This window comes from Pan paniscus, chromosome 5 (assembly GCF_029289425.2).
Source record: "Pan paniscus chromosome 5, NHGRI_mPanPan1-v2.0_pri, whole genome shotgun sequence".
Classification (NCBI taxonomy): Eukaryota; Metazoa; Chordata; class Mammalia; order Primates; family Hominidae; genus Pan; species Pan paniscus.
The window spans coordinates 30,789,897-30,861,985 of NC_073254.2; the positions used below are offsets into that span (position 1 = coordinate 30,789,897).

General features: G+C 41.8%; 1 protein-coding gene, 1 long non-coding RNA gene and 2 pseudogenes across 3 annotated transcripts; 3 read left to right on the forward strand and 1 right to left on the reverse strand.

Moving 5' to 3' along the window:
- Window positions 1–5,017: 5,017 nt before the first annotated feature.
- Window positions 5,018–26,130, forward strand: MYLIP (myosin regulatory light chain interacting protein). 2 transcript variants are annotated; one of them, XM_003823169.5, is made up of 7 exons: window positions 5,025–7,252; window positions 8,400–8,590; window positions 19,501–19,686; window positions 20,897–21,094; window positions 21,576–21,740; window positions 22,778–23,198; window positions 24,543–26,130. In XM_003823169.5, the coding sequence occupies exons 1-7, from the start codon at window positions 7,166–7,168 to the stop codon at window positions 24,630–24,632; spliced, it is 1,338 nt and encodes a 445-aa protein (XP_003823217.1). In that variant the 5' UTR covers window positions 5,025–7,165; the 3' UTR covers window positions 24,633–26,130. The 2 variants fall into 2 exon arrangements, with proteins under 2 accessions (XP_034817382.1, XP_003823217.1); XM_034961491.3 differs by lacking the exon at window positions 21,576–21,740 and having other exon boundaries at window positions 5,018–7,252.
- Window positions 26,131–26,245: 115 nt separating this feature from the next.
- Window positions 26,246–26,326, reverse strand: LOC112440146 (small nucleolar RNA U3; annotated as a pseudogene).
- A 5,277-nt stretch (window positions 26,327–31,603) lies between these two features.
- Window positions 31,604–41,766, forward strand: LOC134730487 (uncharacterized). The gene is made up of 3 exons (XR_010112257.1): window positions 31,604–32,186; window positions 32,333–39,284; window positions 41,429–41,766. It is a non-coding gene; the product is annotated as an uncharacterized LOC134730487 (long non-coding RNA).
- Window positions 41,767–49,495: 7,729 nt separating this feature from the next.
- On the forward strand, window positions 49,496–49,924 carry LOC100982013 (large ribosomal subunit protein mL42-like; annotated as a pseudogene).
- Window positions 49,925–72,089: the final 22,165 nt, after the last annotated feature.

A 72,089-nucleotide genomic window follows, 5' to 3' on the forward strand; every position in this document is an offset into this window, starting at 1 on the left:
CTTACATCTGCCATTGGTAGCCCCAACTTTCCAGAGAAAAAGCAACAACTGTTAGAAATGTTATAGATATACAAAGGGTATGCTAAATCAACCAGTGATGTATGTTGTGAAAGTGACAAGCTTTTGATCAAGATAGAAAACAAGATAAAAACTATGAGTGTTTTAGGATGAGGCATCTTCTCATTAAAGTTCAGTTACATTGTCTCTGCCCAGCTTTTTTACTGCTACTGACATTGGCATAGTTTATAGCACTTGGTATGCAAACCTTACCCTCCTTCAGTTATTCAATGTTGTGTCCTTGCTGTGTTCTCTGAAATTGTGATTATTTAAAAATGATTTGAAAATGAAGGTCTCCTATCTTCCTGGCAATCTCTCAATGGCTATTCATATCTAGCACCCTCTATCAAATGTTTTCCTCTGTTTCTCCACTCCTCCCCTCTTCTCTCACCTGGTTCAGAATTCATGGACAAGATTGCATGAGAAGCCACAGGCGTTCCAGGGTAAGGAGAAGCAGACTGGTTCCTCCCTACCTACACTGATGTCCGGACCTCAGTACTATGCTTCCCTCTAAAACAGACATTTCTGTTCTCAGAGCTCAGGAACAGAGCAAAGATTAGGTACAGGCTGTGGATATTTCTCAGGTTGCCAAAAGCAAGAGATTCTGCTCTTTCTTGGGTTCAGATTTGCTGGAGAACAGGAGTCCAAGCACGTGCTCCTCAGTGGTTGGTGTAAAGCCGGTGCCCACTAGGAGTTGAGCCAGATAGGTACCTTGAAGCCCAGAGAACAAACCAAATCTCTCATTGACCTACCTAGTTTTTGTGTAGTTGCCCATGGTAATTCCTTAGTCTTAGCTCTTGACAGAGTAAGGTGGAAAAGACCTCAGGTATCTCACTTGGGTCTGAGTTTTAAAGAAAGTAGAAACTACCCTCCCCACCCACCCCACAAGGCCAGTGCAGAGGCAATAGTATTAAATAGTAATTCCAAGAGAGTAATTCTAGAGAAAGGTGAAATGTCCAGCTGCCCAAACTACATGGAATGTTTACCTCTTATCTCCCACCTTGGAAGATCTGGTTTTTAATTTCATTCAGGAAGACAGAAATTTTTGTGTACTCTCACACGTTTCACATCTCGATGCATTTTCTATATCGTGGGCAAGTTCAAATGCATATCTATTAATGTTAACCTTGGAAAAACCTGTTAACTCATCAACTGAGGTTCAGGCTTGAGTTGGAGCCTCAGGCAGGTTGGTTGTCTATTCTCTATTCTGTGGCTTCCAACTGCATCCCTAGCATCAGTGAGTCCCCAACCTCATTCAAAACTAGAATGTTGGTGAACTCTGCTATGCATGGATCAGCACCTATGTATCACTACCCTTGATAAGTAACTTGAAAACACATGCCTAGTGATCATTTCCATAAGTAAAAGATAGGCATCAAAAACATTGTTGTTAAACAAAATGTACCAAGTTGGAAATTTTCTCCCAGCTCTGAGCATCTCTCAATGAAGTGACATATGCTAAACAAGTAAGTATATCACAAAATGTGACCTTTCGGGGCATCTTAGTAGTGAGAAAGAAGACAAACGTAAGAAAGGTTAGTAGTCCAGAGAAGAAAAGAAGAGAACTGAGAAACAGTAACAGTTGGAATTATTTTTGTGTGGTTGTTGTTCTTTCTGGTTATAACTTTCCTAATAGTCATAATACCAGGTGTAGATTTGGAACTCTGCATCTAAGTCTCTCTTGCTCTCTTAATATATTTCTGGAAATTAACATGCAGTATTTGATTATAACATGATCAATATTTAGAGCCCATCATATGCAAAATACAACAGTGAAACATCAATACTAAATAGAAATGTCTGATAAAATTATAGGTACTTCATTTTTTGCCTTATACTTTTCTGTCTTTTCCAAGTATTCTGCAATGAACAGTAACTCTCATAACTAGAATTTTTTTAACTGCCTGCTAATTAAAACAATGCCGTTTCAGATCTCCCAGAGTTTTTAACATGAGTGCTGCCTATTCCTGCTTCATTCCTTCTTTTTCTCTTCAAACAGCCAGTTTCAGAAATGAGATGTTCTGGTTTGATGGTAGGCCAGGATCAAATTAAACTACTCCTGAATTTCACAAGCCTAATATTTCAAATGAGAGATTTCGGCTCATTTGACATATTCTGACATACTTGTGCTTGATGAAGCGTTACTTATGTGAACCATTAGCTTGAATAATGTGTGAAAGCAAAACGACGGTTTTCTTAGGCAGTCACTAATTGTTCTTCCCTCAGTGCTTCTACAAATGAACGTTGAGAGGCAGAGAGAAGGGTGTGGCAGGTGATGAAGGCTGTCCTTCTCTGGAGACCCAGCATAGGGTTTCTGCAGCAGTGCACGCAGTGTTGAGAATGCAATGCACAGAGATAGGTACCCAGCCATCCAGATCAGACCCAGTGCTCAATTAGAAGGAAGATTTTGCAGCCAAATGATCATCACATCCACACAAATACCATCTAGTGCTCAGGCTTGAGCCCTAGTATGTGAGACAGAGAAAATCTGTGGTGCTTGGGTGTGTCTGAACAGCTAGGACTCCACTGGGTTAGCCAACTCTACCGCCTAGTTATGGTTTCTATTTTTAAGTTCTATATTCATACAGCTGACCTTTTTTTTTCCACTATGCTGGTTAATTTTAATGCTGTCTTTAAAAGATGAGAGCTAATTGAGAGAAAAAGAGAGCAGACACAGATAACTTGGGCATCTCTCTGGCTTCAATCACGGCTCAATCCAATATAGTTCCCACCCTGGGTGTTCAGAGTCTCTTATTTGGAGTTAGACCCAGCTGGGGCTTGAAACTGGCTCCAGACATTCAGCAGCATTAGCAGATGGTGGAATCCTCGAGGAAGTAATTCTACTGCGGGTTTTCTATTCCCTAACCAGGTCTTTTGAGCATAATGTGCTTTCTCACCAGCTCACTCAGCCTCCTCATTCTGTAACTAACCAGTCTCTCCTTAGCTCTACTCAAGGAATAAATTACAAAACAGAGATGGAGAGAAAAGACAGAGAGAGAAAGCGAGGAGAGAGAGGGGTCATGGTCCAGTATATTCCATACATGCTAGTGGGAAGCCAGTATTTTTTTTTTTTTTTTTTTTTGCTTCCCAGTCATAAGGATTTCTTACTGCCCGCCCCTCCCACCCCCAAGTGCCATTTTCCTATTTTTAGATTTGTTTTTGTTTTAAGAAATCCTTCTCTTCAGTCTTATCTGGGGATTCTTAATTTCAAAACAATTGAAATCTTCACCAACAATCCTATAGCAGAAGCACTATCTGGGTTTGGATTAGAAATATCCCTGTCACGAGCACAGTGGCTCACACCTGTAATCCCAACTCTTTGGGAGGCAGAGGCAGGAGGGTCGCTTGAGCCTGGGAGTTTGAGACCAACCTGAGCAACATAGCGAGACCCCCATCTCTACAAAAAAATACAAAAATTAACTGGGTGTCGTGGCACCTGCTTGTGGTCCCAGCTACGCTGGAGGCTGATGCGGGAAGACTGCTTGAGCCCAGGAGTTCAAGGCCACAGTGAGCTATTTTCACATCACTGCCTGCCCTCTAGTCTGGCAACAGAGCAAGACTCTGTCTCTGAAAAAAATTTAAAAAAAAAATTCTTGTAAATCTTCTACTTCCAACTATTTTGCAAATGACAATTGTTAAAAATAGGTCGGGGCGGTGGCTCACACTTATAATCCCAGCACTTTGGGAGGCCAAGGCGGGCAGATCACTTGAGGTCAGGAGTTCGAGACCAGCCTGACCAACATGGCAAAACCCTGTCTCTACTAAAAAAGCAAAAAACTAGCCGGGTGTGGAGGCGCGTGCCTATAATCCCAGCTACTCGGGAGGCTAAGGTAGGAGAATTGCTTGAACCAGGGAGTCGGAGGCTACAGTGAGCCAAGATCATGCCATTGCACTCCAGTCTGGGCAACAAGAACACAACTCTGTCTAAACAACAACAACAACAACAACAACAAAACTATGAAAAATGTGGGGTTTTGTTTGTTTTTTGTTTTGTTTGAGAAAGGGTCTCACTCCCTTCGGCCAAGCTGGAGTGCAGTGGTGAGATCATGACTGATTGAAGCCTGGACTTTCCGGGCTCAAGCCATCCTCCCACCTCAGCACCCTGAGTAGCTGGGACTACAGACACATGCCATCATGCCTGGCTAATTTTTTATATTTTTAGTAGAGACGGGGTTTTGCCATTTTGCTCAGGCTGATCTCAAACTCCTGGGCTCAAGGGATCTGCCTGCGTCGGCCTCCCAGGGCTCTGGGATTACAGGCATGAGCCACCACGCCTGGCCAAAAAGTTTTAAATAAAATAAACATGTCAGATTTTACCTATGCTTCTACAAACTATTTTACAAGCTTAGATTTTTTTTAAAAACAATGAAATCATACTTGCAAAAGAAAAATCCCTGCTAAAACCAAAAATATAAGTTATTTTTAAAGTAGTCCACAAAGTGGGTATTTGATTTGGGTGTTTGCTTGTTTTATTTTTGTTTATTTTTTTTTTCTTGGCCAACCAATATTTTCCCATTCTACTCATTTCCACACCTGGTCCCATTGATTCTATGAGTTTCCAGTTAGCCAGCTTTAGTTTCTATTGTTCATAAACAAAAATACTAACCAATATAACTGGTCTCCCTATTGCCCCTCGCCTCTTCTTCCTCTTCTGAAACTTCTAGCAATTAAGCATAAAGTAGACAAGGAATGAACCAAACGCTATCTTCCAGATAAATTCCCCAGATTATTAGTAAACTGGAATTCAGGGAATAGACACTGCAGTTAATACAAGAAGGGACTGTTTCAGCCCACAATAGCATGAGGTGTATTTATAAGACAGAAAGATGTGAGAGTGCACCTGTTCCTCTGCAACAGTGGGGGTTAGGACTTGGACAGTTTACAGTTTTACTCAGTCAGCTTTAGCAAAGAACTGTGTGTGGGAGGATCCCTCCTTTTTTTTAGCCTTGGGCTCTGATATCGTACCTGGTTGTTCAGAAATAAAGGCCACTAACAGATCCTTGGGACTCGTGAAGGGGGGTAGGGACAGGAAAAGTCATCATTAAGCAGTGAAGGCACTGACCTTATAGCTCCCCTTACATACACAGGGACATTCAAATGCTTTTGTGAATATTATTATCTTTGCTGCGCTTCCCAACAATGCTGGGTGGAGACAGAGCAGATATTGCCGTCTCCATTTTACTGTTGACAACACCAAGCTTCAGACAGATGAAGTAAGTTTTCTCTTTTTTTTTCTTTCGTTGTTTTCTTTTTGTTGTTGTTGTTGTTTAGAGACAGGGTCTTTTGCTCTGTCGCCTAGGCTGGAGTGCAGTAGGGGGATCACAGCACACTGCAGCCTCAAACTCCCAGGCTCAAGTGATCCTCCCACCTCAGCCTCCCGTGTAGCTGAGACTACAGGCAGGCGCCACCACGCCTGGCTAATTTTTTGTATTTTGTGTAGAGATGGGGTTTCGCTGTGTTGCGAAACCGGGCTGGTCTCAAACTGCTGGGTTCAGGCGATCCTCCTGCCTTGGCCTCCCAAAGTGCTGGGATTACAGGTGTGAGCCATCGAGCTGGCCTGAAGTAAGCTTGCTAAGTTTCCACGGCTGAAACCCACATCATCTGGCTCCTATAAAGAAATCAAAAAGGTAGGCTATGTAATATATTGGCAAAGAGGAACAAGCGGTAAATGAGTGAAGGGTTGTAGACCTTTAATAGCTAATATTGCAGTAATGCCACCTGTTAGGTCAGGAGATGAGCACCTTACCTTAAGACGAGGACAACATCTGGTTGCCTGTGAGAAAGGACAGGCAGGGTATCAGGTGCTGCATGAATGTTTAATGAATGAGTGAGATAAGACAGGAGGTAGAATGAGCAACCTGAGAGAGGGCCTGGTACCCTGTAAGGCGTTTTGATTCAGCAGAACGAGTAAGGAGAAGCCCTTCCGGAGTGTAACACACCAGCACTAGACCAAGACACCTGGCTCACTGGTCAGCTGCAAAAACTTTCATACTCAGATTTTGTTTTTCTCAATGATGAGGTCTTAATAAGGAACAACAATTCTGCCTCCCAGCAACCCACTGTGGCTAATCCTGGTGGAAAAGAGTTTTCTTTTTCTCTTTTTTTTCTTTTTCTTTTTTTTTTTTTGAGACAGGGTTTTTTGCTCTTCTCGCCCAAGCTACAGTGCAGTGACACAATCTCAGCTCACTGCAACCTCCGCCTCCTGGGTTCAAGCGATTCTGCTGCCTCAGCCTCCCAGGTAGCCGGGATTACAGGTGCCCGCCACCACGCCTGGCTATTTTTTTTTTTTTTTTTTTTTTTTTTTAGTAGAGACGGGGGTTTCACCATGTTTGCCAGGCTGGTCTCGAACTCCTGACCTAGGGTGATCCACCCATCTCGGCCTCCCAAAGTGCTGGGATTACAGGCGTGAGCCACCATGCCCGGACGAGAACAGTTTTCTTTAGGCTTTGGGTTGCTCCTTTTCCTTTTTGCTTTCACAACCGAAATGCGTGCTCAGAGTGATCCAAGATATTTGAAGAACAGTGGCAGCTTGGAGGTGTTTAATCACCGTAAATTCGAGATGGCAGAAAGGCGTCCCCGCCTGGAGCCCCGGGCGATCGCTCACTCTGAGCAGCGTCGCCCAGCGGGCAGAGGCGGCTGGTGTGTTCCGGGGTCTCCCTCCCTTCCCGCAACACTCGGCGCCCGCAAGCTGCCACCTCCCGGGGCGGCCAGGGAAACTCAGCCGGCTCTGGGAGGCGGGGGGCGCGGTCGAGGGGCGCCGCTATTGGCTGATCGGGCGGGGGAGGAGGGGCAGGGAGGCCGTGATTGGCGGGGACCCGAGCTGAAGGGGGCGGGGCCGCTATATCAGCAGAGTCCCTGTCGCGGCGCAGGCAGTTGGGCTGCTGGAGTGCGGCGCCACCGCGGAGGACAGGGGGAGCTGGCGGGCAGCGGGTGAGGGGGTGGCGGGGACGCGAGTGGCGGCCGCGGGGCTCCGGACAAGGGTCCGCAGAGCTGCAGCCTTCTAGGGCCAGCCCTCTCCGAGTCCGGGGCTGGGTCCCAGCAGTGACAAGGCGGCAGCCCCGCGCACACCAAAGAGAAGGCGGCTGTGGCGGCAGCGGCAGCCCCAGCCATGCTGTGTTATGTGACGAGGCCGGACGCGGTGCTGATGGAGGTGGAGGTGGAGGCGAAAGCCAACGGCGAGGACTGCCTCAACCAGGTGAGGGCGATGGGCAAGAAGGGGCCCTGGCGGGTCCGGCGAGGCCGAGGGGCCTCGCAGCGACGCCTGGCACTCTGGCGCGCCGCCTACTAGGGGCCGGGAGGCACTGCGGCGGCAGCCGGGGGGAGCGCGTCCCCTCCTCTCCACGGGCGTGGGGCGCGCGGTCTCCTCCTGGCGCGCGTGGGGTGCGCGGAGAAAGCGTGCAGCGGGGGTCCCCAGCGCTGAGGGCCGGGCGCAGCCCGCAGCCGGGGTCCACCCCCCAGCGCCCCATCATCCCCCCAACCCAGCACTTTCCCGGAAGAAGGCGGCTCCGCACACCTGCCGCAGGTATATGCGTGATGCCGCCTGTCGGGTCCCCGCGGCGCCTGGCAGTGCCACCCGCGTGCCAGGATGGGATGGAGTGGCTCGAAGCAGTCTCAGGCCCCAGGGGTTCTTGGCAGACAAGCCGGGCCCTTGTCTCACGCTGCTTCTCAGGCTGCTGCTCTCAAATGCACCGTTCACCTGCATCTCCGGGTTTGCGGGGGACGGGAGGAATAGGTTTGGGTCATCTACTGCTCGGTTGTTTTTAAGCATGTGTTTCCTTAACAGTGAGGGAGATCGGTGCCAAATAGTGCATAGGTGGTATGGCAGACAGCACATGTGATCCCAGGAAAACGCTGTGCCCTCAACCCCTCTAGCTCTGAGATGTTTGGGAATCCGCTTGTGAAGCTTAGCTGACACTTGTGGCGTGTTCCCTCAATGTGTTTGATTTTTGGAGTCCAAATGGTTAAAATTGCCCAGATAATAGGTCGCCAAAAATCAGCTGTGCAGAGTATGCTGGTGGAGGGAATTCCGGTGATTGGAATACGAAGGAAAATACCCTGTAGTTTCCCCTCCTCATCTTTTGGAAGGCTACTTTTGAGGACTCCTTTTTTCTCTATTGCAATTGGTCATGCCCTAGACGTTAAAAGGAATTATGAGCCTCCATACTAGAGCTCGTGGTTTGGTATCATTGGAGCCGTGGAACTTTGTTTTTCCAGTTTAGATCAGGAATTGTAACACCATTGAACTTTGTAAAAAGTACCAGCAATCTTAGCCTCAGGGAGCCGTTGGGTTTGCTTTGATACGTACCATTTGCTCATCCAGGCTGCATTCCTTTTTGTTTTAGGTGTGCAGGCGACTGGGAATCATAGAAGTTGACTATTTTGGACTGCAGTTTACGGGTAGCAAAGGTGAAAGTTTATGGCTAAACCTGAGAAACCGGATCTCCCAGCAGATGGATGGGCTAGCCCCTTACAGGCTTAAACTGAGAGTCAAGTTCTTCGTGGAGCCTCATCTCATCTTACAGGAGCAGACTAGGTAACGTGAGCTAAAATAAACCAATGTCAAATAGACCTTTGGTTCCCTTTAGAAGGGCCGCTGCACCTTCCCAGAGATACTCACAGGCAAGTTTGTTTTGATGCGGAGTTCCATCTTAACTTAGGTTTTCCATGCAGGTCCTTTTGTTGAGGTGAAGGGGGAGCTACCTACTTGGTCCGAGTGCATTTTCCAGTTCTTCTTTTAGTTTTTCTTGTCTTTATAAACTTGATGGGTGAGCAGGGTTGAATTCTTACAAACACTTGAGATAAGTGCTACCCCAGGAAAAAAAAAAAAAAAAAAAAAAAGAAACCACCCTACCCGACTGACTGACTTCCTGATAGCAGCATCTAATGCCCGATAGTAACCTCTGCCTCAGCAGTGTTACTATAGGTCATTGCAGACTGTTCTAACAGAAAGCAGGAAACAGTTCCTCTTGGGTTACTTAAACTTGGTCAGTTTCTTCAGCCTAGTGTCAGATTACAGTGTGCAGCCAAGAGCTCTGTTTGACTTCATGCAGAATTTTTAAAGTTTTTAAGTTTCTTGAAAATGTAATTTCATGAACTCTTCTAAGGCTACTGTAACTGAATTCCAACCCACAGATATGTTACACACGATTGGTGAGTTTAGATTGAATTTATCTCTCTACGTTGTAAAACACCACCAGCAGTGGTAGACAACTGAAGCATGTGGTCTCATTTTTCAAACAAAATATGTTCTCCCCTGGACTGACTCTAATACTTGATTCTCAAGAATGAGCCAAACTAGGAAATTGATATTTAATATTTATTGAAAGGCAGGAGACTTCAATCTTACAGTGGTATATCAAAAAATTAAAAAGGAAAACAGCTACTTTGAAGACATAGCAAGCTTTGGATCTAAGTTCTAATGTTTTTCATAATTCTTTGGCTGAGAAATTTGCCATGCATATGAAAAATGTGATTCTAAAATTTTTAAGTAATGATGAATGAGCATTATCCTTTAAGAGTTTTTTACATGACATTTGCTTGTTTGTTTTACCAAAGGACTGATAAAAACTCATTTTGAAATACTTATCATTTGAATTTGAAATTTCCACTTTGCCTTGTAATCGAGCTTTAAAGGTTGAGGCAGATATTTAATTTTGTTTCTGAATGAAGATGGTATATTGAGTTCTTGGTACTCCTGAAAATATCTTGCAAAATATTCAAGTGATTGCATGCTTAAGGATGTTTTAGCTGTCTGTATTAATCAGAATAGACTTTTTTAAAATTATTATTTAAAGCCGATTTGTGAAAGCTTTGCGCTTCACTGTCATAACTTGCAGTCGAATACAAGATATAACACAACATATTGGAATTTTCATTGTGTAGTCCTATTATGATTTTGTAATTATTTCAAGATCTCTAGATGCAACCCAGTTTTGATGGCACAAAATTATTTTTTAAATCTTCAGAAGCTTGGAGTACCAAATAACTGCATTTAAACAATGGCTGCAGTGATAATAGCATAATACATTTGTTTTATGAATGTATTCAGACTTTATAATTGACTAGTAGATGGTCTCTACCTGTGCTTTCCTGTAATTGGGTTAGTAACTATTATCAAATCAATTTTATTCATGTAAGAAATAGAGACATTTTATGAATTAGAACTTGAATCAAATTTCCTGTCTTGGTCTCTCCTTTATTGATTCAATTGACTTGGACTCTTGAGATTCATAATAGTACTCAAAGAATGTACATACCTAGTTCAACTAGGTAATTTTAATTGATTTTAATTCTTTTTGAAATTGTATGGAAAAGTTAAGTGTGACCTTAACTTTTAACTTGCTTTTAATATGTTGGTGAATTTTACTTGGTTTCGTGGGGTTGGCTGAAATACATAACTGACACTTAAGTTTTAATAACTAGATAAAGTGATTTGTAATTAGCATTTGTACCTCTTATTTAGGACATCAGAAGCTGTACTGGGTCCAGTTTACAATTAGCATTGTTTTTACATGCATGAAACTATAGAACAAAAATATGTATGTTTACAAATGCTAGCAAATGAAGCTGGTTCGTAAACTTCTTTGATGTTTAATTATTTGTTGTAAAATACTTATATAAAATGCCATGAATATAAAATAGGTCTGTTTATGTAGTGAGTAAATTTAGCTTTGACAATCCAGTTATGAAAGGTGATTTTTTTATTCTTTTCTAAATCATGAGGGTGCATGTAGTGTAGTATACTGAAAGTATCTAGACAGTTTATTAAATGGTGCTGAAATATCCTGGCAGAGTTGTCCTCTGGGGACAATTAAGGTAGCCAAGTTGGGAAGGGCAGTTAACATATTAGTTCATATCAGATTAGGGAGGCCCTTGTGAGAATGATGGGCAGGAAGGCCTGTTTGTCATAGGACAGCACCAGGGAACCAGGCAGAAGCCCTGTATTGTAGTTTCAGCTCTGCCACCAACTACCAGCCATCCAGACTGCTATGGGCCCAGCTCTACATCCTACTTGAAAGCCTCTGAAGAGATGGTTTCTAAATTTCTCTTAGCAATAACTTTTTTCATTGCTTTTGTGTCCTCTTTATATTATTTTCCTTAATGTTTTCCTAAATATGTGTCTCTGAATACAGAAAAAGCACATCAAGTGTTTGCTTAGATTGGTAGGTAGAGTTCTGATTTGGCCTAATTTTAGATTTGATTCTTCTATCTAGATTATGCTTTGCTCTTGAATATAAGCCTCAAATGTAAAAGGAGAGTCTTTTACTTTTCAGCTGGCATATTTCAGAGATGGAGACAGCAGGTTATTTTCAGCAGATGTTTGTGATGCCATGGAATAAAATGAATAGTGAAACAAATTAATGTATTCTGGAAGTAGATCTGAAATAATAATCATCTTGGAAATTCTTGCCTTTCAAAGGCTTTGAGTTTACTGCAATTCTGACTGGATTTTGTCAACATTTCCAAAACCAGAGATTAGAGAAGTATATGCTTCATCTTCACAATGGTAATTATACCATCCACTGCCAATAAAATCTATATTTTGTTCCCGACTTAGCCACGTTTTAGCAGAGCTCTGAAGTCTTTGCTAGGAGACGTTTTGCTTAGGTAAGGCTCACCAACACATGGATTCTCTTTTCCAGAAAACAACCCCGTTCCAAGAGCTCCGTGAGTCCCAGACTAAATGTTCACAGAAATGCTATAATCCTGGATGTTAAATTTCATCCAGATTTCAGTGATGCTGGCAGTGATGAGTTTGACTCTGACTCGTCCCTTGTTAAATATGTCCTACCTTTCTGACCTCAGCTCCATCCTCAGCCCTCAGAAAAGTTTCCCTAACCTTGCTTGGGAGACTAAACTCCCCGAAGACATCATGTATCTTTCCTTTATAGCATTTAATGAGCTTATAATACTACATATACTTACGTGGTAATTTGTTTATTATCAGTCACTCTAATAACCTAAACTCCATTAAACAGGGAGCTTATCGACATTGTATCCCCAGAGTCTAATAAGTGTCTGTTGCATATTTGTTGAATCATAGAATTAAGAACTTGGAAGTAAACAAAAATGGGGTTAACTGATAACTACTAATATAAGCTTTCCTAATAGATTTTGAGATGTTTTTCACTTTGCTTTTATAAACTGAAAAGTTGAGAGTATGTAAAAGAAATCTCACCATTTCAAAAATGTTTTGTAGTGATTATTTTTTGTTTGAACTTAACTTAGAGCTTCCTCACGTTCTTTTGCTTCCTTTCTTTCACCCCCTCTACACCATCCTAGACCATGTGTTTATTGTGGCTATTAGTTCTTTCCTAAAAGAAACTACCACTTATCTGGGCCGTCTATGAAAGTCAGATAGTTTTCAAGTTACAGCATCACTTTAACTGCAACCCATTTATAGTCCTAAGTACATATTAACTAGGTATTTCCCTGTCTTCCAACAAAAATCACTTTTAGACATGTGGAAATCTGGGAAAGATTGCATGCCCAAACACAAAATAGGCCCTGGAAAGTAAAAACAGTAAAAGCAGGCATGTGGTTATTTCCAAAGAAAGTATTTAATCAAATTTTAAATTTCTGATATAATTTTTTTTTGTTAAGGCTATAGGATGTTTGTGTTATTATATGTGTTTATTTCAGCCAAGGAACGCCTGTCTGGGTATCTTTAGGCCCTTTTTGAATTTCTGGTACTTATATATTTGTATGAAATATTCAAGGAAGGTTTTTAAAATGACATGTAAAATTAAATCTGAGCATTTAGAAGGCACCTAGGGTCAGACTCAAGGTGACCAGTGTTGAGCAGCTGTAGGGACACTAGGTGTGTTTCCTCTGAATGGTGTCCCACTGTGGCCTGTTCCCAGCCCTCTTCTGTACCAGCAGCAGGACCTAGCAAGTAACTCAGAATGTGAAGGCAGTTAAAAAGATGATGAGGTCTGAAAATTCCTGAACCTTCCTGGCCTCATGGAATGAATGTACCAAAAAGCACTCCTTGGCTAATCTATATTGTTGGGAAAGAGATTGTAGTTAACATTTTCAGATATCAGGACTGCCTAGATTGGTGTTTGCCTAGGATGGGGATCTACTGTGAGTGAATAAGCACATTTTTTAGAAGTGCAGATTTTCTGCTTTCAATTAGAAGTGTTCTTCTGGTGTGGGTTGTGATCACTTTTGAAGTTGGAAATTTTCCCAGCTGCTGCCCTCCGCATCTTTTAACTGCTTTAGAGCAGGAACACTTTCATCAGCGATTCTCATTTTGTACTTTGGGCTTTGAAAAGGATCTCCTTAAGCCTACATAGAGACCTAACTTGGTAATTATTTGGCTGTGACAAGTTTCTCAGTGGCAAGCCCTCCATGAAGCAGATAGATGTGGTGGTTCACGTTAGATATGGCTAGTTACTTGAATCCTTGACCCTAAGGGATTTTTACTAGTATTACTTCCTTAACTTATGAAAATTTTCAAACAGACAGGAAAATTGGAGATTTTTTACAGGGAACACCTATGTATATATACACACATTATATGTGTGTGTATACATATATATATATATGTACACTATATATTCTATATAGTGTATATGTACACTATATATTCTATATATATATTCTATATAGTGTACATGTACACTATATATTCTATATATATATTCTATATAGTGTACATGTACACTATATATTCTACTCTATAGTATGTATACTAAGTATATACTATATACACTAAATTCTAATATTAATAGTTTACTCTACATGCTTTATTACATATTCATCCATTTATCAGTCCTCTATCCACCCATCAATCTGTCTTATTTTTAGATGCATTTCGAAATAAGTTGTATATAAGTATGTTTCCCCCTAAATACTTCAGCATGCATAACATTAACTAGAACTCAATGTTTGCAGTTTTTTCTTTTGATGTAAAATTTACATAAATCCTAATTATACCATTTAATGATTTTTGACAAACAGCTGTGCTTGTTTAAATAAAACTGCTATCAAAATTTAGAACATTATCACTCCAGAAAGTTCCCTCAAGCCCTTCTGCAGTCAACCCCTCCCCTTCTTTCCCACCCCCACCCACCGCACGCCACACCTCTGTCATGTGTTCTTCTACCAGAGATGAGCTATGCCTGTGCGGCTTTATCTATATGGAATCTTGTGGTATGCACTCTTTGATATCTGGCTTCTTTTGTTCATCACAGATTTTTTGAGATCCATCCATATTGTCCTATATATCAGTGGTTGGTTCTTTTATATTGCTGGATAGTATTCCATTGAATGAATCCAGTGTTTGTTTATCCGTACTTCTAATAATGAACACCTGTTTTCCAGCTATTATGAATAAAGCTGCCATAAACATTCTAGTATGTACCTTTTTTTTTGTAGACACATATTTTCATTTCTCTTGAATAAATAAATACCTAAGAGTGGAATAGCTGGGTCATGGAGTAAGTAATCATTTCGTTTTATAACTAACTGCCGGACCTTTTCCCAAAGCTATTTGGCAACTGTGCTATTCTGTACTCCCAGCAAGAATGTGAGAGTCTAGTTCCTCCACATCCCTGCCAGCTTTCTGGTGGGTGTGTAGTGGTAGAGTGTTGTGGTTTTAATTTGCATTTCTCTGACAATTAATATTAAACACTTGTTCATGTGTTTATTGGCCTTTCATGTATCTTTTTCAAAGTGTCCAAGTCATTTACTCATTTTTGTTGTTTGCCTTTATTTTTGAGTTGTACAAATTCTTCATGTACCCTCCATACCAGTCCTTTGTCAGATACATGTTTTGTAAATGTATTTCCTCCTGTGGCTTACCTGTTTTTCCGATGCCTTTTATGAGTAGAAGTTTTTAATTTTGGTGAAGCCTAATTTATCCACTTTCTTCTTTTGTGGTTTTTGCTATGTCCTGAGAAACCTTTGCTACCTGGAAGTCATGAAGATACTCTTATGTTTTGTTTCTAAAGCGTCACGGTTTTAGCTTTTACATTTAGACCCGTGATCCATCTTGAACTGATTTGTGTTTTACTGAAATTAAAGATACAAAACAGAAAACTCTCATAGCAATTCTGTTGTGATTTGATAGTTTTTAAATATAACTTGGCAGTCAAAGTTTGGTTTAAAATAAACTGTGGTTAAGTGACTCATTGGACTGAGGCAGGCTGGCTGATGATCACCGTGGGTTCTGACAAGGTGAGAGCAGAACTAGCCATTACTCACTATGGCTAGAGTCAGTCATGGCTCTCCAGGAGAAATACAATTCAATTATTGGTAATTGAGAATTTGAAAAAAATAGCTACTTAGCTGTTTTAAAGATGTAGGTTAGTTCTTAAATTTTGAGTTCAATAATGAATCTGGATATAGTTATTTTACATTTGTCATTAAAAGCTCTTAAAAATGGTGTAACTGGTGAGGTAACTGGAGGGCAGTAACTGAGAGGAACCCTCTATGATGAGCAGATGAACAACTTCCAATTGGTTTGCAGGAAGTTCTGCTTTGATTCCTAGATAATTGCTTTATGAGACAAGCCTGTGTTTAGAGGAAAGTTCTCTGATTACAACTCTTAAAAGATAAATGATCTAACTTCATTCCTTAACATTGTAAGAAGGAATTAATTTTTAAAAGAGAGAAAATTTGAAGTACTTTGAAAGAAAAATATAGTAAGAATATGTGATTCATTTTTAAAATTAAAATTTGGCATATCCTTATATTCACTACATTAAAAAAAAATCTATAATGCTCAGTAAATGTTAATTCATCTGTGCCCACGATGCCAGGACATGAGTTTAGCCAGAATGTTACGCCTTGGGCCCCAAAATGTGATCCATATATTGAAAATATCAGTTTTCTTAGTAACTGGGTAAAACTTAAAGAAGAGTCATGAATTAGAAGGTATAACCCGAAGAATGTTTAAAAGGTGCAGTTTGAGCTTATTTATGCTCATAGCATATATTCATGGACATTTGCTTAAGACAGAGAAAACAGTTTTTTTCCAAAGGCTTTCTTTCTGTTTGTGATTCTAGGATGTAGCCTCTATTGAATTGAATATGTCATCTACTTTTGATCTTTAGTGCAAAAGCATTCACTGCAGGCATAACTTATTTGACCACATCTGCTTGTTTTGATATTATTGGTAACCTTTTGCCTACTTTACAAAAAAAAAGGGAGGGGGCAAAACCCAGGAGCCAGATAGTTACAATCCAGATGGTTTGAGGGGAAAATACTAAGAGAAAATACTTGATTCAAAACCACCCGTAAATATTGAGCCATCACTGAAGTTCTTGTTGGAAACATGTCTCTGAGCTCTGCTATCCTCTGTCTTGGAAAGAGCCTATTAGAGTGCTGATCTTTGCTACTAGTACTCTGTTGTACTGTTCTCCTGGAGAGCATAAACTTGTCACCCAAAAGCTAGATTGTGGCTGGAGTTATTTTGATGGGATATGTCCCTTTATTGTAAAAGGCTGTAAGTCCATCTAAAAAGGAACTCTCAGACATGTTTACCCTAAAACCCCAGCTTAGGGCTGGGCACAGAGGCGGTGCAAGACAAATATTTATTGGCTTGAAATGAAAAGGTTGCTTTATAGCCATGAAACTGCAAAATGCAGGAAGGGACTATCAGAAAGCTGATGTTGACAGTAAGGAGAAGGATTTTTCATGCTTACCAGGCATCCTCTGCAGTCCAGGCTAGAATGTGGAGTATGTCGAAAAGGTCAATCATCGCCCTTGCTAGATCTTTTCTTAAATTCTGGCCCATATGCTGAGAAGGATCAGTGGTGCTCTCAGGCTGCCTGCCACCTGTTTACATTCTGTTACTCTTTCTTTGCCTTTGATTTTGGCCACTGTCTCTCCGGAAGTGTAGGCATGGATAGGTTGCAAAAAGACACGGAATTGATTCAAAACTCTTCATACTATTTAATAAAGCAGGAACTAGTCTCTAACTTTACACCTGAAAAATAAGTTAAAAGCCACTTTTGCCTGTAATCCCAGCACTTTGGGAGGCCGAGGCAAGCAGATCATGAGGTCAGGAGATTGAGACCATCCTGGCTAACACGGTGAAACCCCGTCTCTAATAAAAATACAAAAATTAGACTGGCATGGTCTAATGTAGCTACTCGGGAGGCTGAGGCAGGAGAATCGCTTGAACCCAGGAGGCGGAGCTTGCAGTGAGCCCAGATCGTGCCATAGCACTCCAGCCTGGGCGACAGAGCAAGACTCCGTCTCAAAAAAAAAAAAAAGGCCACTTTTACATAAGCAGTAATTAAACTAAGAAGACTTCGTTTGTGGCAATATTCTTCAAGTCTTTCAGAGCGTAATTTCTTCTTTAACGAAAGCATAGATGCAGATTTTAGTTTCCTGACAGCATGCCTCCACCCCAGTTGAATACAGAGATGGGTACATTCACCAAGATGAAGTTTATCAAATGGTCATCTAAGAAGCCTTTTGAGGCCTGCAACAGTGTAGTAAACCACGGCTTGCTGAGAATGCTGGATCTCAGTCCTCGGATAGCTATTTTACAGCAAATTATTTTCGTGGTGATTCCTTTGCCCCAGTGGGGGCTCCCTTCTCAGTTTAGCAGTATGTCAGAAATACTTTAAAGATTAGCAGATGTTTGGGTTAATAAAAACCATCTTTATCTTCTTTGAGGCTATTACACATTCTTACTATGATTTCTTTACAGGGGCTTTGAAAAAAAGAAAAAACTGCAGTATTAGGCAGTTTCATCATTTTAAATATTTCTTTATCATGATAGAATGCACAAAACATTGAATTTAAATACTTCTTAGTGAAAATAAGATCAATGGCTCTTGTCAGCCAGACATTGTAGACTCTCAGTATAGCACCTCCTTAGATTTGTAGCCTCACTGTCTCCTCCTTAGTCAATTCTTACCTTGCTCATGTTCCTCTACCTGGAATGTCAGACACAGATATATTATTAAACAGAAACAGTGTTGAGGACATCGCACCTGGCCAAAGTTACAATTCATTTGTTAATGGGACGAATAATGTGGCAATTAGCCTTGTTTGAGAGGTTATGACAAGTCATCGAAGGAAGGTTAAAACTTCACATTTGCCAGGGACACTTGTTATAACTGAGGCCAATCTGTCTACGGCAGTTTAGATGCTCTTCAGAGTTTTGGGCAGTGTGACCAGTATCTGAATTTTACAGGAGTTTTTAAGTGTGACACACCTTTTAGTAAATGTAGAATATAGTATTGTATACAACTAGGATGGGCTTAAACAGGATGAAACTAAGGTTGGAAGGTAAACTAATCACACATAATATGCAGTTTTATGTACATTTTTGGAGCTCTCTGATGTTCGAGGCACTTAAGAAGTCATACATAATATACATATTATGTCAAATACTGTACTAGAGGAATAGAGGATTTGCATGTGATATAGACCAAAGGGTATCCAAGCAAGGGGACAGAAAGAATGGCCATCAGGACAGAGGGAGCAGCAAGACCAGAGACACCAGAGCATGAACATGCTTCCTAGATTTCCCAGGGAGAGGAATTGTTCCCTATCCTGGGGCATAGCAGCTGCAGGGAATGACAGGAGACGTGGCTGGAAAGCTGGGGCCAGATGGCGGAGACTCCTCAGCTCCATGTTAACAACGTGCTCCCTTGGCAAGCCGTACAGATCCTTTGAAGGATTTTGAGCAGAGAAATGACAAGTTTATACTAGAAACAAGCAGCATGGAAGGTAGGCTACCTGCATGGAGTCTGGAGGAGGAGAGCAGCGCAGAGAATAGTGTAAATTCTTCCTGCAAGTAGTATTGAGGAGGTACAAACGGGAGAATAGAACTGGATTTAAATAGTTTTCAGAGAGAAGAAAGTCAAGTGAAATAGGACAAAGAGTCCAAAGTCAGTCTGTGGTCTCCATTCGGAGAAAAAGGGCTTGGGAAAGAATATATGGAGTTTGGTTTTGAATGAGCCAAAATTGAGGTACCAAAGAACATCCAGGTGGTGAAGCCTATAGGAGATTGGACATTTTTCATGTGATTCTTAGGACAGAAGCTGGCACTGAGACTAGAGATTGGGGTATCATTTGAATAAAGGTGAGAATTTTGTCTTTATGTATAGAGTTCCTTAAGATTCTATCAGAATCCATGTCAAGATACAATTTTTCTGATTAAAATAATTTCTTTTAAAATACTATAATGCAGAAACTTATGTGTAATTATTTTATGTTTTGTAGCCTTAATGTTACCAAACTTGTGTTAAATAAGTTTATCTTGTTTGGGTCACAACTTTTATTCCAGAGAAACGCAGTTCTTATTTTGATTTTGTCTTAATACTGATGGTTTTTTTAAAAGTTCTTTAATGTTAAGCATTTTCAGTGTGACTTTTAAAATTGCTTTCCTTAAAAGTGACTGTGAAATTGCTAAGTAGGCTGAGGTTGATGTCAGGTTATCCCCAAGCATAACCTCACTCTCACCTTGCTTTGCAGGCATATCTTTTTCTTGCACATCAAGGAGGCCCTCTTGGCAGGCCACCTCTTGTGTTCCCCAGAGCAGGCAGTGGAACTCAGTGCCCTCCTGGCCCAGACCAAGTTTGGAGACTACAACCAGAACACTGCCAAGTATAACTATGAGGAGCTCTGTGCCAAGGAGCTCTCCTCTGCCACCTTGAACAGGTGAGGCTGTTGAATATAGTATTGTTTACAACTAGAATAGGCTTAAACAGGATGAAACTAAGGTTGGAAGGTAAACTAATCATACATAATATGCAGTTTTATGTACATTTTTGGAGCTCTCTGATGTTCGAGGCACTTAAGAAGTCATACATAATATACATGTTATGTCAAATACTGTACTAGAGGAATAGAGGATTTGCATGTGATATAGACCAAAGGGTATCCAAGCAAGGGGACAGAAAGAATGGCCATCAGGACAGAGGGAGCAGCAAGACCAGAGACACCAGAGCATGAACATGGCAGCATCAGGGCTACTGCTTATATTCATAGAGCTATCAAATGTATAAGCATTTCCAAAAGAAGATGAATCTGTGGTACATACACATAATTTGTGAAGTTAAGACTGGGCCATTGCCCAATTTAACCAATTATTTTCCAAAAAATTGTTAGCCTTTTATTTGAAAAATATGTAAACACAATATGAAATGCTATATATAATGGGAATTTTTTCAATCTCTGCCTTTAAGTACAAATCTCCTAAAATAAAAAATCTATTATGTATATTGGTGTTTTCTTCATCCCAGCAAGAATTAAACCAGGAGATCTAACATAGGCATTTTAGTTATCTATTCCTGCATAACAAGTTACCCCAAAACTTAGTGACTTAAAACAACAAAAATTGTGTCACAGTTCTGTAGGTCAGGAATCTGGCCATGTCTTGGCTGGGTCCTCTGGCTCATGAGACTGTAGTCAAGCTGCAGGTGGAACTCTGTCTCATCCGAAGGCTCGACTGAGGGTGGCCTCCATGCCAGGTTGACTCCTGTGGTTTGTTAGCCTACCTCCTTCCCTGGCCACAGGGGCCTCAGGGGTCAACTTTATACTTATAAACTATATGTGGACAAATGCATGAGACTTTCCAATATGTAAATTTGACTTATGTATATTTTTAGAGACTTTCCATAATTCTTCCAATTCATCACCCATCCAGCATCCCCAAAGTGTTTTTACCAAGTATTTAATAGTTGAGATCCCAGTGTCTTAGACGTTTTTTATAGTAAGTTTGCTAAATACATGAAACATCAGTAATACATAAGTTTTAAGTTGTTGTGATTCATCAGTGTTAGTATATTTCACTGGTGAAGACTACATAGGTTTATCTCTAAAGTTACTATCTGTATACTTAATTCTCTGTCCTCTTGGTGTCCTCCAGCATTGTTGCAAAACATAAGGAGTTGGAGGGGACCAGCCAGGCTTCAGCTGAATACCAAGTTTTGCAGATTGTGTCGGCAATGGAAAACTATGGCATAGAATGGCATTCTGTGCGGGATAGCGAAGGGCAGAAACTGCTCATTGGGGTTGGACCTGAAGGAATCTCAATTTGTAAAGATGACTTTAGCCCAATTAATAGGTAAGCCAAGACTTAACTTTTTTTGACCTAAGCATGTGTATACATCTGTAGCTGTCAATGTAATAGAAAGTAGGAAGGGATTTCCTGGACAGTCAGCTCTTAGGAATGAAAGATTTCGTTTTGGTATATACATTAATTTTATTCAGGCCTAAATAACCATTTGAAATGTTATTCAAGGTATACAATGTGGCAGAGTTAACGTTTTCCAAATAACCCATTCACTGCCATAAAAAACTTGTTTTCAGCTCTAGACATGCATGTGCGCACACCCAGCACTTGCTCCCACACTTCCCTCCACATATGCCCAACTGCTTTTCACTGTATCTTTACGATAAGGCAGCATTATGGTGATGTGATAGCCCCAGAGGAAGCGTCCGATTTTTCTGCTAGGTCATGAGCAAATGGGGATCCCACAAAGGCACACACATGGTGAAGAATCACTCCTTCTAGATCTGCTTTCTTTTCTCTTCCCGTCTCTTAGGATAGCTTATCCTGTGGTGCAGATGGCCACCCAGTCAGGAAAGAATGTATATTTGACGGTCACCAAGGAATCTGGGAACAGCATCGTGCTCTTGTTTAAAATGATCAGCACCAGGGCGGCCAGCGGGCTCTACCGAGCGATAACAGAGACGCACGCATTCTACAGGCACGTATCTCGTGTGCTTGGTCACCTCAGCACCACAGCTCTCAGGTTTTTAGGTGACAACCAGGTTTCTACGGTTCCTTGGATTGTTGTGTCAATGAGTCTAGTACAGAATTTAAGAAATTCTGAACATTTTGTTTCCGTAGTAGCAGTGGAGTCCTTATTAATGTAGTCTTGTTTTACCCACAGAAGGTGCATGTGTGTGAGCTGCACAAACACATTCTCTGCTTACCTCCTACCGTATTCTCTTATGCCATTAATCTAGACACAAAGTGTGTTAGGAGATTTCTATGCCTATTTAATCAATACAACAACCCTAAGGGGTTAAGTATTATTACCCTAATGTTAAAGATGAGGGAACTGGGAGGATAATTATTTACTTAGTCTAGGACTCAGCTTCAAAGCCAAGTTTGATTACCCTAAAGGTAACCCTGAGGGACTGGGCCTGCTCCACTGCTCAGGAGAAGGATAGCACAGATCATCTTTTCTTTCTGGCAGAGCTGCTATCCTGAGTCGTCACTGTGTACGGAAGGATTTTTTAATAGCAATATTGATTCCCTCATTTCAGAGGGTACTTTAAAGCCAAGTTGTGATTGGACTCACGTATTTGGACAATTAAAGCTAAGAAATTTAAGTCGTAGACAACTTTAAACTTTTTTATTTTAAAATAGATACACAAATTGTGAAACAGGATGGGAAATTTTTAGACATTTCTAACATAAAAGCCAAGACTTCAGGCAGATGCCCTTTTTCTTCCATACGCAACTTCACTCAGTAGCGTCTGTCCTGGGGAGGAGGTACGGGCTCACTGCCCTCTGTATTTACTGCTTTACGGAAGCCATAATGTCAGGAGACGTTAGAGAAACAGAGGTGTAATCACTGAGAATATTTACCAGACGTAAAACTGGAAGGACTTACGTTCATACATGCAGACGAGACTATGAAACATCTGCTGACATTTCTGTTCTTATTGACAACAGCGAATAAGGGGGCTGCCAGGCTCTTTGGTGTTAAAGTAGATGTTCAATCTTGCCTTGCAGGTGTGACACAGTGACCAGCGCCGTGATGATGCAGTATAGCCGTGACTTGAAGGGCCACTTGGCATCTCTGTTTCTGAATGAAAACATTAACCTTGGCAAGAAATATGTCTTTGATATTAAAAGAACATCAAAGGAGGTGTATGACCATGCCAGGAGGGCTCTGTACAATGCTGGCGTTGTGGACCTCGTTTCAAGAAGCAACCAGAGCCCTTCACACTCGCCTCTGAAGTCCTCAGAAAGCAGCATGAACTGCAGCAGCTGCGAGGGCCTCAGCTGCCAGCAGACCCGGGTGCTGCAGGAGAAGCTACGCAAGCTGAAGGAAGCCATGCTGTGCATGGTGTGCTGCGAGGAGGAGATCAACTCCACCTTCTGTCCCTGTGGCCACACTGTGTGCTGTGAGAGCTGCGCCGCCCAGCTACAGGTAGGGGAGTCAGCTGCCCACTTTTGCGTGCAGCCTCACCTATCCCTCCTCTTAATGGGGAGTAGGAGCCAGGTACTGGCTCGCTAATGCACAGACGGGGAATGCCCATCTTCACCCGGAAAGGGTCTTTGTATTTGGTGACCTAAAAGGTATTGCCCTTTAGAAACATTTTAGATTAGCATACTATTTTCAACAACATAATTACTCCAAATTATACAGTGTTTTCAAGTTCTGAAAATGAGGCTGAGATTCCTGGGTAACATATCTAGTTAGCGGCTTACCTGAGGACAAGAATCCAGGCCTCCTGAGGCCTGGCCCAGGGCTGCTTCCTCTATTTCAAGTTGCCTCCCTTTTTCTGACACTTAGGAGGATGGTCTTTATTACGTAAGATATTTGGGAAAGAATACTTCTCAATTATCCATGGATGGGTTGTTGACTCTGTGATATTGGTGATTAATTTCCTTTTATGATTGCAAATGCCTCAAGGGCATATGGGTTGGCTATTATTTATTAGCAAGTCAAACTAATTTTAATATTAACACGAAAAAGAGAACTCACATATAGTTTTCTTCCTTTCTTGCATGAAGAAGAATTTTAAATTTCCTCTTATAAGTTTTTTCAATTTGTTTTTATTTCTCAGATGTGTTTGCCAAATGTCACTGTGGTTTTATGTAAAACTGGTTCTAGATAATACTTAGTCCTTCAGAAGCTGCTAATTTCAGAGCTAATAAGACCAAATGACCCCTGTGTCCTTCCCCCAGAAGCAGTCATAGGCTTGTCTTTTTCTGCCCACCTATTCCGACTCTCATCCCTAAGTCTCTCCCGAGGGCTGATGATGGGCACGGGCTTTCTGAGAAGTCAGCCAGGAATGTGGAGCTGCCACCTACGGCTAGAAGCAGAGCCACCCTCCCTGGCCATGTGGGCGTCAGCCCAGAAATGTTGGCCTGAGTCAGTCAGCTGAGCTAAGGACACACAATTTCAAGAAGGGTCTCCTGCATTGCTGCCTGAAGTGTTATAGTCTACTCACGTAGAGACCACATTCTGCACAGAAAGACGTCTTCAGTAATTGCTTTATTCAATGCACCTTGTTTAGCGTTTCACTAAAAATGTAATTAATTTCCTTCGGTTTATACTATGTCATAATATTTATTTTTAAGCCCTTGTAAAGTATAAACTTTCAACCTGTGAGACGGCAAAGATCTCTACCAATTGAAAGCTAGAAATCACTGTGATCACAATTGATTTAGAAAATTAAATGCACTAGAGACCAGGGGTGTGCACAGAGACACAGGCCCCCCACCAAGGCTTGCATGCTAACAGAGACTGTTGGCTTTTCTTTCCCAGTCATGTCCCGTCTGCAGGTCGCGTGTGGAGCATGTCCAGCACGTCTATCTGCCAACGCACACCAGTCTTCTCAATCTGACTGTAATCTAATCTGTTGTGCTTTTGTTGGACTTGCCATGTTTCCATGAACTGCACTATTATAAACTATTAAAATGATAGATTGTGGAGAAAGTAATTATTCCAACACCCATCTGCCATGCGATGTTAAAAAAAAAAAAAAAAGGAAGAAAAATAACACAGCTACTCCTCACTGCAAAAACATATCCATGCGTAGAATCAACAACTCCAGTCGTGGGACCAGGAGGAGGTCTGGGACGCAGACACATTCCTTGGATGTTGATTTTTTTATGATCAAGTAAAGGAATAGGTAAAGTCTTTGATGTCAGTGAAGTGGCAACATAGCCAAAAAGTTGGGTACCTTTTAGGAAATGATGTTGTAAGTCTCCTTAATGTATCCCGAGGTAAGTTTCCTACTGGCAGCAGATTTTGTAAGAATTACTTTTAAGAATTTCATTCTTTTTGTATGGTCATGGAGCTCCAACCATTTTTAATAGGAAAGTCTTTCGTAAATTGTTGTCGTTTTAATGTCATTTCTGTCTTTATAACTTGAACAAGAATGATTGGAAGGCAAACAGGTTTACAGATCAATTCTGTGACTTTTAAAAAGTTGACAATGTTGTCAGATTTAAACCAGTGTGGCTAGTAAAAAGCAGCTCACTCAATGTGGGTGGCTCCCTATTCCTTTACGCTCCCCCTATCCCTACCCCACAAGCCTTTCGATTATAAAATACTACCAATCTTGTTCTAAGATTACTGTGGAGTAGTCAAGTACTCCCCGGGCCTTCTGAGCTGGTGGAATATTTTATTTCAGACTGAAAACAGAGAGCACTCTCCTTGGGAAGGGAAAGCGGAGCTTGCTGAGTGAGAGATGGAGCCTCATGGTGTACAACTGAGGGTAGTTAACTCATCACTTCTCCCAAGCACTCGATCCCAGCTTCACCCACTGGTGTTGCTTTGCTTGAACTGTTCAAGCCTTTTATAGCCTTACCATAAGTATTTAGATATTGTGTCCTTTTCTGTTTTTGGGGGGGGAGTTTTGTTGTGTTTTTTTAAAGTAAGTGCTTAAGTATTAACTTTGGGTTGTCCCCTCTGTATGTTTCGAAGGGGTTTTGGTTCTTTTTGCTTCTGTTTTCTTAAACATGTTTTCCACTCCCACTTGGGCATTTTGGAAGCTGGTCAGCTAGCAGGTTTTCTGGGATGTCGGGAGACCTAGATGACCTTATCGGGTGCAATACTAGCTAAGGTAAAGCTAGAAACCTACACTGTCACTTTACTGAGATTTCTGAGTATACTTTTCATATTGCCTTAATGTAGCAGTAATGTGTTTATGCATTTGTTTCTTTGCACAGACATTTTGTCAAATATTAAAACTCTACTTTTTTATAGCACATATTAGCATATAAGCCTTTATTCCAAGAGGTATTTATTTTTTCACTTGTAAAAAAATAATGTTTCCACGTGAAGAACTCTGTTATATCCTAGAGGACTCTGTCTTTTATATTCGGGATAATAAAGACTTTAAAGCAAACATGGATGTGTGTATTGTCATTTAAACCAGTTTTATTTCATTTCAAAGAAATAAGCAAGGGGTAACATCACAGTTAGTATCTACCTTGCTCCTACCTGGAATTTAATTTTTTTTTTTAATAATTTCGGTGCTCTACAAATTCAGAGAAACTTCTTTAGTAACAAACTATAGAAATGATCCTTGAGAGTATAGTCTTTTTTTTTTTTTCAAGAAAACTTGAAAATATTTGTGGTATTGGTTCTAATGGAGATCACTTCACCTAGTTATTCTCTTATTTATGTTTTTGGGTGGTTAGATTGGTATGTAGGGGAAAATGGGGTCATGAACATAAGCAGATGAAAAGAAAAAATTAGGACAAGTACTGGAAGCTATTGGAGAAGGAAGGAAGTGGCAAAGTTGGAAGTTAACAATTAACAACCCAGCTGGTGCTGCTGGTGTGTGGCCTGCTCAAGACAGGGGAGTGGCCTGGGTCTTAGCAGTAAGGGCCTCGGGCTACAGAAGCTCGGGCTGTATTCCTGCAGGACTGCTGGTCTACTCCTGCTAGGTCCTAACTGCTCTATGCTTGCCAGTGTGTGCTCATCTGTGTTTCTCCAGAAATACATTTTGGAATAGAGAATATTGTACATAATATATATGTGATAATTATCTGTAGCAATTGGAAGAAGTAAATTTATTTTTGTTAATTAGAGGCAAGGGGATTTGTTTTTACTGTACCTATAACCTAAGTCAATCTTCCATCAATTTCTAGGAATTAACTAATTTGTTCATTCAACACATTTATTGAAACCTACTAAGTTATTGAGCCCTGGAAATTTAGCAGTCATCAAGACATAAATGATTCTGGATGCCTGTATCATGTACTTAGCCTGTAATGTGTACTTTTGTCTCTGCGTGGAAGTTAGATAATATTCAGAATCCACGAATACTAGCATCAGAGGGAGTCTTGGGCATACCAGTATCAAAATGCTAACCAGGTTGATGGAGGGATGGATGGATGACAGGCTGACAGATAAGATTACATATTATTCACCCCACTAGACCATATGGACACCTTAAGCTCAGTGACTAACATGAAAACCACCATATTACATGGTGGCATCATAGAATTAGAAGGGAAGAACAGTGGAGGCACAGGAGGCAGGGATTCATTGTGCTTAGGAGCCAAGGATAAAGGTGCTTCATAAAAGATCTGAGCAGATCCTTGACATTCTAGTTGGAAAAAGAAGGTGCATAGCCCGTGCCAGGGCTGGAGCACAGTCTGCTGGGGCTGGCCCACCCGCTGCATGTCAGTGAACTGGTAAGAAATTGGGCTCTGAAGGAACATGTGATGTAGAGTCACAGTGGTGGGGAATCTTGAATTCCAGGTTTAACATGGACATGGTTCTCCACTGCCTTCAGAACAAGGAACTTTTGGGACAGGGTAGCAATCAGATCTGGTTCTTGCACGGAGAAGAGGTCCAAGAGCAGAAAGAGAACAGTGGCAGAGAACTCAATTTTGACCATCTGTCAACATGAAAAGAATGAGACAGAGTCAAAATACTTTAGAAATATGGTCAGCATTACTGAGAGAGACAAGTCGTATGAAAATCCTGTTTCTGGCTTGGAATAGATAGCCTTTAATGGAGGGATGAAAAAGGGAGCAAGTCCTGAAAGTAGAAAGGAAATTACAACAGGGTTTGGCCACACATTTGAGATGCTTGGTGATGGGCAAACCTGGAGGTAGTTGAAAGCTTGGGTTGGAACTTCCAGAGGATGATGAAGATAAAGAGAAACATTTGGTGGCCATTACATTTCACTGATATTTGAAGACATGACAACTTAGAAGTCATCTATAGGAGTGTGAAAGGAGGGAAAGAATGAAGCTGAGCATGCGTCCCTGAAAGGACCCACATCTAAAGTGAACAGTGAGACTATGAAGGTATTTGAGAAAGAACCGACAACAGGATAGGGATAACGAGGGGCAGAAAGCTAAGCCAGGAGACAGCTGCAAAGAGGCGGTCAGCTGTGTTAGGACTGCTGCAGGGTCAAGGAGGGGAGTATCAAGAAAGCCATAACATGTGGCAGTATGAGGAAGTGTCAGGGCTTAAGAAAGAGTGGGTGCATTTTCAGAAGTGAGGGGATACTAAGAGGTTACCAGATTGTAGTGAGCTGAGTACAAATGTGAGGTGAGGATGCGGAAGTGGTCAGTCAAGGAGATGGCACCGTAGGAGAAGGCAGGGCCACGAGAAGTGTTTTGACTTTGGGTTTTAAATGGGAGTCCCTGTGTAGGCGTAGAGGAGAGGAGGGCCTCTCCTATGCACTACAGTGGTGCATGCTTGTAGTTCCAGCTACTCGGAGGCCGGGAGGCGAGAGGATTGCTTAAGACCAGGAGTTCGAGAAGAGAAGGTGAACGAAGATTCAGCTAAGGGGCCAAAAGAGGAATAAATGGAGAGCCTGGATCTTTGGAACACTGGAGAAACTGAAGACTCAACAGGCGGATCTGCCAAAGATAAAATTTACAAGACTTGAACAGAATCATTCTTTGGTCTTTTTATTAAGGGTTTCAAAAATCAGTGAAAAAGAGAGTTATTCCCATCCTACCCCATTCCAGTATGTTTATTGTATATTTATCTTGTCACAGGATGAGCTCGAATGCAACGCTGGGAAGTTCTGGGGGGAAGTGTCCCCTTAACTCTGCCATTGAACACCAAGGATCAGACGCCCCACAGGAGAGCACGCATGGGTAAAAGCATGAGCTCTTCCAAGAACAATATGAGAAAAAAGGTATGCCCCGTAGAACAGGTGTGGGGAAATTTCCAAACACATGCATTAGAAAAAGTGCAGCGGTGGCTCACGCCTGTAACCCCAGCACTTTGGGAGGCCGAGGCGGGTGGATCACGAGGTCGGGAGATCAAGACCATCCTGGCTAACACAGTGAAACCCCATCTCTGCTAAAAAAAAAAATACAAAAAATCAGCCAGGCACGGTAGCGGGTGCCTGCAGTCCCAGCTACTCAGGAGGCTGAGGCAGGAGAATGGTGTGAACCCAGGAGGCAGAGCTTGCAGTGAGCCGAGATCGCGCCACTGCACTTTGGACTGGGCGACAGAGTGAGACTCCATCTCAAAAAAAAAAAAAAGAAAAAAAAGAAAAAAGAAAAAGAAAAAGTGCATGCCCACGTCACCACGTTTGCATGTGCGCCTGAAGGAGGGGTCCAAGGGATATTTGTGTGTTTGGAGAGCCTAAAATAAATTAGGAAGGTTGAAGTTTTTAATACCATCTGACCAAGTAATGGGGAAAAGTACCTAAGTGGAGTTTAAGCACCATCTGAATTTCAGACAAAAACACAATCATTCTTGTCTTTTTCACTGCTTTTCACATTTAGTGTCTTCTCATAGAAATTCCAAAACATTGCAGATTACTTTTATTCATATCTGTAGAGTCTTCTTGAAATTCGTTTATTCAAAAACTGCAGGATATTAAAGAGTTAGCCCTATGCCTCTTAAAAACAAAACTATGTCAGGACCACACAAATGATACAGATTGAACAGACCTGCCGGTTGCTTAAAGAAAAAATACACTTTAAGCAAAAGCTAAACATCTGTTGTTCATAAAGCTTGCCATAGTGCTAAGGACAAGAAAAACTTAAAGGGGGAAGCTCTTTTTTCTATCAAGGAGTGATTCTTCTAGTTGAGAAGAAGGTATCTATGTGAAACAAAAAGATAAGCAGTTCTAAAACCACACATAACGAATATGTAGATATATGTATATTATATATGTATTCTCATATGAATGGATGCCAGTGAATGGGGGAGGACTTCTTAAAGTGGGTAAGTTGTTCTTTGTCTTGAAGTAAGTACAGGATTTGGATTGATGGAAAGGGAAAGCATGGGAATGCAAGAGAGCCCACAGACGAAGAGCAAAGGGTACAAGAGAGGACAGAAGTAGAGCCAGTTCATGAAGAGACATGACTGCTGGAATAAAAATTTCAGCTTTGCTTTGATACGTATGTGAAAGCTACAGTAAGGAGTTTATACGTTTGATTCATTTGGCCTTTTATTCCTTAACTTGGGCATTGATTTATTAATTCAGCAAGTGCACATTCCATACCTAGAATATATCAGGCTCTCCGTTAGGGCTAGGGCAGTGGTTCTGGATCAGGGGCAATATTGGCCCCCAGGAAGCACTGAGCAATGTCTGGAGATGTTCTTCAAGGGTCACAATGCGGGTAGGTGACTACTGGCATTTAGTGGGTAGGGGGCCCAAATGCTGCCAAACCTCCTAAAATGTACAGTATGACACCCCCTACAGCAAAGAATATTGACATTTCTGGCCCAAAACCTCAGTGTTGCTGCTGTTGAGAAACCCTGGGCTGCATGGTACAGATATCTGAGATGTAGTTCCTGCCTGCTCTGGGATTCCAAGGGCAGTGGAAGCTGTAAACTAATAATTCCACTCTGCTAAGTTCTACAATCAAAGCAGGTATCAGGTGCTGTGGAAGAGCAGAAGATGCCACTCACTTTGCTTCAGGTTGGAAGGTTTCCTGGAGGAAGGTTGCATTGGAGAGGAGTCTTGGAAGGTGGGCCAGAGCTTGCCAGGTAGGGAAGGTGGGTGGAAGGAGCCAGTTCAAAAATGTAGCATATTTGGGGACCAGTGGGCAGTTTGGCATGACTGAAATACAGGGTATGTGGTTGGATGGGTTGGGATGAAATAATGGGAGATGGGGTTGGGGAGTTAGGTTGGAATCTTATCCAGGAAGGTGCTAGAGGCCCTGGTAACCCCTACTCCCAGCCCTACTGATAAGGTCAGTGTCCACAAAGATCATAAAAGGGAATCAAGAAGTGCTGGGTTCCTCAGTTCTGTTCACTGCACTCTTTTCTCTTGTCCATAGATCTTACTTCCTAGCCTGGGCTCTGCCGAGCATGTGTCCTCTGAGTTTTTAGTAAAGGTAATAGCAAAATAAAACCATTGCTAGTAATGTGCCCTAGAGATGGGAGCTGTCAGGTAATCATTTAGAATTTAAAAGCTCGTCTCCACATTCCTTCAGATGAAGAAAACGGTAGGATACAAATATAGCACAACTTATTAGTAACATCTTACCCATTTTTTCCCTAAATGGTTAGAACATGCTGCCTTTCCCTGCTCTTTACATCAGCGTTTCCGTTATTAAAGCTATTTTTCAGTTCTAAATCCTAGGAGGATTTTCCCCATGAATTTAACATGACTGAGGAAACTTGCTCCAGGGTAAAACTTTGCTGCAAATTATCTGAGATAGGCTTCTTAATAAAGAGATGAAAAATGAATCATAGCCTTGTAGTAGTTTCAAATGTGGAGTTACCTTTCTCCTTCATCCCCACTATCATGATTATTCATAATAGACATGGGCCAGCTTTATAAATAATTACACACAACAAAAGTCCTTTGTGTTCAACACTGGAGACTGCTGCTGATGCGGGCCAGGAGAGTGTGTGTGCCAGAGTTAGGGGAGAGAGCGCGAGAGCCAGGCAAAGCTGCTGTGTCTAAACTTCTCAAAAGGTCATCCCTACACATGAGGTATGACACCCCTAGACTCAGGCAGCATGTTTTGAAACGGGACTCGGGTTACCTGTTCAAGCCAAAGTCCCTACAAATGTATAGCCATGACTTTCCTGGTCTTTAGATATTATATAGGCTCTTCTAAATGCAAGTGTAACTTACACAAGTGAACAATTATACTGGAAAAGGAAACGATTAAAGCAGCTTATAAATCCCTCCCAGCACCCTCTCTTCTCCTCCCTTGCTGCAGGACAAAGGGTAAGCCATACCCCTATGCTTTTGTCTGTGGGAGCCATGAACCCCACCTCTACTTCAGTAATAGATGCTAAAGAGCTTTTCCCTCTTCATATCACCTCTATGTTTGAAAGCTCTTTCTCCTTTTAAAAAAATTAATTTTTCTTTTTTTTAAGGAGATGGAGGAGTCTTGCTGTGTTGTCCAAGCTGGCCTCAAACTCCCAGACCTCAGCGTCTCGAATAGTTGCGACTACAGGAACATGCCATCTTTCTCCTTTTAAGAAGAAGCCATGCCTCCCCTCTCCCCTCTGGTATTTAACCTAAATTTACATGCTGTACTTAAGGATCTTTGGTGGAGTCCCTGAGCGGGTGGTTCTAAAGGCTTGATGGGAATTGGTTCATTTCATTCTCACAACATGCCCGTGAAGCAGAGATTCTCCTTGGCCTCATTTTACAGATGAGGACCTCAGACACAGAGAGCTGGAGTGACTTGCTCAAGGTCACAGAGCTGGAAAGAGGAGAGCCAGGAGTCACACGCAGGGCTCCAAGTGTTCCCCCCAACCCACCCACAGCACTGCTTCTGAGGGGCAGCCTTACACATGGCCCGGGATGCTCCAAAAGGTTGACCTTACCACAGACCATCCGAAGGGACAAAATGGCCAGTACACTTGTTCTCTTTGTTTTTGTTTTGCTTTGCTTTTAAGGAGTGTGACTAACAGCCCAAACCCTCTCCACTAGTGCCCTGGAGTTTGAGGGTACAACCTTTGATTGCACCAGTCAGTCCTCATTAACGAGGGCTCTTAGGCTTCCCCCTTTGCACAGCCCCATCCCAGCCCAGGAAGCCATTTTACAGCAATATATGTGTATATATTAATTACCACGCATTTTTATGGGGAAAACACCTTAAATAAACAGTGAGAAGGCAGACAGGTAAAATCAAATAGGATAACAATTCTGGGATCTCCAGTGCTCTATTTGACTCACTGAAAGGACTGTGGAAAACAACTGGAGGACTTCACTCCTGGCAAGCCTTCACAGTTTCAGAGTTTCCATGTTATTACTCATCTCCTTGCTGGCCCTTCTCCTCCCAGCTTTGAATTTCCACCACTAAGCTCTAGGGAAAGAACAAGAGCTGTGGGCCAGTCAGGCCTTAATGGGGAGGCAGAGAATTCATGCACATCCTTCAGCTGTGCAGCAGACCCCCAAGGGCAGCTCCTGTTCCAGGCCCACACCCACCGGGAATCTGGCCAAAAGACCAGAGCCAACTCCACAAAGCATTTCTGAGAAATGGATATTTCACTCAAGGCTTTGAGGAAAGATTCTCATTATACAGGACATGTGGCAAAAAGTATCCAAAACCCCCTACTTAAGCATCTCTGTTTCTCCCTTCCAGACACAATAAACAGCAACAAAGGGAGGGGCAAGGGAATGAATGACTAAAGGAAGGACAAAGTGGAAGAAGAGAAAGAACAAGGGAATGAAAAATACTTTTCTGTGAATGTAGGTGAACCAAGTATCTTCGCTGGCTGAGTTAGCAAAGGGGAATTCTCTGGGGAGATGACAGTGAAGCAGGAAATTTCCCTGACCCCTTTGCAGATGGGAACTGGAGTGCAGGCATTGGAGTTAGCCGGCTGCTTCGGCACTGGCAGGGGCGAACTCCACTCACTCGAACCCATTACTCTCAGCTCCTCATGGGAGGGAATGCACAGGTGAGTGGATGCAGGAACTGGGGTGAGTGCTTTCAGGCACCAGCAGGAGCAAAACTGTGTAGGCCCCGTGGCAGCATCTAGCGGGGAGAACCTGTGATGCTGTCCATGGACAGCTTAAGTATTAAACAGCTCAGTGGGCCCTCTGCCTTTTTGCGTGAGATAGTTGCTTTCCACCAGCAAGGGCAGAAGGTCAGTGTGACAGTCTTTAGTTTTCTGCACCTGTGGCACTGAGCTCTTGTTTGGTGTCCAGGAAAAATCGGGTAGCACGAACAAATTGAAGAGTGGTGAATGTGGAGGATTTTATTGCCGATGAAAGTGATGAAGGGAAGCTGAAAAGGGGATGGAGTGGGAAGCTATGCTTTCAAGCTGTCCCTCTGAAGTCAAGCCTATCCCTCTGATGTCAAGCTGCTTCTCTCCAACATCCAGCTGCTTCTCCTCCCTCTGACAGCTGAGCCTGGGGTTTTTATGGGCACAAGACTGGAGGCAGGGTGGGCCATGGGTGGTTTTGGAAAAGTCAACATTCCAGACAGAAAACAGAGATGTAAACTCTCACTTTGAGCCACAGGATTGGGTTTTTGGCTTGAGGGTGGAGCCCTCACCAGGGACCTGACCTCTTCTGCCCAGAATTTCTCACCCTCCTGTCCCTATCAACGGTAAAATAAACATGTGAACATATTTGCTGCTTCTCTTCTCTTTATGGCTCTGCATTATTTATGAACCATGAAGGTAAATTTCAATGGCAGGAGAGTGAAGGTGGTGGACTTCTTTCCAAAATTTCTCTGACCATCTCTATGCAATTTACCAAGAGAAGGAAGACACAAGCTACACTTCTTACTGCAGGCCTTACTGAGGCTTTATGGAGGAAATCAATTACAAGTTATCCGTAAAGCTTTGGGGCACCCAAGTTGCTCAACTACAGCTATAAAAGCAGGGTAAGTCTATCTGGCAGAGCCTCAGTTTACTGTCCTAGAACTTGAATATCCATGGCTTGGGAATAAAGGAATGATCACATTTGAATGCAAATGTCTAGGGAAAGCAGATATAGCTTGTTATCTTGAATAATCTGAGTAATATGACAATGCCACCTGTTACCTAATGAAAACCAAAGACTGTCCTTACCTCAATGCCCTAGGTGCCAGCCACAAGGGCCAGTATCATTCCAGGTGTCTTCCTGCATATGGACAAGCCTTTCTTCTGCCAGTCTTGCATCTGCAAACACATCTGCTCAGGGCACTCCCTGTGCAAAACACTAACTCCCCACTGCATGCAGAGTTCAACCCATACTCCTCAGCCTGGCAGTAAAAATCTTTCATCACTTAACATCTACATAACTTTCCATCTCAGGTCCCTGTCCCACCTGCCATCCCACCCACTGTTGAGGCTGGCATCAGCTACTCAGCTCCCTGAATGTGCTTTGCATCCCCCTCTCTCCTCACTCCTGGACTATTGCTGAAATGTTTCAGATGCTTAGGGAGCGCTTTTCCCTTGCTTCCCTTCACAGCAGCGATATTCACCTGACCTAAACATTCTTCAGGGGCCAGCTTAAATCTCACTACTTGCCAAATTATTCCATGCAAAATCAATTTCTTCCTCCATTGTAATACCATGGCACTTTGCACCAACACATACCATCAGAGGTGTGTATGTGTGTTTCATGCATATGCCTAGATTACAATGGTTCCTTCATAGCATTTATCACTATCTGGCATACTATACATTTACTTATGTATTTTTTATTGTCTGTCTCCTCTTCCAGAAAGTACAAAAATTTTGTATGTTTTATTACTGCATCCCCAATGCCTAGAACATTGCCTAGCAGATAGTAAAGGCTCAATAGATGAATGACTCATAGGAGCCTAGAGATCCCAGACTGTCTTGCTCATCTCTCCATCACCCCAGAGTGGCTGGCAAAGTGCTTTACACATGCTTCTTGAATCTGACTGGATTGAAGAGCCGGCCACCTGGGTTTGGCTATGTACATCTCCTCTGCTTTGAACAGAAGATATGGATTTAACTGCCAGTTACACAGCCGTGGTGCTGCAAGCCAGGCAGACATGATGGGGGCTGAGACTCGTACAGGAAACCCCTAGGTTAATGGGCAGCCCTAATTGCTAAATCTAATTAGGAAGGAAATCAGTAAAAAAGAATCCTTCATGTAAGAAAACCAAACAAAAAGCTGTTGGGCAAAATTTTTCATTCTTCATTCGCTTTAATCAGCTTCCTTGAAGAAGAAGGCAAGATAGCAGGATTTCAGCAGGAGTGTTTTATTGGGCCAAAAGTCATGCTCCCATGACTACAGAACCCCAAAAAGAAAGAACAACATGGTCTTTGGCCACTAGGATCCTCTTTGACATGTGCTCTGGAGGAAGCTGCTGTGTCGCTTTTCCAAAGAGCCTACGGATTATCGCTGTGAAAGCTCAGGCTGTCAGGTTTGAATCGTTGCCAACAGGCTTGCAATGTGAAGGGCTGATCCTCTTAATTGAGCAAAAGCGCACCGTCCCCGCCACTGAAGCAAGCGACGCAGAGGCACCGTGCAATTCACCTCTACTGCTGAAGCAGTTACTTGTGTGGTCTTCAGTCATTTGGTCCGAAAAGACAGATATTTTTCTCAGTATTTGCGACTTTAATGTGTTTGCATCATCATCTTCTGCAGCACCTTAAGTATCACAGAGCTGCTGCTTTATTTTTTTCCTGAGAAACCCATCAGATATATATGAAAACAAAGAGATACGATAATATGAACATCCCTAAGAATCACCATCGATACCAACAGGATTGATATATGTGAAAAACTATATGTACATCTATACAGTATATTCAAGGCATATATTCAGGAAGCAGAGTGGTCACTTTAGCATCAGCTCCATCAAGATTCTAGGTCAGCTCTTTCACAAACCTTGTGAATTGGGACAAGTCAAATAAGCTCTCTAAACTTTGACTTCCTCAACCGTAAAATAGGAATAAAGATAATACATGTTCAACCCCGTCTCTACTAAAAAATACAAAAAATTAGCCGCGCGTGGTGGCGGGCACCTGTAGTCCCAGCTACTGAGGAGGCTGAGGCAGGAGAATGGCGTGAACCTGGGAGGCGGAGCTTGCAGTGAGCCGAGATCGCGCCACTGCACTCCAGCCTGGGCGGCAGAGCAAGACTCCGTCTCAAAACAAAACAAAACAAAACAAAACAAAGATAATACCTGTTCATGGTCATTTTTTGAAGATTAAATGAGATAATGCCGTAAAGCACTTAACACTGTGCCCAGAATATAGTAACCACTCCGTCAATGTTGACTGAATACATTAATAGGCTGCCAGGCATCCTCCAACCACTGACCCAGACTGGCTATATTTCTGAGACAATGGGGCTTATTCTCATCCTCAAAACAACTGGGTCCTGAGGCTATGTTTACAGCTGTGCTGGTTGCACCCTGTACAACCCTAAGAAGGATCATTCAAAGTTTATGCCTCAAGGATCTAGATATTGACTATTACAATTTTACAGCATATTATAACAATTTCCCAAGAGATGGAAATAAAGCATCGTGAGGAGTGGGGAGACTTTCTCCACTTTGCACAAAGGCACTCTACAAACAAGCCCTGGCCCTGGGCAGTAAAGACAAGCATTGGCGCCAGCTCCCTGGAAGAAAGCAACTCGAGTTAGATGACTGTTGTTTTAGCCACAGTTGGGCCCTTTCATGGGACTCTAAACACTGTAAGTATTGTGGAACAGGGCTCAAAAGCTGCTCTCGCTGGACGGTCTTTTTGGTTTGTAAAAGTTAGCTAACCGTGTTTGCTGTCCTTCTTATAATTATTATCTTATTTTACTAGATTCTTTGTTATGTCCAAGCAGTCTGTTGTGTTCAAACACAGTGACAATATCTGTTCATCAGCACCGTCCACCTGCCATAATAATGATCAAAAGGCCACCCAAGCTCCTAGCACACCATCCTGAATCCAGCCAGTCCTGCCTGGAATAAGGTTGTCTGCAAACTCAGCCTTCCTCTTTGGAATAGGAACATGTCCTGAATGTGGACAGAAGACCTGAATACCCCCAGGCTGACTAGCTGAGGGTCAGCAAGAAGGATGGGCAGAATAAAGCAAGGAATGTGAGCCCAGGGGATCAAAAGAAACCATCAGGGCTACCACCACGCAGCAACCAGAGATGGGCGTCTGGAATGGTCACCTGAGCAAGGGGTCCTGGGAGATACAAATAGTCATAAGGACACAGCAGGACACAGCTCCAGAGTGGGAACCTCTCCCTTCTTCAAACCCTGACAATATGCTGTCCCTAGCTCCCTATATTAGATTTAGGCATTGCCTGCTCACCCTCCTGGAAGTTTGTTCTTACAAACGTGTAAGAACCATGACTCTGCCCTCCCTCTTACTTGTTTCTACCACAATAGTAAATCCATGCTGGTTGAGCATAAACCTATCCACTCTCTTCCATCCTATACCTTTCTCTGTCTTCATTGTAGTGGTGGTGGTCACACAACTCTATGAATTTGTCAAAACCCTAGAGCCATATATACCACAAAGAGTGAATATTACTGTGCGCAAATTAAGAGAGGGGGGTTATGGCAGACACTGTTGATTGCCTGCACAACAGCTCTTCTCCCTGACTCTGCTTCTTTTCTCACAAAATCCTGATTTTATTTTATTCAGCCTCCTTTAGGGGAGGCTGAACCTTCCCAGCCTCATAGGGATACATCTTGATTAATCTAAACCAATCGGGAATTCGATTCCTCCTGTCACGTATTGGTTTGGAAATGGCATTTGATAGAATTCTTGCCAATCTAAGGTGTGAAGGTCTGGGCCGGGCGGGATGGCTCACGCCTGTAATCCCAGCACTTTGGGAGGCTGAGGCAGGCAGATCTCTTGAGGCCAGGAGTTTGAGACCAGCCTGGCCAACATGGTGAAACCCCGTCTCTACAAAAAATACAAAAATTAGTCAGGCATGGTGGCGGGTGCCTGAAATCTCAGTTACTCAGGAGGCTGAGGGGGGAGAATTGCTTGAACCAGGAGGCGGAGGTTGCCTTGAACCGAGATCATGCCACTGCACTCCAGTCTGGGCAACAGAGCGAAACTTAGAAAAAAAAATTAACTTAAAACATTTTTTAAATAAGATGTGAGGGTCTGGAAGCTTCTGCTCAGGTTCTCTTTACGAAGGGGCTTCACCCGGTTCTCTGCTGTCACCCGAGCCGATTATGGACCAGGGCCTGGTGGGGCTCCTGCTCTGCGCCATGGCCTTTGACATCATCATCACACCGGCTGGCAGGGGCTGGTTGCAGGCGAGTGACCACATCCACACATCCTCGCCGGAGTGGAGACGCTCCCACAAGTGTGGCCACCAGGGTCTCATGGGGGAAGACATGGTGAAGAGCGGCTGCTATGCTCCTCTGTGGCTCTATCACCCTCAAGATCTATTCCATCCTCTGCTTCTTTGACCTCTATGGATCCCAAGCGCTTGTCTTCGTAGGAGTGACTGGAGCCTCTCGCTCTGGTTGCTGTGTTCCGAATCATCCTTCTGGTAATACACCCGTGAAATACACCCAGACCTTCAGCCTTCATGCCAAGCCTGCTGTCACATCTATTACTGGACCTACAGCTTCAGATGGGTGCCCACAATTATCCTGATCGGCTGTGCCTTCTCCTGCTGCTGCCTCCCAAACTGCGAAGATGACCTCCCGGACAACCTCAGACCAAGTACTTACATACATCACCTCAAGTGGGGAATGAGAGAGGAGGAAAATTGCTGGTGGGAAGATGGATTTGGAGGAAGGAACTAGTTGCAATCCATCAGAAGCCATGCTATACGATTAGAGCCCAGTTAAACTTGAGATGAAAATATCAAGCCGTTTTTAATCCTCAGGCTGTTTTCTCCAGGCTGCTTTGAACCTATTTTTTGGCAGTCGATATTACTAAACTAGTCGAAAATGCTAGCACAATTTGGGAGAAAATATTTCTTAAATACTGTTAGAGTTTCATGTTCATTTTTGATTTACGTTTTGTGAAGTTAAACACCACTCGTTACCTATATTTGACAATATTTCCTTATATTATCCGTACCATTTATACCACATTTGTAAAAGAATATGAATATGAAACTTACCCCTTTATATAGTAAAAATGAGAAGGCTTTCAAGATTTAATAATCTGATCAAATTTTTGTTTTTACTAGATGGAATGGACTGTCTATTAAGGGCTAAGAAAAAGGATATTGGTAAAAATTGTCAGTTACCAAACATTCCAAAAAAATGCAAGAAGATAAACATTTTTGCAAGCCTTCAGATATTTAAAGAAGCAAAATAGTTTCCTACAGGCATAATATTTGTGAGAATTTGTAATTACTATCCTGAATAATTGATTTTTTGCTAAGCTTCACATTAACTTGAGGCATCACCTAGGAACGTATTCTTTCATGGCCAAGGCCTGTGTGGTAGGTAGTGAGGCCTCCTTAAGAAGTAAAATGTGAAAATGAAATTTTCTCTTTTGAAGTGGTTTATGGGGTTAGGATGTGGGAAAATGCTATATTAATAAATTCGTACTGTTTTATGTCTATATGTTCAGGCCCAGAGCAGACCAGACTGAAAGATGGACTGGGTCTAATTCATCATGATGATAGATTTGATTAGATTGTGTAGTGAAGCATTAGAAGGGCCATTCCTATCACAAAAAACGCCATTCCAACAGCCTAGGAGTAAGAAATGGCTTGACTTTTGTTTTCATCTCAGGTTTAACTAGGCTCTAATTATATAAACACAGCTTCTGATAGATTGCAACTGTAAGCAAAAACCAACATATAGTTAAAAATGTGGTCTTCCTTGGTAAATAGATCCAAAATGTCTAATGTAAAACATGCAGCAGCAGATTGAAGGAATGTGAGTTTCTCTCAATGGCATATATATGATATATCCAGAGGATTTTTGTATTGTTTGTATTTATATAATGAAATTCATTTTACTGCCGGGCATGGTGGCTCATGCCTATAATCCCGGCACTTTGGAAGGCCGAGGTGGGAGGATTGCTTGAGTCCAGGAGTTCTAGACCAGCCTGGGTAACACAGTATGACCTCAACTCTAAAAAAAAAAAAAAAAAAAAAAAAGAAATTCATTTTATATATTGAATCATTATTTTGTAAGTTGTGAAATAAGCAATTGCAGTTTTCATTATGATTTTTCCCCAGTAACCAGGTATTCTAATTTTTAAAAAGAGCTAGAAGGCAGGGATTCAGAAAGATTACACGCCCTCTGCTTTTCTGGCTTTTGGTATTGTGTGAGGATGTAATGCATGGAGCTGCTAATGCAAGCTTGTGAAGATGAGGGGTGCTAGCGCATATGATGAGGATGGCAGACCTGATAGGTGGAAAGATCTAGGTCATCCTGACAACATTAAGCAGCTGAACTCACTGATCCCAGAACCTCAGGCCACCCCACCCAGCCCTTACCATCTCCTGTCCTACTGCCATGGGAGGTAATACACTTTTTGCTTATTGTCGAAGCTGCTTTATTTGATTTTCCTATTACCTGCAGCCAAAAGCATTGTGATTAATACACTGGTCTTGTGCTGCTAGAAATGAATCGTGCCTCCTGTAGGGTTGTATCCAACAACAGACACATAGCAGGTGTCTGTTATACCATGCACAAGATACAATGTGTTTGTTTTGCAGAAATTGTCTCTATCACCTGTGGGCTTTTGCTACCCATAGAGCTACTTGTACCTAATTCAACCAATAAAAATAATGCTAGAAACTGAAGCCAACAAAGCTGTCAAAATTTGTCTAGGGTTCTTGGGTTAGACAATTTGTTGAGATTTTATAATACATTTCCTTTATTCTCCTCTTTTTCTAGGTTCTTTCCTGCTGGATGCGGAACACTCAATTATCACTTCCTCATGTGTGTAGTCTCCCTGGCTGAGTCAGCTCTCACTGGGGCCTTCCCATGACTTGTTTGTTGTCTTTATCTGTCTGAAGCCTCATCTTCCTTTGACATTTATCTTCATCTGGAAATTCTATAATCTTCCTTTTCCTCTTGTCTTGATCTTACATAAAATCAACATTGTCCATTGAAAGTTATGTTTAAGAAGCAATGTTAACAAAACTATCATGAAGTCCCTTGTACCTTGTTAAAAACCACTGTATTCATAACTTTGTTGTTGTTTTTCAAATATATTTTTCTCTGGATTGAAACTGCTTACCATTCAGGTCATTGGAAGTCTCTTCATTCCCATTAAACTCTTTTTCAGGTTTGACATCTTTGTCCTCTATTAACTCAACTTTGAGTATCTCCTTTTCAATCCAACAGAAAAAGCTCCTCCCCTATCCTTCCAGCCCGATGACTGTAAGATAAAAAATTTCCTGCTACAGGCATCTGCAGGCAATGTGCCAGACAGGCAATGCATCAAACAGCCCACATTGATCAGAACTCAGCCCTTGTCATATATCTTTTCCTAAAATACCTAGCAGAATAATTTGTTGAGTACATGCTCAATAACTTAAATTGTTTTGAATTAAATCAAATTAAAGTCTTACGGTCACTACTGGAGGGAGAACAGGCAACATGTATGAATTTCCACTGTTTTGGAGCACATGGAAAAGAACATCAATACTAGTAGCATCTCAAGATCCCAGTGGCTAGACCCAGCCTACACACTACAGTCAAAATTTACTGTTTATGATGTGGATTATCTCATACTAGTCCATTGCTTCACTTTCTACTGGCTGACACCTCTGGCACATTTCATCCTTTTTCTTCTTTTTCTTTTTTTAGAGACAGGGTCACCCAGGCTGGAGTACAGTGGCATAATCATAGCTCACTGCAGCCTCGCTCATGAACTCAAGTGATCCTCCCACCTCAGCTGACCAAATAGCTGGGACTAGAGGCATGCCCACAACACCCGGCTAAGCACCTTTGATTCTAATATTGAAAATATCATTATAAAATATCTAGTAGGTATGGATTAATGAATGAGTTAAATGGCAGATGTTTGACCCTAATGAGTAAAGGTTTGGGGACGCCAGGGAGATGGTAATATCTGGGATCTTCTTAGGCCTCATTACCAGGACATAAAGCAACAAAATGAAGTTTCTCAAAATGCCCATTTAATACATTATTTTTTATCGTAATAAACATACGGCCTTTTCAGATCTTATTTTTGTTCCTTCTATTGTTAGTCCTGAGTGTTTGCCTATGGTGACAGCCAGATTTCATTTCATTTCATTCATTCATTCATTCATTTATTCATTCTGACCATCATCTGGGGGCCAAGCACTGTGGTGGGTACTCAGGGTGCACCAGTGAACAGAACAGACAAAGCCCTGCCCTCTTGGAGTTTACATTCTAGTGCAGGCAACATGGGAATATAATAAATCCATAAACTCAGGAAGAACTTAGTTCTTTTTAGATCAATAAGGCCTGACTGTGAACTGTGAACTGTGAAGGGACGGATTCCCTGAAGAGGTACCAAGACCTCATTTTAAAAGAAGACTTTTTATTTTTGGACATTCTTTAGATATTGACTTTTTCTGTTCTCTAGTAGAAGTATCTTGCAGCAAGGAATAGAAAGACTGAAGCCAATTGATGTGATATTAGGAAAGTCCTGTCTTTTGCTTCTCTGGGCCCCTGTGTGGACTTCTGTGAATGAAAGAATAAAAAACAAAGTGCTTTTCCTATGCTCTCACTCAACAACGATCAACACAGAAGACTTCTGTGACCTCTGGGCATGAAGAAGTTTGTGGAGATTTCTCCCAACCAGCAGCCAATCAATCAATCCAGCAGAGGACACTAGCTGTGTGTCCTCTTATTCAATTCAATTCTGATGCTATCTACCTGGAGACAGCATCAGATCCCACAGGTTGAGGGCTCAGTCCCACAAAACTGCCCTCCACCGCCCCAGGATCCTCTCCTTTTTTTAGGGTCCATTGATTAGCAACCTTAATTCTATATGGAACCTTAACTCCCCCCTGCCAAATGAGGGGGAAAAACACACCCAAAGCGTTCCCTCTATTCTCTCACTTAAACAATCAACACAGAAGACTCCTGTGACCCAACTGAGGAGGTGTTTTTCCCATCCACCAAGCAAGCAAACAATTCCTCAGTGGACACCAGCTGGGTGTCCTCCAATTCAATTCGATTCTGATGCTATCTACCTGGAGAGAGTGTCAGATCCCAGAGACTGAGGGCTCAGACCCATAAGACTGCCCTACCCCCAACACACACACCTTCCCATGCAGATCGCAAGCCCCAGGTTGTATTATCTGTGCTTCTGACCAACTGGCTATACACTAGGGTTCCCACAACCCCGCCGGGTTCACTTAATTTGTTAGGGCAGCTCACAGACCTCAGGGAAACACTTAAGTTTTCCTGTTTATTATAAGGGATGTTACAAAGGATACAGATGAAGAGATGTGTAGGGCAAGGCATGCAGGAAGGGGCACAGAGCTTTCGTGCCCTCCCTGGGCACACCACCTTCCAGGAACCTCCACTGTCTGGAGGTTCAGCTACCTGGAAGATTCCAGAACATAGTCCTTTTTGATTTTTATGAAAGCTTCATTAGGGAGGCATGATTGATTAAGTCATTCGTCATTGGTGACCAACATAATCTTCAGCCCTTCTCCCCTTCCCAAGGTTTCGGGGTGGGGCTAAAAGTCCCAACCCTCTAATCTTGCCTTGGTCTTTCTGGTGACCAACCCCATCCTGAAGCTACCTAGGAACCGCCCCTATGAGTCGACTCAATAGCACATATAAAGCCATTTATTACTTTGAAGAGTCCAAGGATTTTAGGAGTTGTATGCCAGGAAACTGGAGGATAACCAAGTACTGTATATATTTCACAATATGACAGCCTTACTTTCCATTATAACAAAATAAGGAAATTAGATAATCAACAAGGCTCTCTGTTGCTCTGAAATATTAACACTGTGATTTTATGGAACACATATAAGAAATCCTCTAGCTTTTTTTATTTTACTTTTCCAGCAGTTAACGTGTTTTTTTAAATATCAGAAATCTAAGTGGTCAATACTCTTCTTAAATGAGTTTGTCTACCAGATTACCTCATTTTATAAATTTATTATAGAGAAGTTGCTGCAATCTTAGCATTTCTGTGAATTGGAGAACATGATTCAGACTTGTTGATGAGGTCCAGAATAACTGAGGGACATATCTCAGTAGGGTTTAGATTGTCAATAAACGAAATCAAGGAGGTATCTAAAGGAGTTCTGATCTTGCTTATTAGAAAAAGTTCAGGAAACACAGCAGAGAAATAAGTTTAAAAAAAAAAAAATCTCTGGAGGCAGTAGGATCTGACCAGAGAAAACAACCACTAAAATGTTCACAAGTGCCAGGGGGAGGGAGGTAACATTCCTCACATTTACAGACCTTTGAAGCTCATTTTAACTTGGGAACTTTATGGACATAAGGATAAGTCCAGGGCTGCCTGGTTAAGGGTCGGGTCTCATTACTCCCTAGTTAACAATTCACATTTTAAAATGAAAGAACCAGATTTAAATGTAATCCTGTCTTTAGGCTTGAAGACAAGTAAAATGCTATTTTTATCTAATACATAAGTAAAAGCAAGAACATCCCCTCCAGAGAGTGGAAGCTGTTCATGGCTCTATTGTAATTTCTGTCTGCAAATGTGTGAAAGAAACTTTCAAGGGAAAAATGTTCCAGAAAGTAACCTTTTAAACGTTAAACCACTGCACTTTAGAAAGCAAGATAAAGAGCTTTGTACCCCAAGCTATTTCTCTGTTCCTTTTTTCTTGAGCTAAACCTCCTGTGTAATAATTTCTTTGGAATGCTTTGTTCTGAAGAGATGTTTCATGCGACTGGTGCCTTGTCTCAGTAATCAAAGACACACTGAGTCAAATGTGGCCTTTGGAAAACAACCTGGATAATGACTGCCTGTAATTATGTAAATGTTTAGATAATAACTGATTTTCAATTTAATTTGATGGAGACAAAACTTAGCACATCCTTACCCAATGCCTCTCCTTGTAAGTGGCCACTGTGTCTTCTGGGTAACTTGAGAACCTGGCAACAATATCAGGAACATAGTAGGTGCTTTATAAATAGTTAGTAGATGAATGAATGAATGAGTGAATGCTTAATAAATGTGCTTGATCTGATCCTAAAACAATTTTTTTCCTTTTAGAAATTCAGCCATTTAGTCATTTTTGAAGCATATTTCAAAAGTATACTAATATTGAAGAGTAATTAATAGAAAGCAACTGACACTATGTCTTTGTTAATGCTGCACCCCCTTCCCAAATAAATTTCATGGTTTATGGCTCTCCAGAGGCGAGGGAACAAAGCCACTGGGGAGAAAAGTATCTGCTGAAGTTTTTGGTTTTTGCTTTTCTAAAACTGCCTCAAATTCAGAAAAAAAGGCCATAGTTTTCATGGCTATAGGGTCCACACTCTAGTCTCCATGCAGAATCTTTCCCTAGTGACTGGACTTGTTTTGGCAGCCCTCAGGGTAAATTACTCTCCTCGCTAGCCCTCAGCAATCACAGAGGCTTATCTCAAATTCTTCTTGTCGAAATGGGATGTGTACTTGGTCTTACCACTTGAGGAAAAAATGTTTAAACACTGCACAGTTTACCAGATCTTACTTTGAGGTGTTCTCTGGGGTTAGCCAAACAAATGGAGAAGGTCTAAGTAAACTGTTCAAGACTTTCAGCCAACACGCTGAAAGTGCAGTGCTGGAATTGCCTGACCCCAGAGAGAGGGTAACTCTGAGCGTGCAGTTTCTAGATCAAGGTCGGGAGGTGCTGACCACAATGGGGCCATGGGTGGAGGGTGATGCCTTAGGCACCACTGAGGAAGTAGAAGAAAGGTCTAACCCTGGAGGTATCTTCCTCCTGATTTTTTAGTTTTTCTGGAGAGCCCCTCAGAGTGTGGGAAAGTGTGTAGTGGACTGGGATTTGGGAGTGTTACCTTCCTTCCAGCGACCCTCTCCTTTTCTACCCACTTCTTGCTGATACAAAATCTCCAGGTGCAAAATTTCTTGGTGACCTCTGTGCCCAGCTGCAAGCAGCTTCCGTAGAAGGCAGATATGACCTCAGCATTACACACAGGCATTTTTAAAAAATAAAGGATGCCATTTAAATTAAGGAACAATTTAAGCAAACAAAAGACAGAATAATAAACAGACTCTATGTGCCCACTACCAGGAGTAAACAGACTTGAACATTTTGCTTATTGATATGGTCTGGCTGTGTGTTCCCACCCAAATCTCATCTTGAGTTGTAATCCGAACTGTAATCTCCAGGTGTTGGAGGAGGGAACTCTTGGGAGGTGATTGGATCATGGGGGCGGTTCTCCCATGCTGTTCTCTTGTGATAGTGAGTTCTCAACAATATCTGATGGTTTTATAAGGGTCTGTTCCCCCTTTGCTCTGTGCTTCTCTCTCCTGCCACCTTGTGAAGAAGGATGGGTTTGCTTTCTCTTCTGCCATTATTGTATAAGTTTCCTGATGCCTCCCCAGCCATTTGCAGCTGTGAGTCAATTAAACCTCTTTTCTTTATAAATTATCCAGTCTGGGGCACTTATAGCAGTGTGAAGCCGAACTAATACACTTGCTTACTTTAGGCCTTTTTTTTTCTTTCTTTCTTTTTTTTTAAGAAACAAGATTTTATAGAGTTGAAAAAAAATCCTCCCTCAATTTAAGTATCTGCACAGCTATTCTTTCTATTCTTTTTTATCTTTGAATTGCTCATAATTAAAATCAAAATAATTTGTATATTTGTAAATTGTTTTGATTTTAATTATGAGCAATTCAAAGATAAAAAAGAATAGAAAATAATACAATGACTATATACCCACCACTGAGATTACATGCATGATACTATTTTGCCTTATTTGTTTTAACCTTGTTCTAAATTTTTATTCTGGAAAATTTCAGACACATACAAGAGTAGGAAGAATAGTATAATGAGCTCCATGAACCCATCACCCAGCTTCAACAATTGTCCACTCATGGACAATCTTGTTTTATCTGTGGGGTAGTTATCGATAATGTAGATTCTACATTCTCCCATATGTTATTTATCTATACACATTTCATCATGTATCTCTTAAAGAGAAGAACGTTAAAAAAAAAATAACTGCAATGCCATTATCATACTTAAATGTAGCGATAATTCACTAGTGTCTGCTATTAGCCAAAATCCAGTCAATGTTCAAATTTTTTCATTGTAAAAATAATTTTTTTTCAATTTTTGTGTTTGAATCAGGATTCAGATAAGGTCTACACCAAGCTTAAAGCCAACCTGCAGCCTTCAGGCCACACAGGGCCCTGGACAGCTTTGAATGCAGCCCAACACAAATTTGTAAACTTTTTTAAAACAGTATGAGTTTTTTTGCAATTTTTTTCCTCTTAGCTCATCAGCTGTTGTTAGTGTTAGTGTATTTTATGTATGGCCCAAGATAATTCTTCTTCTTCCAGTGTGACCCAGGGAAACCAAAAGATTGGACACCCCTCATCTACATATTGACATTGATTTGACAGAGATAGTTATACCTCTTTCTTTCCAATTTTTATTCTTCTAATTGCTTGTTCTTATCTAATTGTATAGACTAGGACCTCCAGCCCAGTATTAAATAGCAGTGGAGATCATGGCTATCCTTTGTCTTGTTCCTCACTTTAATGGAAAGTCTCCAGTGTAATCAAGTTAAATAAGATGCCAGCTTTTGAGCTAAAGTATACACACACACATATAATCACATATATAACATATTAAAAATCAGATATGAATATACAGTATACATTATTTATATATTTCAATAAATGATGTACCATATATAACCATATATAATGATATATGTAATTATATATAATCATGTGTATTTAAAAAACAAAATAGTCATCAATGTATATTTTATAAGTGTTAAGTTTATCAGGTGCCTTATCTACCTCTGTGAAGATGATTATATGACCTTTTTCTCTTTAATTGTCTTAATATGAAGGATTATGTTATTAAATTTTCTAATAATCACTCTTGTTAAAGACGATGCTGATTCCTGTAGCAACTAGAATTATAAATGGAAAAGGCTACAAATTATCTCAGAAAAAAAAATCTAGATCTCCTATTTGATAGGGAAAGAGAATTTATGTACCATACATGTGTGTGACTAAAATAATCAACTACTAATGTTTAATTTTTTAAATCTCCCTGTATAACAACTATAATTAGACTTGAGTTTCATATACACCTTTCAGATGCTATTGCCAAGTACATTCCAAGTTTTTAAATATGTTTCTATTCTTTAGCAGAGTAAACAGCAAAAGGTGCTAGAAGGCAAATAAATGTGCAGGGAGACAGAGCAACACGTGCCCAGAGTATTTTGTGCTGCCCAAAGCCATTTGGCTTTGAAGAGATTCAAAGGAACAAACATCTGATGTTCAGACACTAAGATGAAAGAGTTAAAGGGCTTCTTCCCAAAAACCCATAACCCTAGCCTAATCGTGAGAGAAACATCCGTTGAATTCTAATTAAGGGAAGTTCCACAAAATTCCTGACCAGGACTCCTCAAAACCATCAAGGTCATCAAAAACAAGGAAAGTCAGGGACACTATCATAGCCAAGGGGCACCTAAGAACAAATGACAACTAAATGTAGTGTAAGATCCTAGATGGGTTACTGGAACAGAAAAAATACGTTGGGTAAAAACAGAGAAAATGTGAATCCATTATGGGCTTTAGTGAATAGTAACAATGTTGGTTCATTAATTGTAACAAATGCACCGCGCAAATGTAAGATGTTAATATTGGGGGCAACAAGTGGGTGGACTTGAGGTGAGGAGCTGCGAAATGATGAAAACTGGTGTGCCTAGAAGCAGATTTTCAAAGCATTCTCTCTTCAAAACATCTTTTTCGAAGATGTTTATACTACCTGATAAGCATCTCAATACCCCATGGCTGTAGCAGCAGTAAAATAGAGGACAGTAAAGCAAATTGTCTTGAAACATTTATTTCCAATGCAAAATGGAGCTTTATACCGTGTGTGTTATAAATCTATGTATTCTTCTCTACCTGATGACTATAATTGCAAAATAGAGCTTGCTGTGACTTCCAATGGCAGGAAGTGAGCCTGCTACCACTCTCCTGTGGACATTCCCTATGAACACACAAAACCCATCCTTCAGCCAGATCCTGGGCACAATAATGAAGAAATACAAGATCAAGTGCTGAAAACCAGACTGGAAGAAAAAGGTGAACACCTTGAGCAAAGACCCATGATAGAACAACTTAGCAAAATGTTCTTTAGTATTACACGCTGTTGGTATTCTCATGGACAGTATTAAAGATGTTGCAAGAAACTAGATCTTCTAAAAGGCAGATGACTGAGGTACTCGGGGGAATCAAAGAGAAATGTTCTTCATTTGCCATTTGAGAAAACGCAATCCGGGGTGTTCACTAACATGTTATATAGTAAAGTCAGAATAATGAATGTCTTTTCATATTAAAAAAATAATAGGGGGAAGTAGGTGTGGGGCATATGAGGACTGTCTGCACTATCATAATTTTTCTGTAAATCCAAAACAACTGTAAGATTAAAAGTTTATTTTTAAAATTAAAGAACCTTAAAAAATAATACAGGTACATCTTTTCTCCAGATGCCAAGAGAAGTAGAATTATATTCTTGAATTCCCCATCCGTTTTTTTCAAACTACCCACTAGTGCCAGCTCAAGGAGCAGTTTGCTTTTTTCATTTAGAAGTATATTTGGAGGCCGGGCATGGTGGCTCACACCTGTAATCCTACCAGTTTGGGAGGCCAAGGTGGGTGGATCACCTGAGGTCAAGAGTTTGAGACCACCCTGGCCAACATGGTGAAACCCCATCTCTACAAAAATACAAAAATTAGCCGGGCATGATAGCGGGTGCCTGTAATCCCAGCTACTCAGGAGACTGAGGCAGGAGAATCACTTGAACTTGGGAGGCAGAGGTTGCAGTGAGCCGAGATCACGCCATTGCTCTCCAGCCTGGGTAACAGAGTGAGACTCTGTATCAAAAAAAAAAAAAAATAGTAGAAGAAGAAGTATATTTAGGCTTATTTTGGTGAAGGAAAGTGGTAGATGGAGTGAACTGGAGAAGTGATTTGGAGAAAAGTCAAGATGCAGCATCAAAGCCTTTGATGGGACATACTGCCTTCCTCTCATAGGCATTCACGAGTCGACAGCCGTCTTTCCTTTTCTCTTCTTTTCTGTCTCTCCATCTTTCCTTTTTTATTCTGAGGAGATCAAGCCTGCAAATTAAGACAGAAACAAGACTACTTCGAAACTTCCTTAGCAGCAGTCCTTAGTGCTCCAGGTTGTGACACGCTCCTTGGTTTCTGTTTAGCATTAGCTCTTCAAATCTGGTCTTTAAGTTCAGTATCTCCCAGGAGCCTTGGCTTTCCTGAGCTTTTATTGTCTTGTTATTCTGCTTACCTGACATAGAGATAAAACCCTCTCACTCCTTTGTAAGCAGCCTGGAGGCATCGCCCAAAGATGTAACTGAATCTTCCTCAAGATGTCATTCTACAAAAAGGGGCCTGACCCAATGCTTCCTATATATTTCAAAGACATGAAGGACACATTTGCTGTTTTCCAGTAAACCATTTAAATATATAGTACTTGTTCAGAAAACTTGCCACAAAATCCGTTGCAAAAGAATTATTTCAATCAGGAAGCAAAAACATCTGGATTTTTATGACGTACCAAGGTACACCAGTCCAAAGACACAAACATCACAAAGGCCTGGCCTAGATATCATGAACGGTGGCTCTTGTTGAGACAGCTGCTGGGGTCTTGGGCATAGCAGGCTGCACATGGCTGGCTGTGCAGTCTAGTGCACTTAATATCTTCATCTTAGCTATAGATTGCCTTTGTCATGCTTTAGTTCCCTTTCATTTACATTCATCTTCTGCTCAGTTCCTTCCTACCATATTTTCTTTGAATTGATTGAAAAAAGGACTGTTCATGGTTTGCTTCTGGTCCAAGACAGTGAGTTCATGAGAATAACACAAAAGCAATTTTAAAAGGAGGAAGTTTTCTCAGGCTTTTGCGGATACTTCTCCAGTGATGGCAGGCTTCTAGTCAAGGCAGCTCTGCTGTTTGAGATCACAGCCTGATCTCACGGGGCTTTCCCTTTAACTTTTTAATATGGAATATTTCAAACTATGGAATATGTCAAAATATTTCTCATACAAAAGGAGAAAGAATAGTATAATGAACCCCCAGCTTGAACAATTATCCCCTTATGGCCAATCTCATTGGATGTGTATTTCCAGCCATTTCCTGACCACCCTTCTTCCCCGGGGTTACCCTGAAGCAAATCCAGGATATTATATAATTTCATCTAAAACTATTTTCTATGCATCTCTAAAAGATTTGGACTCTTTCTGAAAACATAACTATTATCTGTTATTACAACAAACAACCCAACATTAATTCCTTGATATGTTCAAATATCGTCAGTGTCCAAATTTGCCCATTGCCTCAAAAACAGCTTTTCTTTGTATTATTTCCTCATTTATTTTTATATGTCATTTCAATGTAGATTAAAATAAGACTTACATATTGCAATTGGTTGATGTATCTCTTTATAAAGTTTCCCTTTTACCTTCCTATACCACATCCTCCCTCCCCTCTCCCCTTTTTTGAGGCTTTTGTTTGTTTCTTTTTTAACATGAATAAAGTGAAGTAAACATTTAAAAATGGAACTCGAAGAGGACAACCAACCAACCAGTAGATGGGATATTTTCCCTTTCTTTTGAAAAGGTGACTCCCTCTGGCATTGGACAGTGTTTTACTTTTTTCCCACTGACGATGCAAGTCCAGCAGGTTTCTCCTTAATTTGCTTGAGGGTTGAAAGGACAGCAGTAAACTCCAGGTCACAACCAAACTGCCTATTTAATTCCCGGAGTGTTAAACATTAACACCCAGGCCTTGCCTCCCCAGAAATCAGCATTTGTTGATACAAAGTGTACTCTGGCTTACAACAGATATCTGGGCTTTTCTAGCAGCCTATTTTTACTCAGTCACACACCCCACCCCAGCTTGCCATCAGTTCAGCCACAAGAAAAAAACCAAAGAGAAAGAAAGTTGAAATATTTAATTTATTGCCACGTGAATCTGTTTGAGTAGCTTCACAGAATCTTAACACGAACAACCTGCACAGTTGAGATGTTGACACTAAAATGGCACAGCAGGCTACTTCACAACCCCATCCCCATCTTTTCTTTTCCCTTCTTGTCCCACTCACCCCCCAACCCCCAGATGGTTTAACTAAAAAGTCATTTAAGGTGAGCATTGTGGAGAAGGATAGGCCGAGGGTTTCTCACTCTGGGATTTGGTTCAGATTCATGGTCTACATGAATGGTCTACACTCTGACAGTGACCTCCGACATCGACCTCAAAAAATTTGTACTGTTTTCCAAACACCCTCATTTTCCCTATCCCATTATGAATCTATAATCAGTTCATTTTTCTAAAATGCTAGAGTGTTTGTTCATTTGTTTGTTTGTTTTGAGACAGTCTCGCTCTGTCACCTAAGCTGGAGTGCAGTGGGGCGATCTCAGCTCACTGCAACTTCTGCCTCCCGGGTTCAAATGAATTCTTATGTCCCAGCCTCCAAATTAGCCAGGCATGTTGGCCACACTTATAATCCTAGCTACTCAGCTAGGATTATAAGTGTGGCCAACATGCCTGGCTAATTTTTGTATTTTTGGTAGAGACAGGGTCTCGCCATGTTGGCCAGGCTGGTCACAAACTCCTGACCTCAAGCAATCCACCCGCCTTGGCCTCCCAAAGTACTGGGATTACAGGCTTGAGGCACTGCACTGGCCTAGAGTTATTGTTTTCTTTCTTCTTAAGCTAGGTCTGGCCATTGAGACCCTTAAGCAGCAACTGAAAGAGCAGCTTCTCTGAGAGCATCTCAGAGCCTTTTGTGATGCCCACTGCAAAGCAGGCTGAGGCTTCTGTATTGTACTGCAGGAGACTTTGCTCTTTCCTCAGCAGCATTCTCAACACCCCGTGTCTCTACTCTGTCTTGGGTGCTCCCACTGGGTTGCCCATGTGTTAAAGATTCTTGATTAGTCAAGGAAAAGCAATAGCAGGTCAAGGAACCTGCCCCCATTGTGTTATTTTTAAACAAAGGACATATCTTGAATTAAAATGGGGTGTGGGGGACTGGAATAAAAGGGTTTCTACTAATATCTGGAGTTGGCTCTATAAGGAGTAAGATCCCAGCCATGGCCTGCCATTGCGGTGGGGATTCCACGACCTCTGTGGCCCAGGCTGTGTCTTCAGGTGAAGGTAAACCCCTCCGTTAGTCCACCTGTAGACAGCCTACATGCTCTGGGGTCTTAAAAACCTGAAATCAAATTTTACTTCTGCCATTTATGAGTTTCTTATTTAGGAAACTTTACTTCTCAAAGTATCAGGTTTCTCATCTGTAATAAGGGAATTAAAATATATAATGCATATGGTTGTTGATATGGTTTGGATTTGTGTCCCTGTCCAAATCTCATGTTGAATTGTAATCCCCAATGTTGGAGAAGGGGCCTGTTGGGAGGTGACTGGGAGTCTACCCACATGATGGTAGACATCTCCCTTGCTGTTCTTGTGACAGTGAGTTCCATGAGATCTGGTTGTTTAAAGGTGCATAGCACCTCCCCCTTTGCTCTCTTTCTCCTGCTTCGGCCATATAAGACGTTCCTCCTCCCTCTTCGCCTTCTGCCATGATTGTAAGTTTCCTGAAGCCTCTCCAGCCATGCTTCCTGTACAGCCTGCAGAACCATGAGCCAATTAAACCTCTTTTCTTTATAAATTACCCAGTCTCAGGTAGTACTTCGTAGCAGTGTGAGAATGGGCTAATACAGTTGTCAGGATAAAATAAGGTAGCACAACCAGCCTACATTAAGACTGTTAGATCCCAGAACCAGAAATACCATTTGACCCAGCAATCCCATAACTGGGTATATACACAAAGGATTATAAATCATTCTACTATAAAGACACATGCACACATATGTTTACTGCAGCACTATTTACAATAGCAAAGACTTGGAACCAACCTAAATGTCCATCAGTGATAGACTGGATAAAGAAAATGTGACATATACACCATGGAATACTATGCAGCCACAAAAAAGAATGAGTTCATGTCCTTCGCAGGGACATGGATGAATCTGAAAGCCATCATTCTCAGCAAACTAACACAGGAACAGAAAACCAAACACCGCATGTTCTCACTCATAAGTGGGAGTTGAACAATGAGAACACATGGACACAGGGAAGGGAACATCACACACCAGGACCTGTCAGGCGGTGGGGGACAAGAGGAGGGAGAACATTAAGACAAACACCTAATGCATGCAAGGCTTAAAACCTAGATGATGGGTTGATAGGTGCAGCAAGCCACCATGGCACACGTATACCTATGAAACAAACCTGCATATTCTGTACATGTATCTCAGAACTTAAAGTAAATTAAATTAAATTTTAAAAAAAGAATGTTATATCCCAACCTTTCCTTTCTTCTCCCACTCCCAAAGAATAATAAAGTAAATTGTTTATGAGTCAATAAGATGAATTAGTCTGCCATTGCTTTCCCAACTGTGGCAGAGTCAAAATGAAATAAGTAATAGGTTTTGTCGGGGAAAAGGCTAATGACATAGCTCTGCAGGTTGGCCAATCCCTGGGTCTACAGGGATTTTTAGAATAGGGGATCAGAGAACTAACGGATGACAAGATGGGACTGGAAAATGTAAGAGCAAAGAGAAAGGTATAGAAGGTAAGACGGGAGCACCCCAAAGGTAAATGTCCTCTGTGTTGGCCGTTTTTGCCGCATTTGCCAATTTCTTTTTAAAATTTTTATTTTATTTTTAATTGACAAATAATAATTGTATATATTTATGGGGTACAAGATGAAGCTTTGATATATGTATACACTGTAGAATGATGATATCAAGCCAATTACCATTCTTCACATACTTGTCTTTTTTTGTAGTAAGAACATTTCAAATACATTCTTTTAGCAATTTTGAAATATACAATCATTATCATAACTGTAGTCACGATGCTGTACAATAGATCCCAAAAACATATTCCTCCTTTGTAACTGGATCTTTGTACTCTTTGATCAACATCGCCCGATTCCCCACACCACATCCCATGCTAGGAGTGTGATTTCATACTCATGTCTACCTCCTTGGAGACTTTCAAAAGTACAGATGCATGAGAAAGAAAAAATACTCTGGTGGAAATATTATTGGCATTTTTAAGACAATTTAATAAGCTTTCAGTTAGTTTTCCTAGGCCAATGCATATTTTATATAGTAAATGGCAACATCTAAATCTTATAGGTTGAATCGGAATATCTATATCTGGTTTTCTCTGGAGAAAACATACGTTCGTTCATCTGTTCGAAGGACACAGCCAAACATCTTTTGAGAGTAAGTCATTTTATACTGTGGATATGTGAAGTTGCACTCCCTCAGGCAACTACAGAAAACCAGAATTAACCTGAATTTATTTCCAGGAGCAATAAAGTTGATTTGAAATGGTTGAAATACACCCATTTAGTTTATATACTCTCATTAGAGCCGTAGATTAGTTTTATAAAACATACATATTGCGCTATTTCATGTTCTCCACTTTTCCTCATCAGAAAAAGGGAGTAAGAACAAAATGAAGTGCCTCCTAAGCGCTGATGAATGGTGCCTCACTGGACCCTTCACAGAGCAACCTGAAATTGGGCTGTTATGAGGAACCTATTTTCAGCCGAGGAATCTTACGTCCATAAGTAACTTGCCCAAGGTCAATAGGTTAGTAAGGTAGCATAATCAGGATTCCAGCTCTAGTCTGCTGATTCCAAAGTTCGTGATCTTTTCATTGAAGTTATCTGCTTCGCTGTGACAACAAATGAAATAACACATGGGAAAGAGAAAGTACTTAGTAAGCACTACGTCCCTAAGTCTTCCATTTTCATCTTCAAAACTGGCCCCACCGCAACGTAAAGAGCAAGGGGGTTCTAAAGGCCTCCCCTGCAAGGGTACAGAGTTGAAGAAAGGCAAGGCAGTTTCTGAGTGTAACACACACACAGTCACAAACATAAATACACAAACAATAAATAGCACACAAGATCAGATTAAAGGCTAAATAGGGAAGTAATGTTGATGCTAAAGGAGTTGAAAATATTACAGCTGCCCCTTACCAAATAGTGAGCAGATGTAGTTAGAAAACTGAAATTATGGAGGCAGAAGAGTGTTTGGGAGGAAGAGATAAAATTTGAAAGAGTTGTTCTATTTGCAGAAAACAGCAGCCTGGCTAACATATGTCAGCAGAGTGCCTTGCACATAATAGGTGCTTAACAAATATCTGTAGAATGACTTTTTAAAGTTGGCCATTCTAGTAGTTATTATAGCTTGCCATGCCTACAATTAATTTGGATACAGTTGTTTTTTAATAATAAAGTTGGCTAAAATGAATACAGTCATGTGTCAGTTAACAACAGAGATGTTCTGAGAAATGTGTCATTAGGCAATTTGTGTGAACACTGTGGAGTGTACTACACAAACTTAGATGGTACAGTCTACTACACACCTAGGCTACATGGTACAGCCTACCGCTCCCAGGGTACAAACCTGTATAGCCTGCTGCTGTACTGAATACTGTAAACAATTGTAACACATTGGTATTTGTGTACTGAAACATATCTAAACATAGAAAGTGTGGCCAGGCCTGGTCACTCATGCCTGTAATCCCAGCATTTTGGGAGGCAGAGGTGGGAGGATTGCTTGAAGCAAGGAATTTGAGACCAGCCGTAACAACATAGTATAAGGCCCCATCTCTACAAAAAGTAAAAATTAGCCAGGCCTCGTGACACATGCCTATGGTCCCCCCTACTTAGGAGGCTGAGGTGGGAGGATTGGTTGTGCCTGGGAGGTTGAGGCTGCAGTGAGCCGTGGTCGCGCCACTGCACTCCAGCCTGGGTGACAGAGCCAGACCACAACTCACAAAACTAAACACACAAGAAGTACTGCCACAATACTGTACTATCATCTTACGGTTAAACTGAGAGCTAACCTGATTAAGCTCACCAAATTGAACCTGCTTGCATGCTTTTAGTTGCTTACTTCTAATTGACCTTAAAATCCCCAGTGGCTTCTTTGCAGATAACACAGCCCTGACCATAGCTCACTATAGTTCGCTTAAAGAAACAGCTCTTGTCCAATTCAAGTCTACAGAAACGAACTGGATCCCTGCCGGTGGGTAATCTCGTGGCATCAGAGAGCCAAAACTTCCTCTCTTAGATCATGATAATGCCATCTTATTCTGCACATGGCTCTGTATCTGGCATTGGTTGGTTCTCGGTCTCACTGACTTCAGGAATTAAGCCACAAACCCTCGCGTGATTATTACGGTTCTTAAAAGCAACGTGTCCACAGTTTGTTGTTTCTGATGTTTGGATGTGTTCACTGCTTCTTTTTTCCGGTTGGTTCGTGGTCTCGCTGGCTCAGGAAGGAAGCTGCAGACTTTCGTGGTGAGCGTTAAAAGCTCGTAAAGACAGTGTGGACCCAAAGAGTGAGCAGCAACAGTATTTATTACAAAAAGCAAAAAGAACAAAGCTACCACAAAACGGAAGAGAACACGAACAAGTTGGCACTACTAGCCCACCACCCCACCCCCGCCCGCAGCCTGCTTTTATTCTCTTATCCGGCCCCACCCACATCCTGCTGATGGGTCCATTTTACAGACAACCGATTAGTCTGTTTTACAGAGAGCTGATTGGTCCATTTTTGACAGGGTGTTGATTGCTGCATTTACAATCCCTGAGCTAGACACAAAAGTTCTCCACGTCCCCAGTAGATTAGCTAGATACAGAATGCTGATTGATGTATTTACAAACCTTGAGCTAGACACAGAGTACTGATTGGTGCATTTACAAAGCTTGAGCTAGATACAGAGTGCTGATTGGTGTATTCACAATCCCTTAGCTAGATATAAAGTGGCTCCTACACGGGGCCACAGGTGGAGCTGCCTGCTACGCTCGCGGCGTGTGCCCGCACTCTTCAGCCCTTGGGCGGTCGATGAGACCGGGCACCGTAGAGCAGGGGGCGGCACTCGTTCAGAAGGCTCCGGCCCGCACAGGAGCCCCCGGCAAGGGGCGGGCTGGGACGCAGGCATGGCGCGCTGCGGGTCCCGAGCCCTAGTCCCCGGGGTAGCAGCTAAGGCGCCTGGAGAACTTGAGCGCAGCGCCTTTGGGTCGGTACTGCTGTGGGACCCAAAGCACCCTCCGCAGCTGCTGGCTCAGGTGCTAAGCCCCTCACTCCCTGGGGACGGCAGAGCCAGTGGGCAGGGCCGGCCGGCGGCTCCCTGTGGGGCCCGCCAAGCCCACGCACACCGGGAGCTTTAGCTGGCCCGCAAACGCCGCGCGCAGCCCCGGTTCCCGCCACACTTCCCTGCAGGCTGAGGGAGCCGGCTCCAGCCTCAGCCATCCCAGGGTAAGGGGCACCCACAGTGCTGTGGCGGGCTGAAGGGCTCAAGCGCGGCCAAAGTGGGCGCCCAGGCCGAGGAGGCGCCAAGAGCGAGCGAGGGCTCAGGACTGCCAACATGCTGTCACCTTTCAGTTTCTATGATAAACCATGCACCCTGACTTCGCTTGGGTAGAAATCCTGATTGCATTACCTTTCCCCACACTTCAGACTACTTACTCTCCCCATAAGCACACTCAAGCCCATTTTCGGTTAGTAGAGTTTAATTTTGTTTTTCCATCTCCGCACAGCAGTCTCATAAATAACATCTTTTTTCTTTAGAAAAAACCGGTTGTGTAACTGCCGGCGGGTTACGTGCTGTCTCTAACTTCAAAAAGCCGCGGACCTTCACAGTAAGTGTTATAGCTCTGTGAAAAGATGGCAGAGACCCAAAGAGTGAACAGGAGCAAGATTTATTGTGAAGAGTGAAAGAATAAAGCTACCACAACTGCAGAAAGGAAGCTGAGCAAGTTGTCCCTGTTGGCTGGGGGGTGGCCAGCTTTAATTACCTTATTTGTCCCCTCCCATGTTCCACTTATGTCCTATCAGAGTGCCCTTTTTTAATCCTCCCCGCGATTGGCTACTTTTAGACTCTTGCTGATTGGTGCGTTTTACACAGCACTGATTGGTGCATTTTACAACGCCCTTGCTAGTTACAGAGTGCTGATTGGTGCGTTTTACAATCCTAGGTACAGGGTGTTGATTGGTGCGTTTTACAATCCTCTTGCAAGACAGAAAAGTTCTCCAAGTTTCCACTGGACCCAGGAAGTCCAGCTGGCTTCACCTCTCACCATGGCCACATTGGCTCCTAGCATGCAGGCAGAACGAATGTGTTCACTAACAATGGGACTACTGCTACAAACATGGTCCATCATTCACTGAGTCACTGTTTTGTGGCACATTACTGTACATACTGCTGTGGCCTAAATAAGTCAACCAAACAAAATAGCAGGCTAAACCTGTCAGTCAAAATGTGGGGCATTCCTGGGGCAGGCCCCCTGCAGCAGATAGTCTGGGACTTACTGAAGTGTTATTCAGAGTCTTGTTACTCAACCCACCGAAGAAGGGAGGTGAATGTGAAAAATAATCTGTAGATCTTCACAATGTCTCTAGGGCTTGGATCTGGGAATTGACGTTGTAGAAGAGGCTGACCTCCAAAAAGACAAGATTTCTTATGTCCACTCCTTTTCTAAGTCAAAGCTTATGAACAAATTGGAACACAAGTGATTGTGAACCACTACTGTCACCCGTCTTTTTGCAAAACTTATTTTTTGAGCCCAAGAGATTCTTCCCAGGCATGTTTTTCCTCTTAAATTTAAAAAAAAAAAAAAAAAACTGTTCTGTAGGAAATCTAATCCATATGTTTGTTTCCTTTAGTCATCAAACTGATGCCTGGTTAATGGGAGTTCATGACCAAATACTTTTCCATTAAAACAGGAAATTATTTTTTGTTCACCGTAAACAAATTAAAACTCAAGAGATGTTTGAATCTCCTTTGAAGTGTGCTGCCCTTAAGCTTTTTCTTCTTTTTTTTTTCTGTTTTTTGAGACGAAGTCTCGCTCTTGTTCCCCAGGCTAGAGTGCAATGGCGCCATCTCGGCTCAGTACAACCTCTGCCTCCTGGGGCTCAAACAATTCTCCTGCCTCAGCCTACCTAGTAGCTGGGATTACAGGCATGCGCCACCACACCAGGCTAATTTTTGCATTTTTAGTAGAGACAGGGTTTCACCATGTTGGCCAGGCTGGTCTCTAACTCCTGACTTCAAGTGATCCCCACGCTTCGGCTTCCCAAAGTGCTGGGATTACAGGCACCCAGCTAAACTTCAAGAGCGATCTAAACTAAAATAAGCATTTCCTAAGCCATGCTTTCAATCTCATGCTTGGCTTTTAGAGCTCCTTGTTATATACAAGCCATATACTGAGCATCAGGAACAAAAGGTAATACTGAAGCCACAAGAAAATTAGTCAACCTTGTTGGTCTTGTCAATTAACTCTTTAAAATCCTACAGAGCAATTTGAGGACTAGCTGTTCATGCCATTCATGAAAACTGATTGAAACCTTTACCACCACCTAGAGGTCATTAAACTGTACTGCAAAAACAAGAAAAAATGTTACTAAAGTGGCGCTGTAAATTCTCAGGCATTTTATGGTTTTTCCATTACCACACCAAACTTACATAATACTGGATCCTTGGGAGAAGTAAATGATCTTCATAAAAGAGGCACTTTTTAAACTCCCAAACATAGAGTAAGTCAAGGAATGGGAAAGAACAGCTGGGAAAACAGGTTGTTTCAAGAATATCCCTTCCTTGAGCTAAAACTGCCACTTCCTGTACCAGCAACTAGATTTCGAAGATGCACGTTCAACACCTGCTCCAGAGAGGCAGCCATCAATGCCGCCATCTTGCTTTCTAGGGGAGAAAGGTTTGGGAGACAAACAGAAGTGAATATGTCGCGATCCAACCTTTCAATGCCTGTAGAATTTTGGCGCACCATTCTTTTTATCTTGAACCTAGAATCCTGGCTCATTCTTGATATATTTAGGTAAGACCAGAGTGAGTCAGAAGATGCAAAGTTAATGTCTCCCATGATTTCATTCCCTATGGAAAAAAAAACTTAGAAAACATATCAAAAACTTTCCATCGGAGACTAAGAGAAAAATAAAAAGGAAAAAAATGAACAAAAGATCTCTTTTTCTTCCATGTGTTAGAGAATTAGATTTAGACTTTGCCTCTGAGTAAGAATCTCAGTCTGTTTTGTGTCTGCAAAGTTGTCCGTTTTGACTAGGGTTGCTAGTGACTCTGAAACCACCTTGGGTCTACACCGGATTTCTGTGGCCTTCTATTCCATGACACTTGGAGAAAAAAGGTTAGTTATGAGCCATTGGATACCAAGAGCCCTCCCACAATCAAATGGACTTTCTGGTTTTGGAATTGATCTCTTTCTCCCTTGGGTTTTAGAGCCCATGGCCAATGCAGCCAACTGTTATCTAGTCTGTAGGGAATCTCGCAAATCCACAGCTACTTAATAAACGATCCTCACAGGGCTAAATCATTACAGTGCCACCTCGTGGTCCAGCCTCTTGACAGGTAACAGGCCACTGTGAGTACAATGGTGTGCCCATGGGCCACTGCCGAGAATGAGGAAGGGGAGGGCCCTGTGTGTGAAGTCATGAAATGACTGCTCTACAGCCAGTGTCATTTGAGGCTTGTGAGCAAAATTAACAAGTAGATGTCAAGAACTAGCCTTCTTCCCAATTGAATGATTTCAAAATGAACTTTCTACAGGTGGCTTTCACTGCATGCAATGGGAAAGTGTGCATGTTTACCAGGTTTGCCCACTTTTGTGTCTGGGACTGTGGTGGGGTATCGAATAGTCTTCTGTGGCTAGAAGCTCTCTCCTTTTGTAGCAATGCCAGGAGCATAGTTGGCTCCAGAGATCTCGGATCATTTCAGCTTTCTGCTCAAGAAAATTGCCCCACACCCAACTTACTTATTTGAAACTCAACGACAATAAAGTTTACTGAGACATTCTGCTAATAATTAACTGCCTTGGGGCCCAGGGTATTTAGATCAGGGTTCAGCAACCTTCTTTCATTTAAGGGAGGCCTTTTAGACCTCCTTGGATGAAAGCAATGAGAGTTCTCCATGGAAAGAATTGGTGTGCTTTAGAAACAAAAGCCCAAAGCAACAGATGAGTGGGCTTGAGGCATCTCTTTTAAATTAATTGAAATGAGAATGGCAAGAAAAAAGCAATGGAAGAGTTGTGGACGTGTTATATTATATATTTGCCATAAAGCCTCTTTCAGTAACACCCACGATAACGGGGGAAAAGACAGTGTCACTGGGATCTCCATTGGATGAGAATTGCACGGACTGAGTTGGAATCGTGCTAAGGTGAGAGTCTCTGGAGTTCCACTTGGTGGTTCTACACCTAGATAGGGACAATAATCAAAAGAGTGCTATGCAAAGACTCATACTCAGAGATGTCTCCTAAACCATGGATAAGCCAAGAAGAGCACTGAAAGTCACGAGTTAAACCAAGAGCAGGTTGTCTGACCAAACTTTGCAACCCCTAGGGGAAGTCAGAAGGGGAAAAGGAGGAGAGAGCTGGGCCCCCAAGAATCTACTGCCCCGGTACCAATTTCAAGATGCATCCTCCTACTAAAAAGGGCCATCTAGACTGTATGTTTTCCATTAAGAAAACTGCAACTCACAATCTATTTAAATTACAATGCAAAAGTGAGGCCCCAGGACTAAAACGTGAATCTGAGAGGCTTAGATCTAGTAAAGTGGTTTCCATCAGAAATGGCTGAGAAATGTGTCTTTTGTTTGTTTATTTGTTTAGATTTGAGGATAGGAAGAAGCAGAAATAAAAACTCTTTAAACGTATTTTAGATTTTGTGATATGAAGACCTAGTATTTCTCTAGAGTTTCAAATGGAGTGTTTAGTCTTCTATGATGATGGTGATTGGTGTGGTCAAGATTATTACAACTAATTACAACCATTTGTAGGGAATGTTAAGCACTTCATAAAGCATTGGATTCATGGGTTTTGTGGTATAGCCTTTTCTAAAGAATTTGGTTTTTTCATCTTATGCTCTCACAGTACCAATTCCCAGACACTCCTTAAAAATATGCAGTCAAAAATACTATTTATATGTGCGGAAACCAAAACATCCATTGTTAAATGAGAGATCTCAGGGCATCCAGGGTGTCGTTTGACCAGGGACATTGTCTCCTGACTCTTGTCCTGTTATAGTCACCACTGAATAAAGATCTCTCCCCACCCTGCCCCTTCCTGTGGTTGCCTGTTAATGGCACCTAGCTTTCCTGTGCAATTTTAATCATGCTTGCTTGGGCCTCCGCTACCCTCACATTAGTGAAATGGCCTGGTCTTGAGCTTGTAGGAGGCAGTGACATCACTGGGTAGAGGGAAGCACAATCTGTATCTACATGTTCCTCTATCGTTGAAAAGACTAGATTCCCTAACAGTTCTTCCATTCATAGCACTTAACTGTCCTTTCTAAAAGATCACCTTTCACCTTCCCACCACAGAAACTTCAAAGAGTTATAAATTCTTTAAGTTTAAAAAGTTGATATTAAAGAACAAGTCCTTGTTTTAGAATTAAAGGTTCTCAGCTTGAAGGCTGTCCTATCTTCCCTGTAGCCCAAAGTGTATACTCTTGGCCAGCAAAGGTGACCCACTAGCCACTGTTGTGGTAGAATTTTCCCAACAGGTACTAAAACCTGTGAAGTCAAAGAAAAGTGTGGGCCTGGTGCAGTGGCACATGCCTGTAATCCCAGCACTTTGGGAGGCCTAGGCAGGTGACCATGAGGTCAAGAGATCGAGACCATCCTGGCCAACATGCTGACACCCCGTCTCTACTAAAAATACAAAAATTACCTGGGCGTGGTGGAGCGCACCTGTAGTCCCAGCTACTCGGGAGGCTGAGGCAGGAGAATCGCTTGAACCCAGGAGGTGGAGGTTGCAGTCAGCTGAGATCGTGCCACTGCACTCCGGTCTGGCAAAAGAGCGAGACTGCACCTCAAAAAAAAAGTGCGACTACTCTGCCAGCTCCCCATGCATTTGCTAGCTAATAACAATTAAAAATTGAATTGAATTGAGTTGAATTGCACTAAATGGAAATGTCTTGAATGATGGCTGATTCGTGCTTGGGTAACAAATGTTTATTCATTTATTCATGCAAGAAAATCCTGCCATCATGAAGCTCATGGTCAAACAAATGTCTTTCAGAAAAGATTCCCAAGGGCACAGTGGGGATGGAGAAAAGCATTAGGAAATCTAAAAAATATAGAGCCCATTCTTGCCAAATAAATACGACAAGGTCAACCTTATCATAGCAATAGAGGAGGAAGTATATTAGAAGCAATGAAAAAATTACACCTAAAATATGGCAACTTGAAATTTTTTAGGTTTTATTTACGGAGGCTTACATTTCTGTGCAACTAAAAGACTTCAAAAAAGGGACACATCGGAGGGATCTTAGGGACATGCTTAAACATAATGAAGATTTTGGAATCAAAGCATGTGTTGCAGAGTAGGCTGTTCATTTTGGTTTGGGGTGGAATTATTTCCAGGAACACAGATCGACTGAGTTCATAAAACAAAAGCTCCAGTTCCAACAGTATGGACTTTGAGCAGATTTCACTACTCAGACCAGAACATAAACTTGAAACAAACAAGGCTCTATGTCCAACTCAAAGCTTTCCAGGGACAGGCCACTGGTGCTCAGAAAAGTCTGGGTGGGAAACTGGGGTAGCCTAGCCAGAAGTATTTTGTACACCTTCCCAAAGAGGAATTAGCTGTGCTTCTGTCCTCAACCCGTCAGCTTGATTAGGGGCCTTTGGCAAGATGTACTGAATCCTGGCACCATCAAGAAGCCCAAAGGAACAACTGCTCACTTGGTACAGATGGCAGAAAGAAAGATCGGATGGGAGACCTGCTTTGATGCTCCACTGATTTTCTCCAGCAGAATTTCTGCGGCATTTGAGACAAAACACCTTCCTTTTTGCTTGGTTTGAGTAATGTCAGTTTCTGTGAGTCTGAGTTATTTACTTAATATGGAAAAGTGAGAGAAGTGTCCCTGTATAATCTTAGAATGTCTGGAAACTCAAGGATAGAGACAAATTAAGCCCTAAAGTTCTTGGGCATTGAATCCTAGGGTCTGGAAATCACTTCGGCTCTTTATAGAGACAGTGAACGGCAGTTAATACACTGCCCTCTGAATAAACTAGGAACATTCAGACCCAACGAACAAACTCAGTAGATATGTGATGAATGAATGAATACTCGGACTTTATTTGAGAGAAATCAGTCAACATCATAAGCTCTCAATGGGTCTTTCAGGGCATGTTTTGGTCCTTTCTCTTCTTTAAGCATCGTAGATAACAAATCTTAGCTGAACTTGTCTTATCCCAGGACAACAGTGAAATGAGCCAAAAGTAGGAGTGCCAGGTCTAGATCAGCTACAAAGTGAATAAAGAGCCCAGCCACTATTAAATGTTGGTCAAAGTTTGGCAACACGGTTGAGCTCTTCTGAGAAACAGAGATAGTTTAATGACCAGACTCCTGGGGCCAAGAACCAGGAGAAGGAAGCCATGTTCCCTCTGCTCAACCAAACACATTTGCACTGCTTCCTCCAGCAACAATGTGCCTCTTCTCATCTTGATTTCTTCACTCTTGCTATCCCAAACTCTTGAAATGCCCTCATATAAAACCCCCACCTGTTGAAACCCGGCTTGTGCTTCCTCGTCCAGCTGAACTCAGAAGGTACCTCCTTCATGAGCCCTTTTCAGTCTGAAGTAATTTCTCCTTCTTTTGAGCCTCTATAGTGCCTTCGTATCTCAGGGTACTTAGATAATTCTTTGCAACAATATTATTAGTAAGCTTGTCTTATCCATCCTACTAGAGGGATTATAAGCTTCTGGAGAAAAAAGTACTAGTATTTGTAACACTAATACACATGCATACATATACACACTAGATACATACTAACACAGTATATATACACAGACGTTATATATATGGTATGTATGTATATATACAGATACATCATATGATGTATATGGTATATATATACACGTCATATGATGTATATGGTATACATGTATATATACACATATGTCATATGATGTATATGGTATATATGTATATATACACATATATTATATGATGTATATGGTATATGTGTATATATACATATTTATCATATGATGTAATTTAGTGTATATATTACATTTAGTAGTAGTAATATTATAGTGATTCTAATCTCCCTGGCCTGCTACAGTCTCAGGAACACAATGGATGTCAATGGACATTAGTTCAGTAAACTAAGTGCCAACACTTGGCACAGAAAAATGCCCTATAGAAGGGCTCATTCACCTTTCCTCTAAGAACTTTTTGGTCACCTACTCATGTAATCAAGATGTCAGCAGGGTCTTCCTGCCCTCAGAGATTTGATCAACTTGGCCTAAACTCTAATTGTCTGGCTAGGATAAGCTGATGCCTTTCCCATGATTTCTGTAAAACTCTTGCACACACCTTGTTTCCTCCTGCCTGTCTCAGCCTCAGCACTCTCAGCTCCCAGCTGCCACTGTGTTGCATCGCCTTAAACAGCTTGCTGGCCAGGCATGGTGGCTCCCAAAGTGCTGGAATTCCAGCACTTTGAGAGGTCAAGGCAGGCGGATCCCTTGAGCCTAGGAATTTGAGACCAGGCTGGGAAACATGGTGAAATCCCACCTCTCCAAACAAACCAACAAAAAAATTACCCAGGCATGGTGGTGCGTGCCTGTGGTCCCAGCTACTCGGGAGGCTAAGGTGGGAGGATGTTTTGAGCCTAGGAGGTGGAGGTTGCAGTGAGCCAAGATTACTCCACTGCTGCACTCCAGCCTGGATGACAGAGTGAGACCCTGTCTCCAAAAACAAACAAACAAATAACAACAACAACAACAAAAAACACATGCCAAGCTGCCTCTTCTCTTGTTTCAGCAGAAGTTCAACCACAGCAAGCATCTCTGATTGTTTTGTAGACTTGATCCCTGTGGTAGCACAGGAGTGTTCGGGTAGGTTCAGGTGCCTCTACCACTCACTCTTCCCCTCCCCTCATTATTCCAGAGTTCTAAATAAGTCTCTTCTCCCTGCCTTATACAGGCAACTATGCCCATGCCATACCAGGTCCCTTGGGGTTTACATCTACTGCTTCAACTGGCTTATTAAAGTATTTCTTCCAGACCCAGACAATATCTGCTCAAGAATTCTGGAACATATTTGCTCCCTTCTTTGCCTGACAATCTGCCATTGTATTGAACCATAATATAAGAAGCCTGTTTAGGGACTCTCTGGTTTTCCATATTCCTAGAGCCAGACTCTACCGAGTATTAATCTTTTTAGCTTTTTCACCTCAGTATTCCTGGTTTCCAATTCTTAGCTCCTAGATCTCATGCATTCATTCTTTCATTTATCTGAGAACCTATTATACTATGGACCATGAACTTATTTTACAAAAACAATTAAGACAAATCTCTTGTATTCAGGGACCTGGTTAAAATTAAGTCTGACTTACCTATTTGCTCAGCTGCTCCAAGGGAAATAGTTCTAGGTGTTACCTGTTATGCGAAGAGGAAGCTGCCCCTTACAACAACCTGAGACTCAGTGACCAAGGTACAAATTCCTATAATTTTAATAGAAACTTGGCCAGGCTGTGGTTTCAGTTTCTTAGATTAGCAGAGGGAATTAGTAATACAATTAAACTTAAGACTAACTGAATGGCAGACCAAAAGAAATAGCTGAAAGCCAGAGTAACTAGCCGAAGGATAAAGAATGGGTTAATTTATCCAGTCATTTTGGAACAGATGAGGACACTCTGAAAATAGCCTTCCTTTTATAACATTTGGAAATGTTCTTGTTAAGACCAAATATTTCTCTTCCTTGAATATAAATACCTTTCTTTAAATATCCTTGAAACGTCTGATGAACATCTAGAGTTAAAACACTATGTACTTTCATTAATTATCAAAGAAGGAGCCAAATATTTTGAAATGCTTGTAATACTTTTATACAGCCATATCAAGATCAAATCTATTTTCTGACTTATTGAATTGTAGAAAAAGAGAACTAGCTGTATTAAAAATAGAGTGGCTTGTGCTGACTCCATAAGGGAAAATATGAAAGGGAGTTTATAGTTATTAAGTATTCCTATGTACCAAGTGCTATGCTGGTCATTTTATGTGGTGTCCTATTATCCCATTATCCACATATCCCTGGGGGAAATCTCCTTAAAGTAGATACTGTATTTTTGTTCCCACTTTACAGATAAGGAGATGGAAGTGAAGATTGGAACCAAACCTGTGACTGCAAAGCTTGTTCTCTTTAACGATGGTTCATTTTCAACAGGGTATTTATTTGTCTCCTTATAGAATTCACGTGTGAAATCATGACTATCCCCTACCTTTGCAGAATTCCAAAGATACTTTGTCTACAAATTATTAACCTGTAACTCACAATTTCACAGGTAGTTTTATTTGTATGAGGATTATAGTTAGGACACATTAATTTGTAGGAGAAAAATATATTCCTCGTATTTTTTAGGGAGGTATAGTCAGAGGGTTGTGGAACTGTGGATGGGCTGTTTACAGTCCTTTTATTTATTTATTTTATTATTATACTTTAAGTTTTAGGATACATGTGCACAATGTGCAGGTTGGTTACATATGTATACATGTGCCATGCTGCACCCATTACCTCGTCATTTAGCATTAGGTATATCTCCTAATGCTATCCCTCCCCCCTCCCCCCACCCCACTACAGTCCCCGGTGTGTGATGTTCCCCTTCCTGTGTACAGTCCTTTTTTATCTGAACTTATCACATTTTGTGTTAAACAACACTAACCTAGCAGCTGATAAAATCTGACACTTTAAAACTCAAAGGGATTCTAGAGGTTGTCTAGTCTGGTATTCCTCAAGTGTTGGTCTGTACACAGGCTACATGAGAATCATTTGGTTAGTGATTTCCAAATACAGATTCCTGGGGCCCTCTCTGGGCCTTCTTTACAAAAGCTTAAAGGCAGGACACTGGGAATCTGAATTTTAAGGTTTCTAAATTGATTATTGGGCATAGCCTGGTTTTGCTACCTCTTATCCAAGACCATCTCTAACTCAGTGGAGGAATCCTGTCCTACACACCCCTGACCTGTAAGCAGGCAAGGCAGTCTCATCAGGGACACACACAGGAACAATCTTGGAGAAAGCGTGTTTTGTTTTGTTTTTTTGGAGACAGGGTCTCACTCTGTCACCCAGGCTGGAGTGCAGTGGTGCAATCTCAGCTCACTGCAACCTCCACCTCCTGAGTTCAAGCAATTCTCCTGTCTCAGCCTCACAGGTAGCTAGGACCACAGGCGTGCACCACCATGCCTGGCTAATTTTTTGTATTTTTAATAGAGACGGGAGATCTCACCATGTTGCCCAGGCTGGTCTTGAACTGCTGAGCTCAGGCAATCCACCCACCTTGGCTTCCCAAAGTGCTAGGATTATAGGGATAAGCTACCACACCCAGCTGGAGAAAGTGTGTTTTAATGGGGTAATAATATATTTCATTTTCTTTATTTTTTGAAGAGAGAAGATCCCACTATGTTGCCCAGGCTGATCTTGAACACTTGGGCTCAAGTGATCCTCCCTCCCCAGCCTCCTGAGTAGCTGGGATTACGAGCATGAGCCAGTGCACTCAGCTGCTGGGATAACACTAGGTTTAAAAATCCTTTCTGGCTGGGCGCGGTGGCTCATGCCTGTAATCTCAGCACTTTGGGAGGCCGAGGCAGGTGAATCACGAGGTCAGGAGAGCAAGACCACCCTGGCTAACAAGGTGCAACCCCATCTCTACTAAAAATACAAAAAATTGGCCGGGTGCAGTGGTTCACGTCTGTAATCCCAGCACTTTGGGAGGCCGAGGCGGGCGGATCACGAGGTCAGGAGATCGAGACTATCCTGGCTAACACGGTGAAACCCTGTCTCTACTAAAAATACAAAAAAATTAGCCGGGCATGGTGGTAGGTGCCTGTAGTCCCAGCTACTCGGGAGGCTGAGGCAGGAAAATGGTGTGAACCCGGGAGGCGGAGCTTGCAGTGAGCCGAGATCGCGCCACTGCACTCCAGCCTGGGCGACAGAACGAGACTCTGTCTCAAAAAAAACAAGCAAAAACATTTTATTTAGAAATAATTTTAAATTTATAACAGACTGTCAAGAATTCTATAGAGAACTCCCCTATTCCCTTTACCCAAATTCACCATATCCATTTTTAACATTTTGACACCCTTGAGCTCTTGTGTGTGCATGCACTCTCTCCTCACTCTCTCTGTCTGCACAGACACACATGTTAATTTTTTCTGGGTCATTTAAAAGTACTTTGCAGAATCATGACCCTTTACTCCTCAGCGTATATTTTTTCAGTGTATATTTTCTAAGAACAAGACAGTAATAAAATTCAGATAACTTAATATTGACATAATACCTTAATCTATAATCTTATGCCAAATTTACCAATTGTCCTAATAATATCCTTTAAAGCAGTTTTTGGTACATTATCCAGTCCAATAACACACTGATGTCCTAATAATTGTCCTAATAATATCCTTTAAAGCAGTTTTTGGTACATTATCCAGTCCAATAACACACTGATGTTCCTTAGAGGCTCTAGGGAACAAATGCATTATTTCGAAAACATTTCATTGTCACAGATTACTTTATTTTTAATGTGGGCTTTGAATAGTTTATTCTAGAACCAACCACCCCATTCCTCTTAAAGAGATTAGCCTAGTCTTGAAAAGTCCAGGTTTGTGAAGACACATTTCCTTACCCATTCTCTGAAGTGTCAAGTTCCTATTTCCAACACATACCCACAAAAAAAATTCAGAGGAAAATATTTGGAAATGTTCCTATTTGTTGTGTGCCCGTGGCCTAGGAGGTGACGAGAAACAAAATTGTTCCCTGCTTCTCTGTCAAAATCCTGGCATGCAGACCCTCTGTTTTCTCAATTCGTTATAGAATTTTAACTGCTGAATGAGCATTCTTTAACCTGAGCTGACCATTTGGAATTTAAAATTAGCAGAGTAATTATATTTACTGGGCCACTGATTCAAGGGAAATTGAGCTCAGCTGATGAATTTGCATGTCGTGAAATGGGTCATGACAGCAGATGGTCTTCCAAGAAGCAAAAAATAACTTTGAAGTTGGTTGCTCTTTCTCCTTGACTTCTTCCATTGAACCCCGCTGCAATAATGTGAATGCTGAAAGCAGGTCAAGTGAATTTGGGATGTCTGGATGGATAATCAAGGAGAGTTGTTAGTTGTCAAAGAAGAATGTTTTGATCTTAAAATAAATCACCATATATCGAGATCTGATTATAAAGCTAATGCTGTGTTCAATCACCATCATCATTAACATTTATTAAGCGCTCGCTTGCACAGGTGCTATTC

What these genes read in the sequence shown, in the direction of transcription:
- MYLIP (XM_003823169.5), top strand. Translation starts at nt 7,166, where the DNA reads ATGCTGTGTTATGTGACGAGGCCGGACGCGGTGCTGATGGAGGTGGAG. An exon ending in ATCTTACAGGAGCAGACTAG is followed by an intron (nt 8,591 to 19,500) that starts GTAACGTGAGCT and finishes CTTGCTTTGCAG; the next exon opens with GCATATCTTTTTCTTGCACA. An exon ending in TCCTCTGCCACCTTGAACAG is followed by an intron (nt 19,687 to 20,896) that starts GTGAGGCTGTTG and finishes GGTGTCCTCCAG; the next exon opens with CATTGTTGCAAAACATAAGG.